Here is a 72089-nt window from a genome sequence, read left to right as displayed (position 1 = left end):
TGGAAGCACGTTGCGCAGACTTGCCAGAAGCAGATGACATTTCTGACTCCTCATCCTCGACCTCTTCAAAAACCTCCTCACTTAGTGCTTGTAAGGTTTTTTGAAGCAGACAGATAAGGGGGACAGTCATGCTGACTAGTGCATCATCTGCACTGGCCATCCGCGTGGAGTCATCGAAGGCACGCAAAACTTGGCAGATGTCCCTCATAGTGGCCCACTCAGTGGTGGTGAAGTGTGTCTGGCGCACAGTGCGACTTGTTTGCGCCTGATGCAGCTGGTACTCCATTACTGCTGCCTGCTGCTCACACAACCGCTCCAACATATGTAACGTTGAATTCCACCTGGTGGGGAGGTCACATATGATGCGATGTTCTGGCAGGCGGAATCGGCGTTGCAGAGATGCAATGCGCGATCTTGCCATGCTGGAACGCCGCAAGTGAGCACACTCTAGGCGAACCTTGTGCAGCAGTGCATCAAGATCCGGATAGTCCCTCAGAAAGCTCTGCACGACCAAATTGAGCATGTGTGCCAGACATGGTATGTGAGTGAGGTTGCCTAGGCCCAGAGCTGCCACTAGATTTCGGCCATTGTCACTCACTACCAAACCTGGCTGGAGATTCGCTGGCAGAAACCACACATCGCTCTCCTGCTTGATGGCATTCCAGAGCTCCTGTGCTGTGTGGCTCCGATTCCCCAAAGAAATTAATTTAAGGATGGCCTGTTGACATTTGGCCACACCTGTGCTCATATCTGGCCTAACAGGCTCATGCAGTACTGATTCGGAGGAACTAGAGTAGGAGGAGGACTCAATATGTACAGACTGCATTCCTGCAATCCTTGGAGTTGGCAGAATACGTACAGAGCCACTCTCCAGATCTGTACCCAGCTCCACAACATTGACCCAATAGGCAGTGAGGGAAAGGTATCGTCCCTGTCTATGGCTACTGGTCCACGCATCGGTGGTCAGGTGGACCTTGCTACTGACGGCGTTTAGTAGCGCATTTTTAATTTTTCCCACCACATGCTTTTGCAGGGCAGGGACGGCTTGCCTGCTGAAATAAAAGTGGCTGGGCACATTGTATTGTGGAACTGCCAATGACATCAAGTTCTGGAAGGTGTCAGTCTCCACCAGCCTGAATGACAGCATCTCAAGGGCCAGTAGTTTGGCAATGCCGGCATTCAGAGCCAGTGCTCGGGGATGGTTTGCCGAGTATGGCCGCTTTTTCTCCCATGCCTGTGCTACCGATTGCTGGTGAGTGGCCTGGGAGTATGCTGATGACTGAGAACGTGGTTCAGTGGGTTGAATTTCTCTGGGTCTCTGGACAACAGTGGCAGTGGTTCTTCCATGGCGTTCCAGTGAGGAAGCCGAACCAGCTGTGTGTGAGCTGGAGGAAGACGCCCCAACACGAGCTGAAGAGGTGGTAGGTGCTGCTGAAGGTTGGCCTACATCTTCAGTGTGTCGGTGTAACTCCACCTCGTGCTTGGTACGCACATGTTTCCACATATTTGTGGTATTGAGGTTGCTCACATTTTTCCCTCGTTTAACTTTCTGATGACACAGCTTGCATTTGACAAAGCAAATGTCATCTGCAACTGTGTCAAAAAAAGACCACGCACTGCAAGTCCTGGGAGCGCCCGTTTTGTGTTTTGGAAGAAGATTGCTCCTCACGGGTGCCAAAGTGGAGGCTACAGGCAACCAAGGCTGCCCCCGCCCTCTCCCTCCTCTTTTGGCCATTCGGGGAATCTCTTCCTCAGAGCTGCTCCCACCACCTTCCTGTGGCTGACGCCATGATGGGTCAAGGACCTCATCATCTCCACTCCCCTCTTCAAGCACCGGCTGGTCCTGGGTTGTCTCGCCAGCACTGTACGCACCAGAAATTGGCAACTGAGTCTCATCATCATCAGATGAGCACTGAGGTGTGCTGACAATAGGCACTGGCCCACCCGCCTCTTCAGATTCAGAGGGACAAAGCAGTTGCGCATCACTGCATACTCCCTCTTCTTCACGCTCTAGAATGCTGCTTGGCTGGCCACCTCTTACCATGCCAACAGATTCTGAGAACAGAAGTAAAGATTGAGATGGCTCCTGTCCAGGGCTCTCAGACTGCCTGGGCAATTTGGCAGGTGGTGAAGAGACAGATGGTTGCTCTTCAGTGCTCTGGCCCTGGGAGGATGCGGAAGTCATTGAAGTGGATGCGTTAGCTGCCATCCATCCGACAACGGCTTCAATTTGTTCGTCACGCAGCAGTGGGGTACGGCGAGGTCCTACAAAGCTGCGCATGAAGGACTGTTGCCTGGTAAAAGTGGGGGATGCCGGGTCACTGGTAGCCACAGCAGACACCGAATCCTCACGTCCTCTCAGTGCTGAATCCCCCCGTCCTCTCCCTGCTGAAACTCCACGGCCACGACCACGTGCCTTACTCCCTGCCTTCTTCATCTTGGTAGACTGATAAAGATAGGCAGAAAAGTAAAAAAGAGGTGGCTTAGTGTTCTTATTCCTGAACACCTGCTAACCAGTATAAGAAACACTAATTTGGCTAAGAGTGTGTGTACTACACTTTAATATGATCTAATGCGGCCTACACAACTCTAAAGTGGAGTGTTTGGTGAACTTTATTTCCTTTTTTTGGGGGGGAAAAAGAAAAGGATGTGACCAAAGTTTGAAAGCTATAGTATCACAAACTTTTTGGAGCGATTACAATGCAGAAGGCTAACCTACAATGCAATTAATGAGGCTCCAAAAAATAGGGTGATACTAGTCTGGCTGGCCCTAAAGGGCACAAGCCAGCAAAAAGGCTCCTCTATCTAATCCTATATAGTGTTTGTAACCAACCAATGACAATGGATGCGGATGGAAGCACACTAATATAGGAGCAAAAATCTAGACAAATTAGCTGCAAAAAAAGGACTATGTATGAGGCAGTGACGCACGCTGAGCGGACTACAACTATCGGTGGCTGTAGAACACACTGCAACGTGAGCTGCACTCACACACAGAGAGACCTATCAGACAGCCAAAAACAGTGCAGAGAAATGGGCTATAGCACTGAAAGGCTGCTGAAAGGCTCCGCTGTCCACTCCTTTAGTGTTTGCAACCAACGTATATGGATACGTATGGAAGCACACTATACAGGAGAAAAAAAAAGCAGCAATAAAAGAAAAATGTGTATGAGGCAGTGACACACGCTGGGTGGCCTACAAGCAGACGTGCCTGCAGGACACACTACACAGCGTGGGTCTGCACTCACACAGCCCTTGCAGACAGCTATTAAAACAGCGCTGCTGGGCTACAAAAATGTTACAGTGGTGGATTATGTAGCCTGGGTAGAGCAATAGATATGTTTGATGATCGCTATTTCTAACTGTCCCTCACAGTCTTCAACAGCAGCCTGTCCCTAACTGAATTCCCAGCAGAGTGAACCCGAAATGGCAGCTGCTGCGGTTTTTATAGTGCATCATGACATCATTTCAGGAGCCAATCACAGCCATGCCAGTAGTTAACATGCCTACATGCCTAACAGGATGTGCCCACACTTCTGAGGATCCCCATTGGCTGAATCAAATCGAGCAGGCTCCTAGCATTATGGGAACTTCCGATTTTGGTATTCGATATGAAAAAAGTATCGGAACTAAGTATCGGAATTCCGATACAGCGAATATCGGCCGATACCCGATACTTGCGGTATCGGAATGCTCAACACTACTCTTAACCCTTATAATTTCCTAACAAAAAAAAAAATTGTTCCCAAATTGTGCTGATGTGAAGTAAACATGTGGGAAATGTTACTTATTAAGTTTTTTGAGTGCCGCATCTCTGTGATTTAAGAGCATAAAAATTCAAAGTTGGAAAATTGCGAAATTTTCAAAATTTTCCCCAAATTTCTATTTTTTTCACAAATAAATGCAAGTTATATGAATGAAATTTTACCACTAACATGAAGTTCAATATGTCATGAGAAAACAATGTCTGAATCACCGGGATCCATGGAAGCGTTCCAGAGTTATTACCTCATAAAGGGACAGTGGTCAGAATTGTAAAAATTGGCCCGGGCATTAACATGCAAACCACCCCTGGGAATAAAGTGTCTCCATATCAGTGTTGGATTTAGATTTGCTTTTGTTTATTCACTTGGTGTTACTGGATCTTCAAAAGATCAAAAGGAAGGTCATGAATATCATGGACATCCCAACTACGACAATTGCCTGCACATGGGATAAGTGGCATAGCCAATCAGAAGAACTATACTACATTTCCAAATGGAGCCATTTGGTAAAATTATTATAACTGTTGCATAATGGGGTAGGCTCTTGGTTATGGGAATGCCTCTTTAAGACTCATCTACCATAAATGGTGCTACAACAGTGTAGCCAGCCCCAAGAGCAAGGCAAGTATTGCACACCCTAAACCAATTTTAATACCCATAAATGCCCTCTTTAACCCCTTTCTGTCATGTGACGCACTATCCCGTCCATGTGCCCTGGGACTTAATTCCCAGGGACGGGATAGTACGTCACAGCGATCAGCGGCGCCCACGTGGTGAGCGCCGCTGATCGCGGCTTGGCGTCAGCTGATTATCACAGCTGACACCCGGCACAATGTGTCAGGGGCATTCACGGACTGCCCCCGACACAACCCCTTGCACACTGCGATCAAACACGATCGCGGTGTACCGGGGGTTAAAAGGGAAGCATAGGCAGGGAGGGGGCTCCCTCCGTGCTTCCCTGAGCCCCCCACGGCAGCGCAATGTGCTGCGCTGCTGTGGGGGGCTCCATCCCTGCAGGTCCCTGAATCTAATATGGTGACGGGGACCTTCGGGGGCCTGCAGGGAGCCGGCTTCCTCAGGGCCTACAAAGCGCAGGCAAGGAGGAAGTCTGCAGCACTGCCTGTGACAGATTGCTGATCTGTCACAGTGATCTGTGATGTGACAGATCAGCGATCTGTCACAGGACAGTGATGTCCCCCCTGGGACAATGTAATAAAGTTTTAAAAAAAGTGTAAAAATAATTTTTAAAAAATCGCTAAATAAATTAAAAAAAAAATAAATATTCCCTAATAAATTCATTTTTTGGAAATAAAAAAGCCCAAAACAATAAATGTACACATATTTGGTATCACCGCGTCCATAATGACCCGCCCTATAAAACTGTCCCATTAGTTAGCCACTTTAGAGAACCCCTTAAAAAATAAAAATAAAAAACAAAGCAAAAAATAATGATTTATTATCATACTGACGAACAAAAAGTGCAATAACGTGCGATCAAAAAGATGCATATAAATATCCATGGTACCGCTGAAAATGTCATCTTGTCCCGCAAAAAACAAGCCACCACCCAGCATCATCAGAGAAAAAATAAAATAGTTATAGCTCGCAGAATAAAGCAATGCAAAAATAATTATTTTTTATATAAAATTGTTTTCATTGCATAAAAGCGCCAAAACATAAAAAAATGACCTAAATGAGGTATCGCTGTAACCACACTGACCCGAAGAATAAATGCGCTTTATCGATTTTACCACAGGCGGAACGGTGTAAGCGCACCCCCCCAAAAAAATTCATGAAACGCTGGTGTTTGTTCATTCTGCGTCCCAAAAATCGGAATAAAAAGCAATCAAAAGATGTCCCATGCCCGAAAATGATACCAATAAAAACGTCAACTCGTCCTGCAAAAAAATAAGACCTCACAAGACTCTGTGAGTCAAAATATGGAAAAATTATAGCTCTCAATATGTGGTGATGCAAAAACTAATTTTACAATAAAAAGCGTCTTTTAGCGTGTGACAGCTGCCAAAAATAAAAACCCTCTATAAATAGTAAATCAAACCCCCCATTATCAACCCCTTAGTTAGGGAAAAATAATAAAATTAAAAGAAAATGTATTTATTTCCATTTTCGCATTAGGGTTAGGATTAGGGCTAGGGTCAGGGCTAGGGCTAGGATTAGGGTTAGGGCTAGGGCTAGGGCTAGGATTAGGGTTAGGGGTGTGTTGGGATTAGGGTTGGAGATATAATTGGGGGGTTTCCACTGTTTGGGCACATCAGGTGCTCTCCAAATGCAACATGGCATCTGATCTCAATTCCAGCCAATTCTGAGTTGAAAAAGTCAAATGGTGCTCCTTCCCTTCCAAGCTCTGCCATGCGCCCAAACAGTTTTTTACCCCCACATAGAGGGTATCAGCATACTCAGGACAAATTGCAAAACAACTTTTGGGGTCCAATTTCTCCTGTTACCCTTAGGAAAATAAAAAATTGGGGGCAAAAATATCCTTTTTGTGGAAAAAAATGATTTTTTTATTTTCACGCCCGGGCGTTATAAACTTCTGTGAAGCACTTGGGGGTTCAAAGCGCTCACCACACATCTAGGTAAGTTCCATGGGGGTCTAATTTCCAAAATGGGGTCACTTGTGGGGAGTTTTAATAGTTTAGGTATATCAGGGGCTCTCCAAATGCACATGACACCCGCAGACCATTCCATCAAAGTCTGCATTCCAAAACATCACTACTTCCCTTCCAAGCCCCGATGTGTGCCCATACAGTAGTTTTCTCCCACATATAAGGTATCAGCGTACTCAGGACAAATTGCACAATAACTATTGGGGTCCAATTTCTCCTGTTACCCTTGGGAAAATAAAAAAAATTGGGGACTAAATGATCATGTTTGTGGAAAAAATACGATTTTTTTATTTTCATGCCTGGGCATTATAAACTTCTGTGAAGCACTTGGGGGTGCAAAGTGCTCACCACATATCTAGATAAGTTCCTTAGGGGTCTAGTTTCCAAAGTGGTGTCATTTGTGGGGGGTTTCCACTGTTTAGGTACATTAGGGGCTCTACAAAGGCAACATAACACCCGCAGAGCATTCCATCAAAGTCTGCATTCCAAAATGTCACTACTTCCCTTCCGAGCCCTGCCGTGTGCCCATACAGTAGTTTTCTCCCACATATGGGGTATCAGCGTACTCAGGACAAATTGGACAACAAATTTTGTGGTCCAATTTCTCCTGGCACCATTGGGAAATTAAAAAAATTGGTGACTAAATGATCACGTTTGTGGAAAAAAATACGATTTTTTTATTTTCCGGGAGTTATAAACTTATGTGAAGCACTGGGGGGGTTCAAAGTGCTCACCACACATCTAGATAAGTTCCTTGGGAGGGTCTAGTTTCCAAAACGATGTCATTTGTGGGGGGTTTTCACTGTTTTGGTACATCAGGGGCTTTCCAAACGCGACATGGTGTCCGATTTCAATTCCAGCCAAAAACGTCAAATGGTGCTGCTTCCCTTCCGAGCTCCGCCATGCTCCCAAATAGTGGTTTACCCCCACATGTGGGTTATCAGCGTACTCAGGACAAATTGCATAATAAGTTTTAGGGTCCTATTCCCTTGGAAAAATAAGAATTGAGGGTGAAAAGATCATTTTTGTGGAAAAAATATGATTTTTTAATTGTACGGCTGTACGTTATAAACTTCTTTGTAGACCTGGGGGGTTCAAAGCTCTCGCTACACATCTAGGTAAGTTCCTTGGGGGGGTCTAGTTTCCAAAATGGGGTCATTTGTGGGGGTTTCCACTGTTTTGGTACAACAGGGGTTTTCCAATCGCGACATGGTGTCCGATCTCATTGGGGTCACTTGTGGGTGGTTTCCACTGTTTTGGTACATCAGGGGTTTTCCAATCGCGACATGGTGTCCGATCTCAATTCCAGCCAAAAACGTCAAATCGCGCTGCTTCCCTTCTGAGCTCTGCCATGCGCCCAAATAGTCATTTACACCCACATATGGGGTATCAGCATACTCAGGACAAATTGCACAATAACTTTTAGGGTCCTGTTACACTTGGGAAAATAAAAATTGGGGGTGAAAAGATCATTTTTGTGGAAAAAATATGATTTTTTAATTGTACCGCTGTACGTTATAAACTTCTGTGAAGCCCTTGTGGGTTCAAAGTTCTCACCACATCTTACGATAAGTTCCTTGGGGGGGTCTAGTTTCCAAAATGGGGTCACTTGTGGGAGGTTTCCACTGTTTAGGTACATCAGGGGCTCTCCAAACGTGACATGGCGTCCTGCCAATTTTGCATTGAAAAAGTCAAACAGCTCTCCTTCCCTTCTGAGCTCTGCCATGCGCCGAAACAGTGGTTCCCCCCCACATATCAGGTATCAGCATACTCAGGACAAAATGCACAATAACTTGCTGTCCAATTTCTCCTGTTACCCTTGGTAAAATAAAAAAAATTGAACCTGAAGTATTTTTTTTGTGAAAAAAGTTAAATGTTCATTTTTTTTAAAACATTCAAAAAATTCCTGTGAAGCATCTGAAGGGTTAATAAACTTATTGAATGTGGCTTTGATCATCTTCAGGGGTGCAGTTTTTAGAATGGTGTCACTTTTGGGTATTTTCTATCATATAGACCCCTCAAAGTGGCTTCAAATGTGATGTGGTCCATAAAAATAAAATGGTATTGCCAAAATGAGAAATCGCTGGTCAACTTTTAACCCTTATAACTTCCTAAAAAAAAAATTTGATTCCAAAATTGTGCTGATGTAAAGTAAACATGTGGGAAATGTTACTTATTAATTTTTTTGTGTGCCGTATCTCTGTGATTTAAGGGCATAAAAATTAAAATTTGGAAAATGGCAAAATTTTCAAAATGTTCGCCAAATTTCTGTTTTTTTCACAAATAAACGCAAGTTATATCAATAAAATGTTACCACAGCCATAAAGTACAATATGTCACAAGAAAACCCTGTCAGAATCAGTGAGATCCATGGAAGCATTTCAGAGTTATTACCTCATAAAGGGACAGTGGTCAAAATTGTAAAAATTGACCCGGTCATGAACGTGCAAACCACCCTTGGGGGTTAAGGGATTAAAAGTTAATTCCACATCTGTGACACCATGAAAAAAATGTAATGTACCCATAATTTGAGCAGCGTAACGTCGGGACGTCATTGATCCACCTGAACGGAACGCTTATATCTTGTAAGCAGCTCAAGTTTAGGAAGGAAAGTAGTGAAACCCTTTTTCAAGAGGAAAGTAGAATCTACCCCAGGAATGTATGCCTTGTGCTTCTCCACAGAGAAGATCTCCTTAGTATCAGGACTGAATACAAACGAGCCTTCATGCTCATTACTCCAAGAGCGCAGGATGTTGTGGCCGCTTACACAACATTTCGGATGTGTTGACGTCAGGTTCTTTTCTGCTGATTTATCAAATCAACTCTGCGTGCGTATGCCATTATGGAAAGTAACAGTGGAGTGACCGTACAGGCCTCTGGCACTTTCCAGGGGTCTATGACTGGTGGAGACCACACCTCTTAAGACAATCCATTCTAGTGAGGGGGTTAGCACAGTATGCAGAAAACAACCCCAATTCAGTTTTATCAATGGAAAAATTGATATCAAAAACTGGGGACAAATAAAAACACTGTAGGAAAAAAAATACCCTCAACACTATCCAAGTCTGTTATTGCCATAATTTCACTAATCTGGACAGTGGACAATCTTGTTACTCTGCCATTTTTATTGCTGAGTGATGGCATCAAGCAAAATCACCAAATTAGTTGGTATTTCCATTGCCTCACTTTGATTCTTTTCCCCCTCATTCTCACAACATTACATGGTCAGGAAAATGGGGTAATTCAAGTCTACGGGTCATTTCACAAAAATTAAAGCTGGTGTACAACCAAGTCAATGGACAATTTATTCTCATTCCGCTTGGAAGAAAGGGAAGAAGGCATGAACTTGTAAAAATAGAAAATTGAATAAGAAAGGGTGTACTAGCTATTTTTCTCGTGCCACACCAACTGTTCTTGCCAATACTCCAGCCACGTTATACATCAAGCTGAAATATAAAAGCAGCTACCGCCCCGAGAGCAGTTAAGATCACCCATAATATGAGACAGGAGAGCCTGGAGATCCATCATGTGGTTCAGAAGATTCTGCATGTCTCCAGCATTAGGCCCCCTTCACACATCCGTGATTAACACCTTCAACCCGAAGCCTGTTTTCACCTTCCTGACAAGGACAATTTTTAAATTCTGACCACTGTTACTCTATGAGGTCATTACTCTGGAACACTTCAATGAATCCTGATGATTGTTTCCACGTGACATATTGTACTTTATGAGAGAGGTAAGTTTTTTTATCTAACTAGTGTTTATTTGTGAGAAAAAAAACAATTTTGGCAAATTTAGAAAATTTAGCAGTTTTGAAAATTTAAATTTTTATTCCCTTAAAATCAGAAAGTCATATTACACAAAATAGTTAATAAATAACATTTCCCACATGTCTACTTTACATCAGCACTATTTTGGAAACAGATTTTTTTTGTTAGGAAGTTTTAAAGGTTAAAAGTTCACCAGCAATTTCTTATTTTTACAACAAAATTTGCAAAACCTGAGGGACCTATATGACAGAAAATACCCAAAAATGACACCAATATGAAAGTTGCACCCCTCACGGCACTCAAAACCACATTCAAGAAATGTATTAACTCTTCAGGTGCTTCGCAGGAATTTTTTGAATCTGGAATGAAAAAACACAAGAATTTACTTTTCTGTCACAAAATTTTTTCCTTTTAGACATTTTTTTTTACTTTTGCAAGGGTAACAGGAGAAATTGGATGATACATTGTGTTGTGTAATTTCTCCTAAGCATGCCAATATCCCATATGTGGGGGAAATTTACTGTTTGGTCACATGGCAGGGCTCAGAAGGGAAGCAGCGCCATTTCACTTTTTGAATGTAAAATTTGCTGGCATAATTAGCGGCCGCCATGTCATGTTTGGAGAGCCCCCGATGTGCCTAAACAGAGGAAACTCCCCCGACAAATGACCCCATTTTGGAAACTAGACTCGTCAGTGAACTTATTTAGATTTGTATTGAGCACCTTGAACACACAGGTACTTCACAGAAGTTTATAAATTTAAGCCGTGAAAACAAAGAAAAAAACATTTTTCCCACAAAATTATTTTTTAGCTACAAATTTTGCATTTTAATAAGGGCAAAAGAAGAAAATGGTCCCCAAAGTTTGTTGCACAATTTCTGCTGAGTTCACCGATACCACATATGTAGTCCAAAACTGCTTTTGAGGCACAGTGCACAGTTCAGAAGGGAAGTAGCCCCATATTATAGTGTAAATTTTGCTGCACTTGTTTGACGGTGCCATGTTACATTAGCAGAGCTCCTGTGGTGCCAGAACAGCAGAACCCACCATAAGTGACCCCATTTTACCCATTAAACTTCTCAATGAATTCATCTATGAGTGTAGTGATTATATTGACACCACAGGTATGTCATAAACTTTTATACAATTGGGCAGTGAAGATAAAATAATTTACATTTTTACCACCAAGATTGTATGTTAGCCCCAAGTTTTGCATTTTCACTCTGGGAAATGGGTAAAAAATGGCACCAAAATTTGCCCCACAATTTCTGCTGAATGTAGAAATACTCCGTATGTGGCTGTACAGTAATATTTTGCCATACGGAGAGACTCTGGAGGGATGGAGCGCTACTTGCCTCCTGGAGTGCAGATTTTCTTAGAATAGTTTGTGGACTCAATATAAAGAGTCTCCAAGTACTAGAAAAGCAGAATCCTCCCTCAAGGGACCACATTTTGGAAATTATAACCCTATGGGAATTTATCTACAGATGTATTGACGATTCTTTGGGTTCTGTCTGAATCACATTTCAGAGATTTACACAGAAACCCTGCTGTAAGCACTCAGCGCAGGATAAATGTGCACCTTAGGCTACTTTCACACTTGCTTTTTTTTGCAGCGCGTTTTTCCCGCAAAAAAAACGTATGGAAAAACGCATACAAATGCATACAAATGCTGCGTTTTTTTCAAGCATTTGTATACGCATGCATGGAAAAAATGCAGCGTTTTTATGCGTTTGTATGCGTTTTTACCGCGTTTGCGTTTTTTTCCAACATTAGTTGGCCTCATCAAAAAATCAAGATAGGGTTAGGATTAACACTAACCCAAACCATGACTTTACTAACCCTAACTCCTAACCCTAACCCTAAACCCTAACTAACCCTAACCCCTAGCTCTTAACCAAACCCTACTAACCCTAACCCTTAACCAAACCCTACTAACCCTAACCCTACTAACCCTAACTAACCCCTAACCCTAACCCTGACCCTAACCCTAACCAAACCTTAACTAACCCTAACCCTTAACCAAACCCTACTAACCCTAACCCTACTAACCCTAACTAACCCCTAACCCAAACCCTAACCCTAACCCTAGCCCTAACCCTAAACCCCCTAACTGTAACCCTAACCCCTAATTTCCATTGTCTAACCAATGGTCAACAAAAAAATGCATGCGCAAAAAAATGCATACATGCTCATGCCAATGCGCATGTATGCGCACCCATAGACTTACAATGGGTGTCTTGCTGTAAAAAAACGCATTGCGCGCGCATGCGTTTTTTGAGGCAAGTCGGATGCCCCAAAAATGCAACAGGATGCATTTTTTGCGCCCGAGCGCATGCAACAAAAAAACGAATGCGCACAAAAACGCATACAAACGCATGTGTATGCGCACATAAGCGCACCCCATGCAAAATATAGGGAAAAAACACATGCGTTTTTTAGCGCTAAAATACAGCGCAAAAAAACGCAAGTGTGAAACCAGCCTTACTGCGATCTGTGGGAGGCAGAATGAAAAAAAATCAACAGCAGGTGAAGAATTGGTTGTATTTTTTATGCCATTCCTCGAGCGGTATAAGTGATTAGGCTACTATTCTTTCGGTCGGTGCGATTACAGCGATGCCAGTTTTTCCATCACCACATTTTTAGAGCTTTAATATTTTTATATTTCGGCCGACATTCACGTGACGGCTTGCTTTTGTGGGACGAGCTGACGTTTATTGGTACGATTTTCGGGCACATTACATTTTTTGATCGCTTTCTAGTCTGACTATTGGGAGACAGAATGAGCAAAATCCAGCAATTCAGAATTTTTTTTTTATACTGTTCCACATGTGGTCAAATTGGTAAGAGCGTTTTATTCTTCGAGTCAGTACGATTACAGCGATACTTCCTTTATATCCTATGTTTTGGCTCATTTACACATAAAAACTATTTTAGAGAAAAAAATTTGGCATCACTATTCTGAGAGCTCTAACTTTCACTTTTCTGCTGATGAAGGTGCATGGCAGCATGTTTTTTGCGGGACAATGTAGAATCATAGAATCATAGAATCGTAGAGTTGGAAGGGACCTCCTGGGCCATCTGGTCCAACCCCCTGCTCAAAGCAGGATTCGCTAAATCATCCCAGTTAGATGTCTGTCCAGCCTCTGTTTGAAGACTTCCATTGAAGGAGAACTCACCACTTCTCGTGGCAGCCTGTTCCACTCATTGATCACTCTAACTGTCAAAAAGTTTTTTCTAAAATCTAATCTGTGTCTCCTCCCATTCAGCTTCATCCCATTGCTTCTAGTCTTTCCTTGTGCAAATGAGAATAAAGTTGATCCTTCTACAATGTGACAGCCCTTTAGATATTTGTAGACAGCTATTAAGTCTCCTCTCAGTCTTCTCTTTTGCAAACTAAACATTCCCAAATCCTGCAACCTTTCCTCATAAGACAGGGGAAGAAACCAGGGGAAGAGTCTTGAGGAGATCATTTGCATATTCCCAGTGCCTTCTGGGATAAGTGAAGAGTCTCCGCGAGCTCAACGATCACTGGGTTTTGGCCATTGCAGCTGAAAAGAGGAAATCGGAGAAACCAGGGGAAGAGTCTTGAGGAGATCATTTGCATATTCCCAGTGCCTTCTGGGATAAGTGAAGAGTCTCCGTGAGCTCAACGATCACTGGGTTTTGGCCGTTGCAGCTGAAAAGAGGAAATCGGAAAAACCAGGGGAAGAGTCTTGAGGAGATCATTTGCATATTCCCAGTGCCTTCTGGGATAAGTGAAGAGTCTCCGCGAGCTCAACGATCACTGGGTTTTGGCCGTTGCAGCTGAAAAGAGGAAATCGGAAAAACCAGGGGAAGAGTCTTGAGGAGATCATTTGCATATTCCCAGTGCCTTCTGGGATAAGTGAAGAGTCTCCGCGAGCTCAACGATCACTGGGTTTTGGCCGTTGCAGCTGAAAAGAGGAAATCGGAAAAACCAGGGGAAGAGTCTTGAGGAGATCATTTGCATATTCCCAGTGCCTTCTGGGATAAGTGAAGAGTCTCCGCGAGCTCAACGATCACTGGGTTTTGGCCGTTGCAGCTGAAAAGAGGAAATCGGAAAAACCAGGGGAAGAGTCTTGAGGAGATCATTTGCATATTCCCAGTGCCTTCTGGGATAAGTGAAGAGTCTCCGCGAGCTCAACGATCACTGGGTTTTGGCCGTTGCAGCTGAAAAGAGGAAATCGGAAAAACCCGTTTGGGCTCATCTTTCAACCTTTTTAAGAAATCTCAAGATGGAAGAGGCCAGGAGCCATTTGGTGAGCTGCATGTCTTGCTACATGTTCACAGATTTACCAGTGGAAAAGCCAAACTTCACATGCCACAAATGCAAGCTTGTGACCCTGTTGGAGGAAAAGTTGCAAAATCTCGAAGAGAGGTTAGCTACGTTGAAGATCATTAAGGAAGGTGAAGAGTTCTTGGACAGAGCAGAATTATCTCTTCATGTTACAGAAAGAGAAGAAATTCGAAGTGCACCTGAAGAAACAGAGGAATGGAGACATGTGACCCAGAGAAGCAGGAGGATCAGGAGGCAGTCAGCACCCATACTGCTCAGAAACCAGTACCAGGCTCTCACGCAGGAAAACGATGAAGAAATACATCAGGATAAGACTTTGCCAACAAACAGCAACCTTGTACGCCTTCAGAGTCCTCCTGGATGGAGAAAGAAAAATGTTGTGAAGAAGAAACGGAGAGTGGTGGTCATGGGGGATTCCCTGTTGAGAGGAACAGAGGCCGCTATCTGCAGACCGGATATAACTTCAAGAGAAATGTGCTGTCTTCCAGGTGCAAAAATTAAAGATGTGTCTGACAGGATATCAGGACTCTTCAGACCTACAGATGACTACCCATTCCTGCTACTACATGTGGGGACAAATGACACCGCAAGAAACGACCTGGAAACCATCTGCAGAGACTTTGAAGACTTAGGCAAGAAAGTGAAAGAACTGGGAGCCCAGGTGGTCTTCTCTTCCATCCTCCCAGTGGATGGCCATGGAACAAGGAGGTGGAATAAGATTCTGCAGGTGAACAACTGGCTACGTCGATGGTGCCGTCAGCAACAATTTGGATTTCTGGATCACGGAGTGAACTACTTATACGATGGACTGCTTGCTAGAGATGGGGTGCACCTTACGAAGACTGGAAAGCAGGTATTTGGAAGTCGCCTTGCTACACTTGTAAGGAGAGCTTTAAACTAGAACAACATGGGAAGGGAAGCAAAAGACCAGAAAAAGCCATACACCTGACAAATGCTACTGAGAACTCTGCTATTAGAAGTGGAAAGGAAGAACAAAGACGAAAGAATCTAATTAAAAAAAATATTGGAGAAGGAGAAACCAATCACAAACTAAAATGTTTCTATACTAATGCACAAAGCATGGGCAACAAACAAGGAGAATTGGAACTACTAACACAGGAAAAGAAATATGATGTCATTGGAATCACTGAAACTTGGTGGGACAATACACATGATTGGAATACAAGACTAGAAGGATACAACTTATTTGCAAGAAACAGACTTGATAAACGAGGAGGGGGTGTCGCATTGTATGTTAGAAATGCGTATATCTGCACAGAGATTGAAGCTTCAGAGACTGGGAGTTCTGTGGAAACTGTTTGGGTAAGAATACAAGGACAGAACAATGGAAAGGACACCATTGTAGGCATTTACTACAGGCCGCCTGTGCAAGCTGAAGATATGGATGAACTCTTTATGCATCAAATGGCCAAGTTCTCCAAAAAATATGACATAGTTGTCATGGGAGATTTCAACTATCCAGACATTTGTTGGGAATCTCTCTCAGGCAAAACTAACAGGTCAAGGAAATTCTTATCCTCTCTTGCTGACAACTTTATCTTCCAAAAGGTAAAGGAGAAAACAAGGGGAACTGCTACCTTGGATCTAATCCTTATAAACAGGGAGGAAATGGTTGAGGAGGTAAAAGTGGCTGGGACCCTAGGAGGTAGCGACCATGCTATTTTAGAATTTTGGATAACTAGAGGCGGAAGACCTGTGAAGACTCAGACGTCAAGGTTAGATTTCAGAAAGGCAGATTTTAAGGGATTCAGAAAGAGAATTGGAGGGATCCAATGGCTGGATATCCTTAAAGACAAAAATGTCCAGGAAGGATGGGAAATCTTGAAAAATGAAATTCTCAAAGCACAGTTGTTAACAATTCCGAAAAGAGGGAAGAATAGGAAGCATTTAAGGAAACCAGGATGGATGAACACAGAACTTAAGCACATGCTAAAAAGGAAGCAAAAAATGTTTATAAAATGGAAAGAAGGAGGCATATCTAAAGAAGAATATAATGCTGTCTGCAGAACCTGCAAGGCACAAATCAGATTATCTAAAGCTGAAAATGAATTGAGGCTTGCAAGAGATGTCAAAAGCAATAATAAAGGATTTTGGGGATATGTCAAAAGTAAAAGAAAAGTCAAAGATGCTATAGGATTTTTACAGGATGAAAATGATGAAATGGTAAGACAGGATGTTGAGAAGGCTGAACTTTTAAATTCCTATTTTGCATCTGTTTTCTCTCAGAAAGGAAATGTAACATCAACTGTTATTCACTGTCCTATTAAGGGAATAGAAGAATCCAGGATATCTATAAACAGAAAGATAGTGAGGAAACACTTAGCTAACCTAAATGTATTCAAGTCTCCAGGTCCAGATGAATTACACCCCAGAGTACTGAAGGAGATAGCAGAAGAAATTTTTGAACCCCTCTCCATAATCTTTGAAAATTCTTGGAGAACAGGAGAAGTGCCAGAAGACTGGAGAAGAGCAAATGTTGTTCCTATCTTCAAAAAGGGGAAGAAGGTGGACCCAGGCAACTATAGGCCGGTGAGTCTGACTTCTATACCAGGAAAGATCTTTGAACAAATTATTAAACAACATGTATGTCAATACCTGGATAAGAATGAAGTGATTAAACAGAGTCAGCATGGGTTTGTAACTAATAAGTCATGTCAGACTAATTTAATTTCCTTCTATGATGGTATTACTGATTGGGTGGATCAAGGAAATGCTGTAGATATAGTATATCTTGACTTCAGCAAAGCATTTGACAAAGTCTCTCATACAATCCTTATTGAAAAAATGACTAAGTATGGAATGGACAAGGCAACTGTTAGGTGGATTCATAACTGGCTTAGTGATCGGACCCAAAGAGTGGTCGTAAATAGCTGCACATCCAGTTGGAAGAATGTCTCAAGTGGGGTACCACAGGGCTCTGTCCTGGGCCCTGTATTGTTCAACATCTTTATCAACGATTTAGATGAAGGAATTGAGGGTAAACTGATTAAATTTGCTGATGACACAAAGCTAGGAGGGATAGCTAATACTAGAGAAGAGAGAGAGAGGATTCAAAAAGATTTAAATAAACTGGAGAAGTGGGCAGCAACTAACAGAATGGTTTTTAACAGGGAGAAATGCAAAGTACTACATCTGGGCAATAAAAATGAAAAAAGCATATATAGAATGGGAGCAATAGGGCTAAGTGACAGCACATGTGAAAAAGACTTGGGTATACTAATAGATCACAGACTGAATATGAGTCAACAGTGTGATGCAGCAGCAAAAAAGGCAAATGCAATTCTAGGATGTATTAACAGAAGCATACAGTCTAGATCACGTGAAGTAATTATTTCCCTCTACTCCTCTTTGGTCAGACCTCATCTGGAATATTGTGTCCAATTTTGGGCACCACATTTTAAAAAAGACATCAACAAACTGGAGCAAGTTCAGAAAAGAGCGACCAGAATGGTGACCGGTCTGCAAACCCTGTCTTATGAGGAAAGGTTGCAGGATTTGGGAATGTTTAGTTTGCAAAAGAGAAGACTGAGAGGAGACTTAATAGCTGTCTACAAATATCTAAAGGGCTGTCACATTGTAGAAATGTAACATTTTCAGCAGTACCATTTTTATTTACATTTGTCTGATCGCATTTTACTGCTCTTTTCCATTGGCTTTTTGATAGATTGTAAGCTTGCGAGCAGGGCCCTCATTCCTCTTGGTATCTGTTATGATCTATGTGATTATTGAAATTCCCACACAGCAATGGCATAAAGTGAGACTAGGGACTTTTTTTTTTTAAGTGGCGGAGGAATACAGTGCGGAAGGATACCTACCTTCCGTCATTGGATTCCTGCAGCCCGTAGAGAACGGCAGCATCATCTGATGCTGCAGTTCTCTACCCAAGATCGTCGTGGGACACACTCGTGGACTGCTTCGGATCGTGGGTGAGTATTTTTGTGGTTTGTTATGTTAATATTTATTCCGGAAAAGACAATGGCTTCGGGAAACAATGTGACAAGTATTGGTAAGTATGTTACTCTATGTTATATGTACTGTATGTCTATGTATGTATTGTATGAATGTATTGTATGTATGTAGTATATATGTGGTATGTATGTAGCATGTAGTATGTATGTAGTATGTATGTAGCATGCATGTAGCATGCAGTATGTATGTAGCATGCATGTAGTATATATGTAGTATGTATGTAGCATGCATGTAGTATATATGTAGTATGTATGTAGCATGCATGTAGTATATATAGTATGTATGTAGCATGTATGTAGCATGTATGTAGTATGTATGTGGTATGTATGTAGCATGTAGTATGTATGTAGTATGTATGTAGCATGTATGTAGCATGCATGTAGTATGTATGTAGCATGTATGTAGCATGCATGTAGTATGTATGTAGCATGCATGTAGTATGTATGTAGCATGCATGTAGTATGTATGTAGCATGCATGTAGTATGTATGTAGCATGCATGTAGTATGTATGTAGCATGCATGTAGTATGTATGTAGCATGCATGTAGTATGTATGTAGCATGCATGTAGTATGTATGTAGCATGCATGTAGTATGTATGTAGCATGCATGTAGTATGTATGTAGCATGCATGTAGTATGTATGTAGCATGCATGTGGTATGTATGTGGTATGTATGTAGCATGCATGTAGTATGCATGTAGCATGTAGTATGTAGCATGTAGTATGTATGTAGCATGCATGTAGTATGTATGTAGTATGCATGTAGTATGTATGTAGTATATATGTAGTATGTAGTATGTATGTAGCATGCATGTAGTATGTATGTAGCATGCATGTAGTATATATGTAGTATGTATGTAGCATGCATGTAGTATATATAGTATGTATGTAGCATGTATGTAGCATGTATGTAGTATGTATGTGGTATGTATGTAGCATGTAGTATGTATGTAGCATGCATGTAGCATGCATGTAGTATGTATGTAGCATGTATGTAGCATGCATGTAGTATGTATGTAGCATGTATGTAGCATGCATGTAGTATGTATGTAGCATGCATGTAGTATGTATGTAGCATGCATGTAGTATGTATGCAGCATGCATGTAGTATGTATGTAGCATGCATGTAGTATGTATGTAGCATGCATGTAGTATGTATGTAGCATGCATGTAGTATGTATGTAGCATGCATGTAGTATGTATGTAGCATGCATGTAGTATGTATGTAGCATGCATGTAGTATGTATGTAGCATGCATGTAGTATGTATGTAGCATGCATGTAGTATGTATGTAGCATGCATGTAGTATGTATGTAGCATGTATGTAGTATGTATGTAGCATGTATGTGGTATGTATGTGGTATGTATGTAGCATGCATGTAGTATGTATGTAGCATGTAGTATGTAGCATGTAGTATGTATGTAGCATGCATGTAGTATGTATGTAGTATGCATGTAGTATGTATGTAGTATATATGTAGTATGTAGTATGTATGTAGCATGCATGTAGTATGTATGTAGCATGCATGTAGTATATATGTAGTATGTATGTAGTATGTATGTAGTATTTTTTTTTTTTTTTTTTAACATTTAACACATTAGCCGGATGATGGGACTACTACTGTCCCATCATTGGCTAATGTGTCAATCACTGTCATGGTAGCAGGCATCGCCAGATGGGACTTGTAGTCCCATCGGACGATGCTTGCACAGACCCCCGGACATCAGCACAGCCCCCCGGCAGGCCGGCACAGCCCCCCGGCAGGCCGGTACAGACCCCCACAGGGTGCACAGACCACCGGCAGGCCGGCACAGCCCCCCGGCAGGCCGGTACAGACCCCCACAGGGTGCACAGACCACCGGCAGGCCGGCACAGCCCCCCGGCAGGCCGGTACAGACCCCCACAGGGTGCACAGACCACCGGCAGGCCGGCACAGCCCCCCTGCAGGCCGGTACCGACCCCGGGCAGTCCACACAGCCCCCCGGCAGGCCGGCAGAGACCCCCGGAAGGCCCGAAATGACGGCGCATCATGATGCGCACACACCGCGCATCATGATGACGTCAGGCCGTCAATCAACTTTGAACTTCCGATTCCGATGCCGAATTCCGATATTGAAAAAATATCGGAAGTCGGTATCGGAATTCCGATACAGCAAGTATCGGCCGATACCCGATACTTGTGGTATCGGAATGCTCAACACTAGTCCTGACTCCTGCCATGGTAACTGCATCTTCACAATACTTTTGTTGCAGTGCTACTTATGCTGCAGGGAGACGCGTTCCTGACCCGCACACATGCCCCCTTAGGAGGCATCTGAATATATAGGACTGAGTAGAGGGTCAGGTAAGAGGGATTGTGGGAACTGATTTGGGATAAATTACCAATTGGCTAGCACACCAGGGGATGTTAGACAATCAAAGGCACAGGGCCTGGCTACATCCATATGCTAGTAACACCTTGCACCTGATAACATCTCTACTGGGCCCAACATGGATATACAGCAGTAAGTATTGAGTTACATGCAACAAATGAATCTAGCAAACATTCAGCAGGCACTGTTATATACCATAAAAGGAAATGTTGCAGTAGACAGCAAGCAGGGATTGTAGCAGAGATTGTACCATATGATTGCCACATAGAGAGGGCTACTGATGAACGGACCAATGACATCAGCTGTTGGCTACAATGTCCCATAGAGAAGGAGGGCAAAGAAGGCTAACCGGGTGGGCACTGGGAGGAGCTCCCTGAAAACTGGGGTCGTAGAGCTCACGATAGCGGGACCGCATTCGTTGTGGATGGATGCCTGGTGCCTACCGGATCCCTCCCAGACCCTGCGATGGCAGAGACTAAGGGCTCCTCTTTTTTGGCGTCCAGACTCGGTGCCCACCGGTTCCTGCTGGTGCCTTGGCCCTGTATCCATGACAGACGCAATGGACCAGTTAAAAAAACAGAGGGTGAAGAATACATGGGGGTTGAGGGGTGCAGTGGGTATTCTGGATTACTTGGGTTCAGACGTGCTACTTTGGGTGAAGTGGGGGCCAGTGGTAATCTTTTTCTTGTCTACGAGATACAGATGTTGGCAGAATTGTTAGTAGGGTTTGTCTGGTGTGTGGTGTCTGCTACTTCAGCGTGCGACATCCTCAGCGCCGGAACCGGAAGTCATACCTCCTGAGTATTCATAAGCCTGTAGTATGAATTATGAATCCCCAACTCTCACATCGAATGGCTCGTCAACCAATATAACTATAGACTTGTGAGAGGTGCTGGGCTGGAATTCTTGACAAACTGAGGGACCGCAGTGTGGAGAGTGAGGTCGTACCCATGTTTGTGCTGGTAGCTGTCAAGTGCTCAGGAGTGGGGTCCAAGACTGCTGGACTGGAATGCCTGGTATGTGGAAGGACCATGGTGTGTAGAGCGAGGTTGTGCCCCTGTTTATGCTAACAGCTGACAAGCACTCGGAGTGAGGTCCGGGAGTGCGTGCAAGGCAGAAGGTAGCAGCGCGCTCCGGCCTGAAGCATCGCTGCTGTGAAGCAATGAAGGATAAATGACTTAATCCTGCCCAGGTACACTACCTTAGAAGCAAAATTTAAGCATGAATAAGGCTGGAGTCACACATAGCAACTCACCAGCGATCCTGACAACGATATCAATGTGTCAGGATCGCTGGTGAATCGCTATGTCATTGCTGGTAAGCTGTCAGACAGCTTAACCAGCGATCAGCACAGCGACGCCCGGCATCGCTGTGCATGTTAGAAACCAGCGCGCTGATGCAGGAAGCTGGTAACTAACGTACACATCGGGTATCTAAGGGACGCACGTCCCTTAGATACCCGATGTGTACATTAGTTACTAGCAGGTCGCTGGTATCCCGCCTGTCACACCCAGCGATGCGTGGTGGCCAGCGGGAGACCAGCGACCAAAAAAAAAGTCCTGGCCTTTCCTTCAGCGATACCGGCAGGGGGGCCAGTCGCTGATCGCTGTCACACACAGCGAACTCGCTGCTGAGATCGCTGTTGTCACAAAAATTGACAGCGAGATCGCTGTGTGATGGGGCCGTAACTGTCTAATTGTCCATTGTCTATGCCATCAAATGCAAAATCTGTGTACTGTAATTGATAATATAGCAATTGTGTAAGACTAACAGGAAGTCCCAGAACAATTAAAGGATCCAGGGCTTCTTCTCTTTCCAACACTAGAATCAGGGATGTTCCTACACAAACGTTCTGTTCACATCCTAACCACTTATTTACCCACAAATCTGTATGATTTAACGCAAAATTATTTTCTGTAGGCAAATTTCTCATTAATCCTAAAGGTGTAACTCCACTTTGCACAAGCCTTACAATCAATTTCAGATTGGTGGAATATTCAATTTGAAATTCAAGACTGTTTTAGCTACTTGAGATTCCTGTTCACTGTCTATCAGGATCCTGTCAGCGCTGGCATACTGCTGCGGCTGAGCAGGGTAACTCACCCAGACTATGGGAGGGCCCGGGATCTGAAACTGCAGAGAAAGTTCCCAGAATAGGACCTGTGACGCTAAAGGTAGAAAGGAGTACAAGGTCCTACGATCATGTGACCACAGTGGGTGGGGCTTGGCATCCGACTGCTGGAGATGACTGTAGGATTCTACTACCGGGATTCTGTAGTAATGGTGAGGGAAGCACAGGTCAGACAAATGAGGGGTCATACACGGAGAGGGCGGCGCGGTACCATAGGGTCAAGCAGAGAGTAGTCAGAGCGTAAGCCAAGAGTCATACACAGAGATAGCAACATAGTACAAGAGGGACAGGCAAAACTCGTAACAGGGAAAAAACCAGATCAGAACCAAACAAGCATAAAGTATCTGTTGTGAGTTCTCCCTCCTCGTGAAGGAAGGTAGTGAGACTGATTACCAACCACCTGGGCAGGTAGATGATAACTGGGTGGCTGGAACTGAGGACTGGATATAAGGCTGCCAACGCCCTTCTTCCTGGCTGGTGATTTTCCTGCTAGATTCTTGAAGACCAGTCTGATTCCTTCGTCTCAAAGCTAAGTTTTTCTGCTCTGCTTTGTACTCTTCAGTTTTGTTTTTGTTTTGCCTTGTTTTTTGGGAGTTCTGCCATCCCGGGCTGGGGGTGAGCTGAATTCCATTTTTGTCTCTGATCTGTTGATCTTTTGCTCTGTCTTCAGAATATACCTGAGTGCTGATATAGTCTTTTGAAGCCTAGCGACTTCAGGGCCTGTTTTTCCTATCAGTCGGTTGCCATCCGCAAAGTCCTTATCAAAATGAGCCAGACAGCAGCTTTCCTATCCTGTCCTATGTAGTTAACATGGGCCCCATCATTTGCTCAACCTATCTTTCTATCTGTTAGTGTTTTCATCTTGCTTCACCGTCATTATATGTTGGGGGCTGCCTATTGCTTTGGGGTCTGCTCTGGGGCAGTTTAGTTTTTCCCCCTTTCTGTCTTTAGGCTATGTAGCTCTCCGGCTGTGATCGAGGGGTCTAGGGTACCGTAGGAACCCCCCACGGCTACTGCTAGTTGTGGATAGGTTCAGGGGTCTGCAATCCAATAGCTTCCAACCTCTCTAGTTTTTCTGGACTTAGCTGGTATTTTGTTTTTTCCACCTTCGGTGACTCATCATAACAGTATCAGTCACAAAGTACACCAGGGTCACACACTCGGCCAAGGGTCTGAATATAAGTGAAGAGGAATGAGCCAATAATGAGGCTATAAAAAGCCTCCCAGAATCTGAGTGAGGCCGTCCACATTAACCTCTGAACTACCTAACCCCACAGGTTGAGCAAACCATGACAGTACCCTCCTCTCAACGGGGGGCCTCCGGACCCCCAGGATGCCGGACATGAAACGCATGAACCAGACGGTCAGCGTGTACTGTGAAAAATGAGGATGAATGACCTCATGGAGATCAACATCCAACACTGCGGAGACACCATCACATGTTTCTCAACACAGTGACTAGAGCTATGCCCCCATCCCTTATAGGAAATATGCAAAAACATGCAAAACACAACCTGCTGAGACATATGTGGATGGATACCATGTTTTGGCATAGGTGGTTTCCATCATTGGAGACTGCCCTTCCCGTGGTTGTTCCTTCCCGGGGAAAGACCTGGCTAGTCATTGCTTGCATTGAGAAACATGTGATGGTGTCTCCATGGCTTGTGTTCTGCATGGTCAGCGTGTACTGACCTGGCTGGTACCCATGACCGCTCCTCCGGACCATACCCCTTCCAATGTACCAAATACTGCAAAGAGCCCTGAACCTGCCTGGAGTCCACAATATGTTGTACCTCAAATTCCATATGTCCCTCCACCAAAACTGGAGAAGGAACAGTGTCAGTACCTTCCCTCAGCAACCCCAAGGGTTTAAGTAAAGACCTGTGAAAAATATTATGGAGTTTTAAGGAGGGAGGAAGACTGAGGCGGTATGTTACCGGGTTCACCACTTTGATGACCTCATGGGGCCAATAAATTTAGGCCCCGGTTTGGCGGAGGGCAATCGAAGATTTATATTTCGTGTGGACAGCCACACCTTATCCCCACAAGACAGGAAAAGGGATGCTGCTCAGACACTATCTGCAAAATGTCTATTTCTCCTGAGCCTTAGAAATATTTACACAAACCTATGTCCAAAGGTCCTTGAGATGACTAACCCTGTCCTCTGCCCCCGGACAACCAGAATCTATCTGAGAAAATTTGCCAAAATGAGGGTTGATCCCATAGTTAGTAAAGAATGGTGACCTACCTGTAGATTGGTTTACCTGGTTGTTGAAGGCGAATTCAGCTAATGGTAAGGTATCAGACCAGTCGCTCTGCAGGGTAGAAGTCAGGCACCGAAGAATTTGTTTAAGCGATGGGTTGGTGTGTTCAGTTTGTCTGTTGGTTTCTGGGTGATATGCTGAGGAAAAAGAGATCCCCAATTTTTTGCAGAAGGCCCGCCTGAACTTGGACACAAACGGAGTCCCCCTGTCAGACACAATATTAGTGGGAACCCTGTGCAAGTGTACCACCTGGGACAGGAAATGTCTAGAGAGAATTTCTGCTGACGGTAAACTTGTCATGTGTATAAAATGTGCCAATTTAGAAAACCTGTCCATCACAACCCAAATAACTATACCCACAGGATGATGGAAGGATGGTGATGAAGTCCATGGACAAGTGAATCCATGGTCTTCCTGGGACTGGCAAAGGCACCAATTCCCCGGCTGGCAACTCGAGCTCTTAGAATGGGCACATATCCCACATGATGCAACATGTTTCTTGACAGCTGAGGCAATTAAAGGCCACCAAAAGACCCTTGCCTCTGCTTCCTATGTGGCGGCTATACCAGGGTGTGCACTCAACTTTGAATCATGGAACTCCCATAAGTTTGTTGCGCAAGTGCTGCAGGACAAACAATTTGTCTACAGGTTTGGAGCTTGGAGCCCCCACAATCTCTCTCTCTCTCCAATTCCGACGACACCTTGGCAACCACAAGACAGGGTTGAAGAATGTGGGATGGCGGATCGGGGGCAGATAGCGGCTCAAAACTCAAAGGACGGTTTAGCTTATGAGGACCAGTTTCTGACATCTGCCCCCTTACAAGTGAGGCCTGTGAGAGGCTTAGTTACATGAGAACCCTTTAATAAACTAGCGATAATTCGCAAATTCCAAGAAGCGCTGGAGTCCACTAAGGTCCCGTGGCTGGACCCACTCCACAATAGCTTGCACCTTCTTGGGATCCATGCAAAACCCCTGAGGTGAAATTTAGACCTAGAAATGACAATTCCTGAACAAAAAATGAACATTTCTCGAGTTTGACAAACAATTGGTTTTCTCTGAGCCTCTGAAGCACTGTTTTAACATGCAGCAAACGGGAAACTTCATAAACAGAATATATCAGGATATCATCTAGGTATACCACTACAAAACGGCCGATAAGATCTGAAAATACCACATTGATAAAATTCTGAAACACTGCGGGTGCATTGGTGAGACCAAAAGGCATTACTAGACTTTCAAACAACCCCTCAGATGTAAGTAAAGCAGTTTTCCATTCGTCCCCTTCTTGTATTGTTGTAAGCCCCTCTCAGATCCAGTTTAGAAAACCGTTTGGAACCGGAGAGCTGGTTACATAGATCAGGAATCAACGGTAGGAGATATGTGTTCCTGACAGTAATTTTTTTTAGTTCACAAAAGTTGAGACAGGGACGTAGGCTGCCATCTTTTTTCTTAACAAAGAAAAATCCCGCTGCAACCAGGGAAACCGAGGGTCTTATGTGCCCTTTATGGAGACTTTCAGAAATGTACTGATTCATAGCTAGGCGCTCGGGGCCTGACAGATTGAGCAGGCGAGCTTTGGGCAATTTGGCTCCAGGAATCAGATTGATGGCACAATGAAATGGCCTATGAGGGGGTAACGCCTTGGCCTCGCTCAGAAAACGCATCCTCAGTCTTTCAGGCACTCTGGAAAACCCGCCAGACTAGTAGAGGACACAGACAGGTTTTGCCATTTTCACACAACAAATTGTTACCATAAATCAATCAGCACACTTGGACCCCCACTTAACAATCTCCCCAGATTCTCAGTCAATCACTGGGTTATGGAACTGAAGCCATGGCATGCCCAGCACCAGTCCTGCTGGTAATCTTTCAATGACACTATTAAAGCTAAAGTAGCATCTTGTAGATGTGATACAGAAGATCCCAATACAGCAGCAGTCTTCATCTTTTCAAGGACTTGATTCAAACTTTTATGTATCTCTTCCCCTTTTACCTCCAATGTAGCCAATATTTTCCTGGTCTGATTGAAGTGTATGAAAGTATATAGCGTTAATTAAATTCCCAGTGTTTCTAATCCCCCTCCCCCTCTTCTAAACTGTAGTGCTTTTCCCAAACCATTGTTCTATACCTATTTCTATGTTAATGAGATGTGTTTGACACTGGGGATGTCTAGAAGAGGCTTTCCAGTTGGTAATAACAGTCCATATCAGACATATTATAAATTTTTATAGTGCCATTTATTCCATGGTGTTTTACATGTGAAAAGGGGCAAATATAGACAAGTGCAATAAACATGAGCAATACAGGAAGAGGACCCTGCCCGCAAGGCCTTAGTTTACAGGGGATGGGTGAGGATACACTGAGGGAAGAGCTGGTCACGCGGCAGTGCAGTAGACTGAGGATCACTGCAGGTAGTAGGCTTGTCAGAGGTGGGTCTTCAGATTCTTTTTGAAGGTTTCCATGGTAGGCGAGAGTCTGTGTTGGGGTAGAGAATTCCAGAGTATGGGGATGGGAGGATCAAAGGTTGCATGTGGGTAAGTACCAGGAGACCATGTCACAGATGTATGGAGGAGACAGGTTGTGGATGGCTTTGTATGTCATAGTTGGGGTTTTGAACTGGAGCCTCTGGACGATAGGAAGCCAAGAAAGTGCTTGGCATAGGGGAGAGGCTGGAGAAAAATGGGGAGACAGGTGGATTAGTCAGGCAGCAGAATGTAGGATGGATTGGAGTGGTGTTAGAGGGGAGGCCAGAAAGTAGGAAGTTGCAGTAGTCAGGGTGGGAGATAAGGGCGTGTCCTTGTGCTTTTGTGGTCAAGGAATCCACCGATCAGGAAAATATTTTTGACTTTGAGACGGCAGGAGGAGGCTAGGATTTGGATATGTGGCTTGAGAGGGTAGAGTCGAGGATCACACCAAGCATGCAGAACTGGGCAAAGTGAGCAGCCATTGACATTGATGGATAGATCTGATAGAGGGGTAGACTGAGATGGGGGAAAGATTATGAATTCTGTTTTGTATATGTTCAGTTTTAGAAAACAAAAAGCTGAAATGGTGGACAATGTGTGGGATTTTGGTCAGTAAGGAGAGGTCAGGTCCAGATATGTAGATCTGCATGTCCTCAGCATAGAGATGATACTGCAAACCATGGGGTTCTAAGACCAGTCCCTGTCCAAAGGTGTAGATGGAGAAGAGTAGGGTTCCTAGAACTGAGCCTTGAACACCGACAGACAGCGAGGTGAGGAGGTAGTGTGGGCGAGGTAGACACTGAATGTTTGGAATGTTGGATATGATGAGATCCAGAATAGGAACAAGCCTGTGATGCCCAGAGATGAATCTGGAGCAGGAGGGAATGGTCCAGTGTCGAAAGCATAAGACAGGTCTGGGAGGAGGAGAACAGAGTAGTGTCGATTGCTCTTGGCGGTTAGTAGGTCATTGGTGACTTTAGTTAGGGCAGTTTCAGTTGAGTGATGCAGTCGGAAGCCTGATTGTAAGTGGTCAGAGGGAACAGGAGGAGAGGTGGGAGGATGGTTCAAGATGGACATGCTGTTCCAGTAGTTTTGAGGCATAAAGGAGAAGAGAGCAGGCGATGGCTAGACAGAGGAATGGTCAAGGGATGTCTTTTTTTGAGGATGGGTGTGATCGAGGCATGTTTGAAGGATGATGGGAAGACACTATTTGTAAATGAGAGGTTGAGTAGGTGTGTTAGAGTAGGGATGAAGACTGTGGCAAGGTTAAGGATGAAGTGGGACAGGAGTGAGTCAAGCGTGCAAGTGGTGAGGTGTGATCTTGAAAGGAGGGTGGAGACCTGATCTTCCGTCATTGTGGAGAAGTTGATTTTTGAGGAACAGGGCTGAGCAGCTAAGAGGGGCATTGGGGGCTGCGGGCCAAAACTTTCTCTGCCTTCTTTAATCAGGAGATTGGTACGATCAAAGTCTTCATCAGTAATGAGAGCGGTGCTGGGGGATGAAGTAGAGAATTGATAGTGTTGAAGAGCTATTTAGGGTTGTGAGACAGGGAGGATATGAGGGATGAGAAGTAAGTTTGCTTTGCGGCAGTGAGCGTGGACTTGAAGCTGGTGAGGGACTGCTTGTATGTGGTTGTGCTTGGCAGAGTGGGATTTCTTCCATCTCCGCCCAGCAACCCTGAAATCCAATCTCTGTTCTTTGGTCAGGCTGGTCAGCCAGGGCTGCCTGTTTGTATGAGTTTTGCTATGTTTGAGGGGGGTGGCTGAATCAAGTGCTTCTGTTATTGTGGTGTTATAAAAGGTGGCAGCAACATCTGTCATGAAGTGAAGCTATGCCTGTAAGAGGGCCGAGGGTCTCGGAGGCATTGTAAATTGAGGTGTGTGTGTGTGAGGGTGAGTGAGCTTGTGGAGTGGGGGTTGTGCACTAGTAGAGGAGAGGAAAAAGAATGTCAGCAAGTTGTGGTCAGACAGGAGGAGGGTTGAGTTAGTGAGATTAGTATGGGAGCAGAGGTGGGCGAAGATAAGGTTGAAGCGTATGGCCGTGGAGGACCATTGAGTGAGGGCAAAGGAGGCAGTGAGCGATAAAACTTTGGAGGCAGCTGGGGTGGAATCATCAATGGGGATGTTGAAGTCACCCATGATGGAGGGGATGTCAGCAGAAAGGAAATAAAGCAGTCAGGTGGTGAAGTGATCGAGAGAGGTGGAGATAGCTTGTTCTGGGAGCAGTAGATGACAGCCAGTTGGAAGGGGGTAGATGCAGATGGAGTGGACCTCCAACGAGGGAAGAGTAGCAGAGGGTGGTAGAGGAATTGGGCTAAAGGAGCAGGTATCGGGAAGGAGCAGGACAACTCCTACACCACATTTGTTGCTGGGGCGTGGGGTGTGAAAAAGATGTAATCTGCCGTAAGAGTGCAGCTGGAGAGGCTGTGTCAGAGGGGGTGAGCCAGGTTTCAGTGATACTAAGGAAAGAGTTTGTTGGTGATGAAGAGGTCATGGATAAACGACAGTATATTGCAGAAAGATTGTGCATTCAATAGTGCTCCAGGTAAGGGGACCGGTGAAGTGGGGGCTGGATGAATGGGTATGAGGTGATATAATTGCAAAAATGTGTAGAGAATCATGACAGGGTGTTAAAAATGTGTGGGAATGTGGTGAGGAGGGCCAGGGTTTGGGGATACATCGCCAACAATGAGGAGTAGCAGACAGTTTTAGAAGGTGAGAGCAGGATAGGACATGATGTAGCCATGTGTGTCTGGAGAAAGATGATTGTATATGGAGGAACAGTTGCGAGGAGAATGTGAGGTGGCTGAGGAGGATGGAGGGGGGAAATGACTAGTTCCTTACTAGGTGGGGGGGATTACAGGAGAGGGCAACATGGACAAGTATGAGTGTGAAACCGAAATATTGTAATGGTTATCTATTCCGTTACCTTACAATCAAATTCCAGTCCAATTATAGTCTAATTCAGAGTAGTTCAATTTGAAATCTGGAATTTGAAATACATCTGGGCAGATGTATAGTCCTAAATATATCTGCGAATATATCTGCATAAACACTCCATCTCGTAATGGAGGTTTATATTGGAATTGATTTGAAAAGGAGTAGTTGGTTGAAATCTTGTGTGCACACATTATCTACTGCTGACCCTACATCTACATCTTTACATTGTAGTTATTTTTCATTAAAAATGCAACATTGGTAAAGTCCAACATCCTTAGGAGATGGATTATCTACAGAAAAAATAAAATTCTGATTCAACCATTTCACATAACCGGATTGACCTCTGTGCATAACATTTGTTGGACCATTTGAAAAACTTCCCAAAATCTATCTTTGGTCCATATTAACAGATTCCGAAGGTAAATCTAACATTGTGTTGCATTTTAATAGTCAAGAAAATGTCTCATTTCTGTATTGCTTGTGGTGTAATCCTTACTTCTGGAGCCATAGTATTTTACTGTAAAAACTACAGCTTCTGGTTATCTGGAAGTTCCATGATTTTACCAAATCTTCATCTCCTTCTGTAATAGAAAGTAATGAAGAATCCAAAATTTTCCCAAAATTGTTCTTAACCAAATCTGTTTTGGGTGTTCCAACATTCCCATTTGTGATCACATCATTTGTAATATCACCTGACCCCACAGCTTTCTCTTCACCTCTTATGTCTATATTGCAGTAAAACACATCTGTAGGACTGCATTCCCATGTGCCTGTCTTATTGTGTATGTAATGTCTTGTAACTGTGTGAACTTAGTCTTGGGTCCTGTGGTATTATGTAATATTTTGTCAGTGTCGTGTATGAAGTGTAGCTCAATACACCATTTTACACCATAACCATGCAAATGTTTCCGGTAATATCTACTGAATCATCTGGGATGTTTTCATCTATTGGGTATTGTAGACTAGATCCTCTTGGATTCTGTGAATGTTGCATTTTTGGCAAGGTTCATTCACTTCACTAGTATTTATTCCATGATGTAAAAGATCTTCTGCATTGATCAGTTGAAACAGTATAGAGTAACAGAAATGTGATTCCCATCAAATAGCTTTTCCTGGGAAATGTCTTCTCCTGTAGGATTGGTGTTGAATCCCATACATCAAGAACAGGATGTGTCATACTCCAGCTCTTATTGGAATCCATTTTTTTCCTAAAATGCAGTATCATTCTGCAATATACAACTTGCATTGTTTAAAAATACCCACAGACAAAGTGTGGGTACATGTTGATCATATTAGATGCTTGTTGCACAAGAATCATAACTTGTCCCATGGTTTCAATGATCTCAAAGGGACCTTCCCAGTTACTTTCCCAAAGTCCATTCTTCCTGACAGATTTAATCCTCAGAGCCCCTTTCTTGAATGTAGATTCATATGGTGTCTCCATTCTCTGCCGTCTTGATGCAGCATGTGGAAGTATGGCTTTCAAGTTTTCCTGCAACAATTGCAACCATTTGGGCCTTGCAACAGCATCTGTTTGAGGTATGGACAAAAATGGTTCATGTTGAAAAATTGTATTTTTCTTCCTGTCATTAGTTCGAAAGGAGGGAATTGAGTTGTGGAAGAAGTCGTTCCTCACACTCAACAGTACAAAAGATCCGGCATCAACCCAAGTATCTCCTTTGTCAATATCATGCTGGCAATTCTAGATTTTGTTATATTCATCCTTTCCACAATACCAGCGGACTATGGATGGTAAGGTACATGGATCTGTTCTACCCCTAGAATAGTACAAACTGCTTGCATGACTTTTCCTGTAAAATGACTTCCTCAATAAGAGGTGATCATTCTTGGGATCCACCAAGTACAAAAGACATGATTAAATAATGTTCTATCTGTGGACAAAGCATCATCTTTCCTGACAGGTAAAATATAACCCATTTAGAAATAACATCTACTACAACCAATTCATACCTGTGACCATTTTTACCTGATGGTAACAGACCAATGTAGTCAATTTGGAACATAGACCATGGACCATCTGCAGGTGCAACTTGCAGTAGTGGAGGTTTGTCCCTTTTGTCTTGTATTCATTTAAGCACAAATGAGACATGATTGAACAATACTTTATATAGTCTCTTCCATCTTTTTCCAGTAAAAATTCTGAGAATGCTTAACCTTTTTCTGTTGGCCTAAATGACCCAAACTTTCATGATTATATCTTGTGAACTCAACCTGTAGATGTTTTGGTACCACAGGACAGAACTCCCCATTAAAGTCATGACACAAAACCCCGTTTAAACAAAAGGGAGGTTATGGATCCACTTGGGAAGCAACAAGAGATGTCTTTTTCTTCTGCAAAAGGGATATGCGGGTCTGTTCTTGAACTGCTGAAACCTCGAGAGGTTCAGTTGCATTTCCAACAGATAATTCATCGTATTTTTTATGGGCAGCAACTTTGACAATAGTATCAAAAAAATAATGGTTTTGCTATCTCAAATTGTCTACAGCGTGTCACTGTCTGCAAGAGTCTTATTAAAAGAATCTACAAAAGACTTTTTCCCAAACTGGGAAATCTGTCAGTGGGTGATGGTGAGATAGTGTCGACATATTCCGCAGCACTTTACATTTTCAGGGACTTGTACAGATAATGGACATTACAGCATAACAATAGACACATAGATCAAAACAGATACCAAGAGGAATGAAGGCCCTGCATTATTCTGATGACCATGAACTATGTTTTGGGTGCTTCACATTATCTGACCTTGTATCTAGTACAGATTTGCTCACAATTAGGAGCCATCTATTATCAATGATCTTTGTGACACCCAGAACAGATCAGCTGCAGAGACCACCATAGATCTACAGCTTCTAGAATAACCTGATCAGAGAAACTTCACTTCCTGCCACTGACATCACATCAGCTCCTCAATGCTGCTCCTATGTGGTCACTGGTTATTGTGAGGCTCAATAGTATAATTGGCGTTTCCCATCACTTCAGGTGTCTCCTTCTCCATAAAAGCCCAAAATTTACTTCTGCATTAGGCTGTTCACCCCTATTGAGGCTGGACAAAACCTTATCCCAGGAGTATGCCAGTGTTGATTCAGTAAATTTGTGTCAATTGATTTTGTTTATACATTCTAATAAACATTTTTTTTTTAATTCGTTTCAGTTTAGTGATCTGATCAGTTTTCACGAGTGGAGATATCTGGCAGTAAGTGTTCCATTGTTCTGCAGTGCTCCCAGTGGAATGATTTAGTATTGCAGTATCCAGTGACATGTCATGGATGTCCATAATGGTTATCCTTCCAAAAAGTCTAGGAAAATTTCCATTTCTGATGCAAGATTGTGTGGTGGTGCTTTTATGCATGCATAAATCTGGATTGTAGACTTCTGTCCCAAGATTCAGGTTCTGTTATAATCATAAATTAAAGCTGTTGGCTGTCCTGCACCAATTCCTCATCAACTGCCAAGTTAGTCTGAGTTGACAAGTTGAAATATAATCAAGCAAAAAATGGCACTCTGCTTGGTATTATGGTGACAACATTTATTCCAGGAGTAGTAAATGTTTTGGTCATACAAGTGACCTTTGTCAGTGTACTAGATAAACATATGTGTAAATGTGAATGAGAACCGCAAAAATCCAATAATTGGTACCATCATGGCAAATGTCTCTTGCTTCCTATGTGGTTTGAAAGAGCGGGCAGAGTCGAGGATCACCCCAAGGCACCGAGCATGCAGGACTGGGGAAAGAGCAGCCATTGACATTGATGGATAGGTCTGGTGGGGGGGGGGGGGAAGATGAAGCGATTTCAGTTTGAGAAAGCGAGCAGAAAATAATGCTGAAATGGCAGACATTGTGGGATTTTGGTCTGTAAGGAGGTGAAGTCAGGTCCAGATCGGTAGATCTGCGTGTCATCGTCGTAGCGGTGGTACTATAAGCCGTGGGATTCTATAAGCTGTCCCAGGCCAAAGGTGTAGATGGAGAAGAGTAGGGGTCCGAGGACTGAGCCTTGAGGAACACTGACAGATGGGGCAAGGTGAGGAGGTGGTGGTCTGTGAGAGGGAGACACTAAATGTTCGGTCTGTTAGGTATGATGAGATCCAGGATAGGGCCAATTCTGTGATGCCAAGAGATGAGAGAATCTGAAGCAGGAGGTAATGGTCCACGGTGTCGAAGGCAGAAGACAGGTCCCGGAGAAGGACAGACTAGTGTCGCTTGCTCTTGGCGGTTAGTAGGTTGTTAGGGCAGTTTCAGTTGAGTGATGCGGTCGGAAGTCAAATTGTAACCGGTCAGAGGGAACAGGAGAGGTGGGAGGACAGTTCAAGATATACATGTAGTTTTGAGGCATAAAGGAGAAGAGATATTGGGCATTAGACACAGAGGATCTCGAAGCAGGGCTTTTTGAGGATGGGTGTGATTGAGGCTTGTTTGAAGGATGTGGGAAAGACAGCATTTGTAAGTGAGAGGTTGAAGAGGTGTGTTAGAGCTTGGGATAAAGACTGTGGCAAAGTTAGGGATGAGGTGGGACGGGAGCAGGTCAAGCGCACAAGTGGTGAGGGGTGATCTTGACAGGAGGGTGGAATGCTGATCTTCTGTCATGGTGGAGAAGCTGGTTTTGGAAGAACAGGGCTAAGAGGGGCATTGGGGGCTGTCGGCCAAAGTTTTCTTTGATTTGTATCGATCTTCTGCTTAAAGCAGGAGGCAAAGTCTAAAGCAGAAATGAGAGGAGATGGAGGAGGTGTTGTGGGATGGAGTAGAGAATTGAAAATGTTGAAAAGCTGTTTAGGGATGCAAGACAGTGAGGATATGAGGGACACAAAGTAAGTTTGTTTTGTGGCAGAGAGCATGTACTTGAAGCTGGCAAGGGACTGCTTGTATGCATTGAAGTGCTCAGTAGAACGGGTTCTCTTCCATCTCCGCTCAGCAGCCCTGGAAAACTGTCTCAGTTCTTTGGTCAGGCTGGTCAGCCAGGGCTTCCTGACCGAGTTTTTTGCTCTGCGTGAGGGGGCAGCTGAATCAAGTGCTGCTGTTATTGTGGTGTTATAAAAGGTGGCAGCAGCATCTGTGTCACGAAGGGAAGCTATGTCTGAGAGGGAGAAGGTACTCTGTGATTGTAGATCGATGTATTTGAGATTTCTTCAAGAGTGAGCAAGTTTGTGGAGTGGGGGTTATGCAGTCGGAGAGGAGAGGGGATCGAATGTCAGTAGGTTGTGGTCAGACAGGGGGATGGGTGAGATTAGTGAGGGAACAGAGATGGGTGAAGATAAGGTCCAGCGTGTGACCATCTTTGTGACTGGCCACAGAGGACCATTGAGTGAGGACAAAGGAGGCAGTGATATAAGTTTAGAGGCAGCTGAGGTGGATGTGTCAATGGGGATGTTGAATTCGCCCATGATGATGGTGGGGATGTCAGCAGAGAGGAAATGGAGTAGCCAGGGGGTGAAGTGGTCGAGAAAGGAGATGGCTAGTTCTGGGGGGCGGTAGATGACAGCCAGATGGAGATTGGAGGGGGAATAGATGCGGACGGAGTGCACCTTGAACGAGGGAAGAGTGGCGGAGGGTGGAAGTTGAATTGGGGTAAAGGAGCAGGTATCAGACAGGAGCAAGCCAACTCCTCCACCATGTTTGTTGCGGGGGTGAGGGGTGTGAGATGGAATATGCCATAGGAAATTGCAGCTGGAGAGGCTGTGTCAGAAGGAGTGAGCCGGGTTTCAGTGATAGCAAGGAAGGAGAGTTTGTTTGTGATAAAGAGGTCATGGATAAACGACAGCTTATTGCAGACAGAGCGTGTGTTCCATATGGTGCCAGGTAAGAGGACCGGGGGAGTGGAGGCTGGATGAATAGGTATGAGGTTATCATGGTTGCAAAAACGTGTAGAGGATCGAGGCAGGATGTTAGAAATGTGTGGGGATGTGTTGAGGGCGAGGATTTGGGGATACGTCGCCAGCAAAGAGTAGTAGCAGACAGAGCATTAGAAGGTGGGAGCAGGATAGGACATGATGTGGCTGTGTGCCTGGAGAAAAAGGATTGTATGTGGGGGAACAGTTCTGAGGAGAAGGTTAGGTGGCTGAGGAGGATGGAGGGGAAAATGACTAGTGCCTTACTAGGTGGGGGGATTACAGGAGATTGGACAAAATGGAGACGTTTTGGGGTGAGAGCGAGAAACCAAAACATTGTTGTGGTTATCTATTGTTACCTTTCAGTCAAATTCCAGTCCAATTCTAGTATAATTCACAGTAGTGTAATTAGAAAGCTGTAATTTGAAAGATGGATTTTGAAATTCTCATTATCTAATGAGATCAGGCTATCTGAAAGGTAGTGACGTCAGAAGAGCTTTCTAGAAGGACGCTGTAGCTTGTGGCTGTGGTTTTAATACAGATTTGCTATAATAAGGACACAGAATACTTAAGTATGAAAATCTTTTATTTCAATCCAAAACAAACAAAGAATACAGAAAATTTAATTTTAAGTGAGCAGCAAACCCCATGTAACGAGTCCATGTACTAGCCCACACACTATACATTTAATGCTACATAATTTGGAATACACAAACTTCACACAAATTCTCATGAAGCTTAAAGATGTAATTTGTTCAATCATGACACTTTCTAGCTACTTGCACAATGTATGCTAGATAACTAAAAAAAAATAAATGATGCTCCAAAATCAGATAAAGATGCCATTTCCATAAGATAGAGAAGGGAACTGTCACAATTCAAATTAAAAACTGGATGTAATCACACTTAAAAGGAATCTCCACTTTTTATCACAAGACGTTGTCTCGCTAAAAAATGGAGAACCTGTGACAACTGTTCCACTTTCCGAACAATCATTTATGTAGAAATGCTCACATTTTTTTTTTTTTTTTGTCAAGTTAAATAAAAAGATAGATAAAAGTGAATACTGTGTTCATGTATTGTGTATATTCAGCCAGCAGGGGAAAGTGATTTCTCATTCAAACCGTGATAGAGCCATTTCTTGCTTGTATATTGAGCCTCTTGCTTTAAAAAGTGCTGAAGAATTTCCCATACAGGCGATGTAAAGAAATGGCTTCCCACAGCTCCTGAAGGTGACAGAACCAGTAATCAGGATTTTATACCCCAAACTAATGGCATGTTGTAAAGGCTGAGTAAGTGATTACCTTTCTTGTGGAAATCAATTTTTTGTAGTTTTAGAGAAATCCAGTTTACATTGTATGCTAATGAGCTGCAAGTGCAGCGGTGCTGGAGAATGCACTTGCAGCTCTCTTGATCTCTCTTGTCTACTCCCTGCCTCCTGTGCTTGGCTTTCAGGTCAGTGACCTGTATGTCTGTGACGGGAGGCGGGCAGTGGGCAGGGAATAAGGAAAGAGGCAGGAGAGCTGTAATTGCATGGACTTAAAATAACAGAAAAAACAGATTTCTACCAGAAAGGGGAGGATTTTCTCAGAAACAAAGTGCCTTTACTTACATGTCATTTGGTGTATAAAATCCTGAAGTCTCTGAAAATGAAGACTACCTGTAAATCTACGCTCAGATTTCCATCAATAAAAGCCACTTTTCCATCTAATCATAGATACAGTGAAGAGTCCTGGTTATGTCCTAAGGGTCCTACACAGGGTAAAAAGTGTAAAGGCCTTTGGAAATCACGTAAGGCACTTATTTTCTGCTTCAATATAGAAACCTAGTCATACACACTACTTTTAGAAAGAGGCAAGATTGTAGTTTTCATAAGCGCAAGACGCACATATGAATAATTCACATAAAAGTATACTATTCACCATAGAAAAATTGCACAATTTTTTCAAAAATGTATGCTTAAAAAAAAAAAAAAAAAAACTTTACAAATTCAATCTAGCTTAAGATTTTTGGATTTCTCCAATGTTACATAATACATAAAGTATAATAAATGGGGGAAGGGTGAAAAGTAGAGCTGGACATTGCAGAGCACTGGGTCGCCCTCCCAGGGCTGTGGGGTACTCTGTACCGGGCCGGTATCGGCGAGATGTGTCACAGCAGCAGTGACCCGGTCCGTGGCCCTGGGCGCCCAAAATAAAAGGGGGGGAATTGCAATGGTGGAAATGTAGTTAATTGAATGAATAGTTCGTGACGCCCCCTGTGGTGTTCGGCAAGTGAGATCTTAAGCCGATGCTGCATGCAGATCATCCGGGACTGGTGTATTGCAGCCAAGATGGTGAAGCTCCCCACAGGTGGAGCTGTAGTCCCAGGGCAGTGTAGATGTAGGAGTAAAGGAGAGGTGTGGGCGGTGTGGAAGCTGGTACCCAGATGTAGTGGTACAGGGTGTGTTGGTGCAGGAATAAATGGAGGACACCAGGGCCTGCAGTTCCAAAGCTTTACTCAGTCTGTACTACACACAGGTGAATGCCTCTGTGCTGTGTCATTCGGGTCAGGGACTCTGTCAACCTCCAGGCCAGATGGAATGCTCTCTTCCAACACTCTGCCAACATGTGCCTTTCTGAACATCTCCTCTTATAGTGCCTTTTGTGTGAAGCACTCCCAGTACTGAGTTACACTGGGGTTCCTCCTGACATATGTTCCCGTGAAATTTCCTTGTATGGCAGACAGCTGTAGCCTGCTTTGGGGACTCCTTGCTCCTGAGTCCCGGCTCACTATCAATGATGCTGTTGTGCCCCCAAGTCTGAGATGGAAGTAGCGCATTTACAGCCTGCTACACCTCCGGTGTCTGCTGCAGGACCATTAGTGTCCATACAACCTCGAGGATCGGGCCCCGGCCTTGCGCTTATAACTTCTAGGCAGGATTCTCTCCTAACCCACGTCCTCTGTTCCCTTTTACTCCTACGCTCCGTACTAGTCTTTCCTTCTTATGGAAGATCATGTTTCGGTTCAATGTCTTTCTCCTTCTTTCCTTTCCCATGCCAGCAGACCCAGGTCACTGTGATCTGCTGCAGCACCTCCTTCCTCCATCCCTCTCTCAGGGATCCTCACTCTCACTCCCTCTGACTCTGAACTGAACTCCACTCCTAAACCTTCCTGCTCTTTTATGTATTCTAACTCCACCCGCCTCCCAGCACGTTTCGTGTTCCAAGCAGGGAGCCACCAAAGGTGCTCTGCTACACTCCAAGCAGGGAGCCGCAATGTGGCTTTGCTGAACTACCGTGTTGTGTGGGATGCAAGTGTTGGAGCGTGGTCAGGAGCCTCCAACTTACCTGGATGGTGGGGCACCACACCTCAGGAGGAGGTGCAGTACCTCTGTGGCAACTGAACCCTCAGGGGCGACACAGCGCCCTCATGGTAAAAAAAAACAAAACTTGAAAATTTGAGGTTTGTATTATTGTGCCATCCTGTGGTTATAGACCATGTTCACACGCTCAGTTTTTGGTCAGTATTTGTAAGCCAAAATCATGAGTGCATGGTAAATGCATAAATGGTGATGTGTTTCTATTAGACTTTTCCTTTTGGTTTTGGCTTACAGATGTAAAATACTGAATGTGGGCATGTGGCTAAGAATTTGCACACCGCATTGCTGGGTATTAAATTAAAAAAAAAATACACAGATTAAAAAAAATCACTTTTTAATCATATTAGAACTGAAGACTGGAATCTCTGAAGCAAATGGAAAAGAATTTTAATTTTTTTTTTTTTTTTTTTTTCTATTCTTCATGGGATAGTAGATTTGGCGACAAATGCCAATCACACTGGAATACAAAAATCAAGAAAAATGAAATCTTTTCACAGTATCAAATACCTTGGGGAAAAAAAAATAAAATTTTAAGTAAACAATGTTTAGAAGGAAGTCCATTAATGAGGATGAGTCCCCCCCTCCTACCAATCAAACACATAAAAGATAAACGGCAATGTATGATAAGGATGCTGAGCATGTCCAGAGAAGGTGCAAGTGACCCTCTCCCCGCGTCAGCCAGAGTTGTTACATTATGGATCATGGCTCATCCGGCAAAGTGCAGAGGGGGGGGGGTAGCAGCATATTTGCAGAACACTATGCTTTAAGGGTATGTGCATATGTTGCAGATTCCATTGCAGATTTTTCCACGTGAATTTTCCTAAATCCAAAGGTATAATGACCTGCGTTTTATCTGCGGATTTAGTGCAGATATCCTGCGGATTTTCTGGCGAATTTGTGCAGATTTCCCCTGCGTTTTTACACCTGCGGTTTCCTATAATGGAGCAGGTGTAAAATGCTGCGGAATCTGCACAAAGAATTGACATGCTGCAGAAATGAACCCGCAGCATATCTGCTCTGGATTTTTCCTTAGCATGTGCACAGCATTTTTTTATTTTACATAGGATAGAATGGTAATGTACAACACAGGAGAATCTGCTGCAGATCTGCAGCAGAATCCGCAACGTGTGCACAGGGCCTAAACGCTCCAATAGCATGCCCACCCCACCTGCAGTGTTCCAAGGTGCCAATGCTCAATTAGACGTCAATATGTAATGTAAACCTTAAGTACTTGAAATCCATAAAAAAACAGAAAACAATTAAGTTTAGATTATGACCTGCCATTTCATCTCTTTGCAAAGAGCCCCCACAAAAAGGATGAGGGTTTGTGCATTCTTTGCAGATAGTAAAGAGTCAGTTCTATTCTGGCTTGGCCTGTCATTGAAGTAATCAATATTCTTATAAAAAATGGCAAAGGAAAAAAAAATCAAGGAGTAGAGGCAAAGGAATTACACTTGGTGCTTCCATCATGATCATCCCTGGAAGGCGATTCCTGATGCTGGCCGCTCTCAGCATCAAGCTTGGCTTTTTCAGCTCTCAATAAAATCTAATACTCCGTGGAGGCTATTGTACCATTGCCAGGATATCCAATGGGCTTTTGTTTTCAATTTCCTCAAAGTCTGAAGGAGATAGTGTTACATTATCATCGGTTGAATCATCGACTGCTGAATTGTAACGTCTTTTCTTGGTGGGCTGTGTTGAAGGTGTGAGCAGTTCTGGAGATGAACACTCAGCTTTTATGCCTTGGGCCACATTGTTCAGAGACTTCATGACTCACTGCAGTGACAGCATAAAACAGATGTCCAGCACGGTAGATTAGAGGCACTGTTACCAGCCATAGTGGGGACAACCAGCATACGAGGTATGGCATGGTGCTCCGTCGGTGAGAAGACGATTGGTCTAGGCTGAATTGTAGGGGATCTTGAGTTCTTGTTTTCCTTCCAAAAGAGCGTGAACAGGTTAGGGTCAACACCATCCTTGCGTAGCGTGTCCGGCAAGATCCGTAACCGATCATTTATAAACCAATAAGAAATCTACAAGTGAAAAGAGAAATAGATCAGCTCAACCCTTACATGATCAAGCAATTATAGTATTACAGGGGGTGTATAATATATAGGAAGCACTGCTAAGACTTTGCTTGGTATTGCAGATCAGCCGCATATAAGGGAATAAGGCCATGCTGCAATCCAGATAGCAAAGTTAAGAGAGGGGGAAAATACTTTTCCTTGAAATTATTTTTTTGCAAGAAGTACAAAAGCATTGGCAGGTTCCAGAAAACCAATTTTCGATACCCCAACACCACCACCATTGTGTCATTATTATCCAATCACCCTAAAAACTGGCTTCAAAGGAGAAACCACTATCTTAGTGGCTATTCATATACAAATTGTTATGGGTCACACCTGGAGCAATGAGGGGTTGGTTTGGCTACATAAAATGGTTTTCTCCTCCTCTGTGGGATAAGGGTTGTGACACTGCTGATGCAACCATTCGTGTAGGATAGCCACAGACGCTTTCGGCAGATTTCCTCTGCGCTTCCTCTTAGCCCTGGGAACTTCCTGCACCACCTCCTCGCTGGCAGTCGGGGCACATTCCTTATTCTTGGCTATCATTGCTCCTGTGGTGAGAAACATTTGGTCAAACAATGGTTGAGATATACACAGCATGAACAATGAATGGTTTATATAGTGTAGAAATGGCAGTCATGGACAATCTACCAGGACTGAAAGACATAACTGCATTACAGGAGTCCGCTTTACTCCTGAAAATGGACTTCTCCTGAGATTGGTGAAAAGCTACATTTACACATAATGTTCATCCTACTTGGCATTGTCTATGTACTCTGGGAAGAAGCCACCTTGTTTCATTCAAACGTTCCTCTTCTCACCATTGGTAGACCCCCTACCCCATTCCAAATTGTGATGAGCTACTTGAAGAGGTTATTCTAGGTTGCTTAGTCTGGACATATGGAGTCAATACTCCAAATATTCTGCACAAAAGACTTAAGGGTACTTCACACATAGCGAGATTGTTAGCAAGATCACGGACATGTCACAGGTTTTATGATGCAACAGCGACCTCACCAGCATTCTCGCTATGTGACACAAAGCGGCGACCGGCCCCCCCGCTGCAATATCGCTGATCATGCTCGAGTGTCCTAGGCCAATTTTTGAAGATTTGGAGATGGCGGCTTCAATGGGTAAGATTCTATGTAGATGAGGGGGAGGAGCTCTGCCTGTAGCTCCTCCCTCCTGACATCTACATCAGAAGCCACCATCTCCTATCTCAATAAAGCGGAGGAAGACCAGTGCACAAATGTCCAAGTGTATGTATGTGTGTGTGTGTGTGTGTGTGTGTGTGTGTGTGTGTGTGTGTATATATATATATATATATAAAATCTTTATTCAAAACCTGAGTTAAAATTGGTAAAAAATACATGCAACAGTGACACCAAAAGAAAAATGGCAGCGTGTTAGGAGCACAGTACACCTATACAAGATGGTATACAACAATCAGGATGTGCAGAGTAATAGACTGTGTAAAGACCCAGAGGACCAGAGGTTAAATATATTGAATCGGTGAGTAGCCAGCAGAAAAAGTAAGGCCAGAGTCAAACTGGCGAGGAATACGGGCGAGTGAGAGGAGCAAAAAGCACGCATTAGATACGGACAAATGATTCTCTATGGGGTCAATCGCACCAGGCGTATATTTCTCATCCGTATCCTACGCTCCGTGCCAATCGCAGCATGCTGCGATTGTCAGTGTACTACGCCCGTAGTACGCCAATGCAAGTCAATGGGTGCGCAAAAAATATGTATTACACACGGAACACACGTGTGACCTGCGAGCAATACGCAGGTCTTTTGGCTGGTGACAGGAAATGGGCCAATCCATAATCAGGAAGCCTAGCCATGCAAAGAAATGAGCTCAAAAACCGCTCCAGACATCCAGGAAGTACGCCTCCACGGAGTACAGCAGCAGCATGGCGTCCACATACATTAATGTTGAGATGCTAATTGTGCTGGTGCAGGAGCGTCCTGAAATATGGGATCCACGCGATGCAAATTATGCGAACCGGACAAGAAAGGAGGCGTCATGGAGGTGCATCTGTCGCCAGATGTACCATGACTTTGGTGACCGACCACGTGATGAGCAGCATAAAATTCGTAAGTGCAACCATATAAACATCATTAACCTTAGCGCGCACTAAAAAATGATTCTACAATCAGCACCCCCCTTCCTGAGCATGTAATTTTATTAGCCTCATGAGGCCGTTACATTTGGATGTGACACGTGGCTTCACACAGCCATAAATAGGGGTAAGGCCACAAGCTCCTCATCCTCCTAGCCAATAAAATTAGTTTAAGTGTAACTAATGAGACCCTGTGTATCGGCCCAATTACATATGCCACCATGGGTAAAAAGCACACCCCAGAAGGCCCCATGCCTAGACTGTTAGAAAATGTGACCTCTCAAATATGTGATTTTGACAATCTTTCCTGTCACATTGCAGTGGAAGATGTGATGAAATGCTGGTGAAGCATCCGGGACCAGTACCGCCGGGAATGCCAGCAGTGGTCCAGGAGTGGGGATGCTGGACATGTGAAAAGAAAATATATACTATGACCGGCTGAACTTCCTCGCCCCAATTCTGGATCTGAGACCGTAAGTACATAACTCACACCACATTACACAAATACATTACAGGGACAAAAATATTGATGTATTTTTGCCTCTGTTATATTTCATAACAGAGCTCAATCCAACCTTACGGATCGAGGAACGGCCTCAGAGGCAGAGCCCATTATAGATCCTGTATAATGCTATTGCTATTGAGAACTCTGCTATTAGAAGTGGAAAGGAAGAACAAAAACGAAAGAATCTAATTACTAAAAATATTGGAGAAAGAGAAACCAATCACAAACTAAAATGTTTCTATACTAATGCACAAAGCATGGGCAACAAACAAGGAGAATTGGAACTACTAACACAGGAACAGAAATATGATGTAATTGGAATCACTGAAACTTGGTGGGACAATACACATGATTGGAATACAAGACTAGAAGGATACAACTTATTTGCAAGAAACAGACTTGATAAACGAGGAGGGGGTGTCGCATTGTATGTTCGAAACGCGTATATCTGCACAGAGATTGAAGCTTCAGAGACTGGGAGTTCTGTGGAAACTGTTTGGGTAAGAATACAAGGACAGAACAATGGAAAGGACACCATTGTAGGCATTTACTACAGGCCGCCTGTGCAAGCCGAAGATATAGATGAACTCTTTATGCATCAGATGGCCAAGTTCTCCAAAAAATATGACATAGTTGTCATGGGAGATTTCAACTATCCAGACATTTGTTGGGAATCTCTCTCAGGCAAAACTAACAGGTCAAGGAAATTCTTATCCTCTCTTGCTGACAACTTTATCTTCCAAAAGGTAAGGGAGAAAACAAGGGGAACTGCTACCTTGGATCTAATCCTTATAAACAGGGAGGAAATGGTTGAGGAGGTAAAAGTGGCTGGGACCCTAGGAGGTAGCGACCATGCTATTTTAGAATTTTGGATTACTAGAGGTGGAAGACCTGTGAAGACTCAGACGTCAAGGTTAGATTTCAGAAAGGCAGATTTTAAGGGATTCAGAAAGAGAATTGGAGGGATCCAATGGCTGGATATCCTTAAAGACAAAAATGTCCAGGAAGGATGGGAAATCTTGAAAAATGAAATTCTCAAAGCACAGTTGTTAACAATTCCGAAAAGAGGGAAGAATAGGAAGCATTTAAGGAAACCAGGATGGATGAACACAGAACTTAAGCACATGCTAAAAAGGAAGAAAAAAATGTTTATAAAATGGAAAGAGGGAGGCATATCTAAAGAAGAATATAATGCTGTCTGCAGAACCTGCAGGGCACAAATCAGATTAACTAAAGCTGAAAATGAACTGAGGCTTGCAAGAAATGTCAAAAGCAATAATAAAGGATTTTGGGGATATGTCAAAAGTAAAAGAAAAGTCAAAGATGCTATAAGATTTTTACAGGATGAAAATGATGAAATGGTAAGACAGGATGTTGAGAAGGCTGAACTTTTAAATTCCTATTTTGCATCTGTTTTCTCTCAGAAAGGAAATGTAACATCAACTGTTATTCACTGTCCTATTAAGGGAATAGAAGAATCCAGGATATCTATAAACAGAAAGATAGTGAGGAAACACTTAGCTAACCTAAATGAATTCAAGTCTCCAGGTCCAGATGAATTACACCCCAGAGTACTGAAGGAGATAGCAGAAGAAATTTTTGAACCCCTCTCCATAATCTTTGATAATTCTTGGAGAACAGGAGAAGTGCCAGAAGACTGGAGAAGAGCAAATGTTGTTCCTATCTTCAAAAAGGGGAAGAAGGTGGACCCAGGCAACTATAGGCCGGTGAGTCTGACTTCTATACCAGGAAAGATCTTTGAACAAATTATTAAACAACATGTATGTCAATACCTGGATAAGAATGAAGTGATTAAACAGAGTCAGCATGGGTTTCTAACTAATAAGTCATGTCAGACTAACTTAATTTCCTTCTATGACGGTATCACTGATTGGGTGGATCAAGGAAATGCTGTAGATATAGTATATCTTGACTTCAGCAAAGCATTTGACAAAGTCTCTCATACAATCCTTATTGAAAAAATGACTAAGTATGGAATGGACAAGGCAACTGTTAGGTGGATTCATAACTGGCTTAGTGATCGGACCCAAAGAGTGGTCGTAAATGGCTGCACATCCAGTTGGAAGAATGTCTCAAGTGGGGTACCACAGGGCTCTGTCCTGGGCCCTGTATTTTTCAACATCTTTATCAACGATTAAGATGAAGGAATTGAGGGTAAACTGATTAAATTTGCTGATGACACAAAGCTAGGAGGGATAGCTAATACTAGAGAAGAGAGAGAGAGGATTCAAAAAGATTTAAATAAACTGGAGAAGTGGGCAGCAACTAACAGAATGGTTTTTAACAGGGAGAAATGCAAAGTACTACATCTGGGCAATAAAAATGAAAAAAGCATATATAGAATGGGAGGAATAGGGCTAAGTGACAGCACATGTGAAAAAGACTTGGGTATACTAATAGATCACAGACTGAATATGAGTCAACAGTGTGATGCAGCAGCAAACAAGGCAAATGCAATTCTAGGATGTATTAACAGAAGCATACAGTCTAGATCACGTGAAGTCATTATTTCCCTCTACTCCTCTTTGGTCAGACCTCATCTGGAATATTGTGTCCAGTTTTGGGCACCACATTTTAAAAAAGACATCAACAAACTGGAGCAAGTTCAGAAAAGAGCGACCAGAATGGTGACCGGTCTGCAAACCCTGTCTTATGAGGAAAGGTTGCAGGATTTGGGAATGTTTAGTTTGCAAAAGAGAAGACTGAGAGGAGACTTAATAGCTGTCTACAAATATCTAAAGGGCTGTCACATTGTAGAAGGATCAACTTTATTCTCATTTGCACAAGGAAAGACTAGAAGCAATGGGATGAAACTGAATGGGAAGAGACACAGATTAGATATTAGAAAAAACTTTTTGACAGTTAGAGTGATCAATGAGTGGAACAGGCTGCCACGAGAAGTGGTGAGTTCTCCTTCAATGGAAGTCTTCAAACAGAGGCTGGACAGACATCTGACTGGGATGATTTAGCGAATCCTGCTTTGAGCAGGGGGTTGGACCAGATGGCCCAGGAGGTCACTTCCAACTCTACGATTCTATGATTCTATGATTCTGTAGGGGATGAGGTGGCTGGCCCATCTTCTCCTCCTACAAGAAGGATGGCTGAAGATGAGGCATCACAAGACCACACAATGGCTGGTCTACACACCACACCACCAGGACGGTCTGCTGCTGCCACCTCACCCATCCTGGAAGAGCCGGGCAACTTGAGCAGCAGCCCAACTGTCCAGATCAGGTCCTCCCCATAGGCTGCTCTAGCATCACGGCGAACAAGAAGGCGCCAGGTCACTCTTCAAGAGAGCAGGACCAATGTGGACACAGGGGTGCTCCATTATTTGTCCAGAGTAACTACAGATGATGGGGAGGCCTATGCACGTAGCCTCACCCTTTATCTCCGTGCCCTTACCCGTGAGGTCAGGCTCCGTATTAGGGGATGTATTCAGATCCTGCTTGATGCAAGCACTCCCCCCCCCCCAAATACCCCATATGAGGTTTTTGAATCTCTGGAGAGGTGGCAGCTCTCACCACGAAATCTGATGCGCATGAGACCATCCACACAGATGCTTGCTCAAGCAGGGTCTGAACAGCCCCTAATACGTGGGCCAACACCTCAACCCCTTCCTCCCCCTACCCAACCTTCTATTCCACAACCCCAAATGTCTTCCTCAAGCCAACCCCACCAATATGGCCACTTGTACCCACCCAGTGTTGGAGGCTGGTCCCAACCTGGTTGGGGACGATCTGGCTATCTTGGTGGATATTAGCCATGGGCCTACCAGAGCCAACAAGAAGCCCCTCACCATCATCATTACTCTGGCCAGTATCCCCAACATTCCCAGGAGGCTGGACAATTCCAGCATCATGGGCAACAGTATGGCCCCACACAGGGTGATGTTGGCCACAATGTCCAGCAGCACCCACAGGCTGTTCTTCCACGTTCCCCTTCCCCAACATATGAGGATTTATGATTCTGATGGGTGGAGATGTCCAGTGAGATGTAACTGGTGCTCCTAATATAAATGAAAAAACAGGTGTTCTCCTTCACCAACATTTAGAACATAATTTAACATTCACATTTTTAAACAATGTTTTCCAAACATATGAAACAATCCATCTTGACAGGCAACGCTACTTCATGCCTTTCAGACAGATATTACATGTGTGTAGAAAAGAGAATATTTAAATGCGCTATACTGTAAAATGAAAGGATGAAAATACACTACTACCTAGGAAAGGCGTGCTCGCCTTAGTTAAGTAGTCACCTTTTTTGTTAGCAATCTCTAGTACAAAAATTCTAGGCGACCAGCATTCAGAATATCATGCTCTCTCTATGTCTTAACAAGTGAGTTTGGTATTTTCATCCTTTCCAGTATAGCATGCTTAAATATTGTCTGTTCTACGGACAGGTAATATCTGTGTGAAAGCTGTGAGGTAGCCTTGCCTGTCATGGTGGAATCTTTCTATGATTGGATAACATTATGAGGAAATGTGAGTGTTATCTTGTTGACTTTATTTAGGTGATGGAGCTCACCTTTTGTTGGCAAATCTAGGCATGCAGCAATGTTATTGCCTAATGTTTGTTGCTGTTTTGTTAGGTAATGTTAATTTTACAAGAAGTTAAAGAAGGCACAAAGGGTCATTTTGGCCATTGCCAAATTTGTCTTATGGCAATATTATGTTTGCCTTTAAGCAAAAAAAAAGGCAAAACTAAAAATTTGTCTACTCTAGTTAATGTCTCTGTGTGATTTTTCACAATCCCTCACAACATACTAACAGACACAAACCAATGCAATGAAACACTCATAGAATCATAAAGGCTTGAGTAATATATATTTAGTCACACTTAAAGCAACAAATTATAACATAGACACAGCATGCTCTTGCCAAGAAGTTGCCCTCTCAGGTGAGATAGTAATTAGTGAAAATATCACGCACTTTTAGGCCAGAGAGCGGTCTACGTTGAGTTGATAGGTGGTCTCACCCTGCGCACATTGTCCGGCCTACGCACAACACCATCAGAGGAGGAACAATCATGTATCCTGGTGAAGTTATGCAGAACAACACAGGCTTTCACAACTTCATTCACATTTTGCTCACTCAACTGAATGGCAGACTGGAGTACCCACCATTTGGCACAAAGAATCCCAAAGGAACACTCCACCAGTCGCCTAGCACGTGATAGGCGCAAGTTAAAAATTCTGCGCCTGTGGTCAAGGTTGCACCGGGGATATGGCCTCATGACATTGCGCAATAACTGAAAGGCCTCATCTGCCACAAGGACATAATGGACTGATTGTTCGGGGAGCCTGGTAGCTGGCGTGGTGGTGGTAGATCCAAGTGGTTGGTGCGTAGCCGCCGAGCCATTATGGAAGTATTGAAGACTCTAGAGTGTCCCGTCCTTCCATAGGCCCCAATGTCAACAATTATAAACTTGTAGTGAGGGTCTACCAGAGCCAACAATACAACAGAAAAGTATTGTTTATAATTGAAGAATTGGGAGCCAGAGTTCGGCGGCTTACGCACCCTGATATGTTTGCCATCCAGGGCCCCAATACAATTTGGAAACTGGCAGTCCTCCTCAAAGTTCCTTGATATCCTTAACCAGTCTTCCATCCTGGGCTTGGGCATGACCACTTGATGGAGTCTTGTCCAGATTTCTGCACATGTAGACCTCACTATGCCTGAAATGGTTGACTTTCCAATGAGAAACTCATGGTGGAGGGCGGCATAAGACAGGCCAGTGGACAGGAAGCTGTAGAACAACAGAAATTAAGTTTAGAATGCCTAAAGTAAAAAAAAATCAGTTACATGCCGACCAAACTTTGTAGGAAATGAGAGAGAAGAACACACACATTTGGTGGCACAATGACTAAGTGATATGCAGGACATATTAGATGTAACATTCTGCTGTCAGGTGAAACATATTTGGAGTAAGATGAGGGCATTAAACTTTGTCGAAGAAGGCCAAAAAGCATAATTTAGCACACACATTAGGAACATAGAGAATGTGGTTGTGTAGTACATACCATATTGTGAGTAGAAGTCGCTCCTCTGCAGATATGGCTTTGCGCATCCTTGTGTCCTGAAAGGTTATCCCAGGGCGCACAGTCTCCAAGAGTCGATCAAATGTGGAAATGCTCATGCGACAGTACTGGTAAAATTTCTCTGGATGCTCCCGCAGAGAAGAATAGAGGCGGTGAAAATGACCTCTTGTGAGTCGTTGCCTCAAAAGTGGATGGACCCACATGCGTCTCCTCCTCCTCCGGATCCACTATCACAGGATATGGTTGCCCAAAGCGCCGTGACAAAAGCCAGGTAAAGAGAACCTGCTCAGTTGTATTGAATCGCAGACCCTCTGCCATGCTGCACAAAGAACACCAACACACCTCGTGAAAGCAAGGTGACAAATGTACAGAATGTAGGCAGCCACCTGTTTCTGAGTGTCGAAATAGGGTGCAGGCTAATGATTGATTTAAATTGTTTGCAGGCCTAAAAAACCGATAAATGTCCATTTTGCAAGGTTGCGAGAAAATCTCGCCATACGGATGCCACACGGATTACATATGGATGCACACATGTGCAAAATACGTGACCTCACCTTGCTTACGGATGACCTACGGAGCACTATTTAGTGGTCATTCATCCGGCCTAAGGGAAAAATCCCAGCTGGCTCACACACAGACTATATCTGAGTAAATATACCAAAGTCCATAGAACCTCATAGGTCATGGTAACCCAAGCACATACCAGAACAGGTTAACACTGGGCTGTCACACGCTGCCAGACCCCAACGCGCATTTCAAATATAGTTCCTTCATCAGGGGGCATGTCATGGAACTAATGTGAACGCCATAAATAGGTGGCTAGAAAATAGTAAGGCCAATAGCATGAGCGAACACAGACAGCCCCCACCACTCCCCCAGATCATAACCGCCGACAGCTGCACGGGGCCCCGTGGTGTCAGACGCCAGGCAGAGACCACGGGAAGGCGGAACAGGAAGTCGCGCTGGTCTGTGCATGCGCAGAATGTGATAGATACCGTGGCCATCTTGGGATAGGGCAACCATATGGGAAGATGAAAAGAGTAAATATATCCAATCTGTCAGTCAAACATCTAAAAAATGACAAATGGGTATCCATAAGCAGAGTAACAGCGCCCAGAGCACAATAAGCAGAAAAATTAATTAACAAAATATTTTAAATATACAGCGCATATGCAGTGAAAAGGACAATTGTTGAAAACATGTCAATAGGGACAAACAGCAAATGTAGAATAATTATAATACTCCAGAGCAGAGAGAGAAAAACAGATTACAATGGCCTGTATGCGAGAATTCAATATGCACATATAAAAATATAGATTACATTATGTATATACGCGATGGTACAATTACATATACACTCACTGGCCACTTTATTAGGTACACCATGCTAGTAAGGGGTTGGACCCCCTTTTGCCTTCAGAACTGCCTCAATTCTTCGTGGTAGAGATTCAACAAGGTGCTGGAAGCATTCCTCAGAGATTTTGGACCATATTGACATGATGGCATCACACAGTTGGCGCAGATTTGTCGGCTGCACATCCCTGATGCGAATCTCCCGTTCCACCACATCCCAAAGATGCTCTATTGGATTGAGATCTGGTGACTGAGGAGGCCATTTGAGTACAGTAGACTCATTGTCATGTTCAAGAAACCAATCTGAGATGATTCGAGCTTTATGACATGGCGCATTATCCTGCTGAAAGTAGCCATCAGATGTTGGGTACATTGTGGTCATAAAGGGATGGACATGGTCAGCAACAATACTCAGGTAGGCTGTGGCGTTGCAACAATGCTCAATTGGTACCAAGGGGCCCAAAGAGTGCCCAGAAAAAATTCCCCACACCATGACACCACCAGCCTGAACCGTTGATACAAGGCAGGATGGATCCATGCTTTCATGTTGTTTACGCCAAATTCTGACCCTACCATCCGAATGTCGCAGCAGAAATCGAGACTCATCAGACCAGGCAACGTTTTTCCAATCTTCTACTGTCCAATTTCGATGAGCTTGTGCAAATTGTAGCCTCAGTTTCCTGTTCTTAGCTGAGAGGAGTGGTACCCAGTGTGGTCTTCTGCTGCTGTAGCCCATCTGCCTCAAAGTTCGACGCACTGTGCGTTCAGAGATGCTCTTCTGCCTACCTTGGTTGTAACGGGTGGCAATTTGAGTCACTGTTGCCTTTCTATCAGCTCGAACCAGTCTGCCCATTCTCCTCTGACCTCTGGCATCAACATGGCATTTCCGGCCACAGAACTGCCGCTCACTGGATTTTTTTTCTTTTTCGGACCATTCTCTGTAAACCCTAGAGATGGTTGTGCGTGAAAATCCCAGTAGATCAGCAGTTTCTGAAATTCTCAGACCAGCCCTTCTGGCACCAACAATCATGCCACGTTCAAAGGCACTCAAATCACCTTTCTTCCCCATACTGATGCTCGGTTTGAACTGCAGGAGATTGTCTTGACCATGTCTACATGCCTAAATGCACTGAGTTGCCGCCATGTGATTGGCTGATTAGAAATTAAGTCTTAACACACAGTTGGACAGGTGTACCTAATAAAGTGGCCAGTGAGTGTATATATAGTCATAACAGACATATGTACATAAATATATTACGCAAATTTAATAATCACCATATTACAAGCATATTGAAGAAAAATCATAATGGGCTGAAATACCCCAAAATTGCCCCACAACCCATACATGACACGTAACAGATAAAAAAAGTAGTCCGTCACCAATGGTGATATCATCCTGAATCCGTACTCCCATTCTCAAAACCAATCCAGGGACGTGATGAAGGCCTTGATATTCATTCTTTGAAATAGATGAAACGAATAATATGTATCCCATGAAGTAGAAGATAGCGTCGCAGCAAAACCATGGCATCAAATGGGTAAATCGCTACAATAAAACCAAAGGTTAAAAACAATACAGAACTATCAATGTCACTATTATGACTACAGCTCACAGAAGATTACAGAAATGGAGCGCTAGAGAAACACTCATTAAGGCCATGTGGGTGGACTGTTTTGAGTCTCCATATCCACCTTGACTCGAATTGCCCCAATCTCTGATAGACCACCACTCCTAATGTCAATATTCAACGCCTCAATACCTCTCACTTGAAGTAGAGAGGAGTCACATTCGTGATGATGCTTAAAATGTCTTGGAATAGTCCTAAGGGTGGACGAATCCATATGGCCCTGTGCCGCCTGTATCCCCAATACATGTTCTCGAACACGTACCTTAAGTTGGCGAGTGGTCAGGCCAACATAAATTAAATCGCAAGGACATGTCGCATAGTAAATCACATATCGAGGAGTACATGTAATCCATTGTCTGATGGAAAAGGATTTACTCCCATCAGAAGTACAAAAGGAGTTACTACGGATAATGTTAGGACATGCAACACAATGGCCACATGGAGTACAGCCCACCCTAGGAGTAAAACCATCCAAGAAAGTAGATGGTTGACTACCAACATGATGGCCTGAGACTAAATGATCTCTCAAATTTCTTGCACGGCGGAAGGATAGAGATGGTTTTTCCGTAATAAATTTACCAATGATTGGGTCAATACGTAGAATCTGCCATGCCCTCTGTAGAGCCTCACGGACTAAACCAGATCTTGTATTATAAGTAGTCACAAATCTGACTTCTTGGTCCTTAGTAGATGTTAATGATGCTTCAGATCTATATAAAAGATCCTGTCTCGAAGCGTGTTTAGCCCTATTAAATGCCTTTTTAACTGATCTGCGACTATAACCACGTGACAAACCGTTGCTGAAGTTCTTCGGCCCTACGATAGAGATCATCATCAGTAGAGCAGATGCGATGAAGTCGCAAAAATTGGCCAACAGGGACAGCTTCAATCACATGCTCTGGATGACCAGATGTTGCATGAAGCAATGAGTTAGTTGCAGTTGTCTTCCTAAAAATGTCCGTCTGCCGCAACCTAGAGGAGTCCCTCCTGACAGTCACATCCAAAAAATCCAAAGTATCAGCACTATACACAAGTCAGGTGAATATTACGGTCGTTGCTGTTGAGATGGGTGATAAGCTGCTCAAGGTCGACGGGCGTGCCCTGCCAGATGAAGAATGTCATCAATGTACCGCGTCCGAAATGGGACGCGACACATTGACTCATCATCGTCTGACAGAAAGAGGTCCCTCTCCCACAGCCCCAGGAATAGACCCGCATAGGCGTGCGCATAAGCAGCCCCCGTCGCGGTCCCATGGAGCTGCAGGTAGAAGGACCCCTTAAACACAAAGTTGTGTGTGAGGGTGAACTCCAATAGTTCCAGCAGAAGGTCCCTCAAGCCAACGGAAAGACCAGAGGTACGGAGAAAAAAATCTCACTGCTTTAAGGCCATCAGTGTGCCTAATGTTGGTGTAGACGGGCTCAACATCTGCTGAAACTAGTGTCACCCCCGAGACACAGCCCATCAACCCTGCGCAGCAAATCGCCCATGTCACGGAGAAAGGAGGGGAGGCTAGTTTCAAGAGGCTGTAAATGATGATCGATCCACCTGTTGATGTTTTCTAAAAAATTACTACGCCCAGATACGATAGGTCTCCCATGTGGCACAGAGGAGTTTTTATGTACTTTTGGGAGGAGGTATAGTGTAGGGATCGCTGGTTCAGGAACCACCAGTGCGGATAATAGTTCTTTGGTGATGATGCCGTCCTGTAGAGATCTTTTCAAGATGACATCCAATTGAGAAGAGTACGCAGAGAGGGTTGTATGTCAGTTTCCTATATCACACATTATTATTCAACTGATGAAACGCCTCCCTCTCTTAAATGTCAACTGGCCACAGGATGACATTACCACCCTTGTCCACTGGTTTGATAATCACATCTGGTAGTTCCTGTAATAACCTCAATCTACACCTCTCCTCCCAAGAAAGATTATCATTGGTAATAAACCTAGGGATTTGATTAAAACTCCTCTGTGACCACCTGGACAAGCATATCTATGTTAGTACATGTGGAAAGCAATGGAAATTTAGTGGATTGAGGGCGGATGGCCGGAGGGATCTTACCTCCAATATATTCAAAGCCTCTTGTTCCTCCTCTGTAAGAAATAGGGATTGAAGATCATTGTTAAAAAAAAGTCTCCTAAACAGCAAAGACCGCGCAAACAAGTGTAAATCCTTGATGGTATCAAAAATCAAAATTGGATGCAGGACAGAAAGAGACCCCTCCCAAGAAGCCACAGATCGACATCAGAGACAATTACTCAAATTAATCACCTTATCACGCTTCATGATTGAAGAGACATTGTCCCTCTTATATGGATGAAAGGAATGGTCACTTAGTCTTGACACGTCACTAGTCACAGTATTGGCAGAGGACAAATCGGAGCGGCCGCTCAATGATGAAATGGAAAGTGAAGATGCCTTGCGCATGTTAGGGCGATTGGCAATATTCTTCCTTCAAAAATAGATTTTTTTTGACTGATAGTCTTTGATATCGCTATTAAATTAGGTATTTGAGTCTCTTGATTTTTTTTTCACGAGTATCCATAGACTTATCTATGTCTAATTCAAATTTCTGTAGTCTCTCAGCCGGGCAACCTGCTCTTAATTCACTCAATGTGGAATCAATCAATATATCCAGACCACTAATGGTGGAGGTGTTATGGTTAATCAGGAGTTGTAGTAGGAAAAAAGAACAGTTATTACAGGATTCCTCCCATTTGGAGATAAAAATTTCATCCTCCATGGGAAAGGAAGGAATGACCCTGAGACACCGGGTTTGGATGTTTCGCCCCCCGGATGTTTCACTTACAGCATTTTGTCCCTGGATGTGTCTCCATCTGATGTTTTTCCCCTAGCATTTTGACCCCAGATGTTTCACCCTCAGCTTTTGGGGTCAACATGCAGGGAACTAAACATCTAGGGCTGAACATACCTGGGGAAAAAATATACAGGACCCCAACAGCTGCCCATGATGATGGTGGGGATGTCAGCAGAGAGGAAATGGAGTAGCCAGGTGGTGAAGTGGTCGAGAAAGGTGGAGATGGCTAGTTCTGGGTGGCGGTAGATGACAGCCAGTTGGAGATTGGAGGGGGAATAAATGTGGACGGAGTGCACATGGAAAGAGGGTAGAGTGGCGGAGGGTGGAAGTTGAATTGGGGTAGAGGAGCAAGTATCAGACAAGAGCAAGCCAACTCCTCCACCACGTTTGTTGCTGGGGCGATGGGTGTGAGAATCCGCCATAGGAAATCGCAGCTGGAGAGGCTGAGTCAGAAGGAGTGAGCCAGGTTTCAGTGATGGCAAGGAAGGAGAGTTTGTTGGTGTAAAGAGGTCATGGATAAACGACAGCTTATTACAGACAGAGCATGTGTTCCATAAGGTGCCAGGTAAGAGGACTGGGGGAGTGGAGGCTGGATGAATAGGTATGAGGTTATCATGGTTGCTAAAACGTGTAGAGGATCGAGGCAGGATGTGTTGAGGGCGAGGATTTGGGGATACGTCGCCAGCAATGTGTAGTAGCAGACAGAGCATTAGAAGGTGGGAGCAGGATAGGACATGATGTGGCTGTGTGTCTGGAGAAAAAGGATTGTGGAGGAACAGTTCTGAGGAGAAGGTTAGGTGGCTGAGGAGGATGGAGGGGGAAAATGACTAGTTCCTTACTAGGTGGGGGGATTACAGGAGATTGGACAAAATGGAGACGTTTTGGGGTGAGAGTGAGAAGAAACCAAAACATTGTTGTGGTTATCTATTGTTACCTTTCAGTCAAATTCCAGTCCAATTCTAGTCTAATTCACAGTAGTGTAATTAGAAAGCTGTAATTTGAAAGATGGATTTTGAAATTCTCATTATCTAATGAGATCAGGCTATCTGAAAGGTAGTGACCACAGAAGAGCTTTCTAGAAGGACGCTGTAGCTTGTGGCTGTGGTTTTAATAAAGATTTGCTATAATAAGGACACAGAATACTTAAGTATGAAAATCTTTTATTTCAATCCAAAACAAAGAATACAGAAAATTTAATTTTAAGTGAGCAGCAAACCCCATGTAACGAGTCCATGTACTAGCCCACACACTATACATTTAATGCTACATAATTTGGAATACACAAACTTCACACAAATTCTCATGAAGCTTAAAGATGTAATTTGTTCAATCATGACACTTTCTAGCATACTCGTACAATGTATGCTAGATAACTGAAAAAAAAATAAATGATGCTCCAAAATCAGATAAAGATGCAATTTCCATAAGATCGAGAAGGGAACTGTCACAATTCAAATTAAAAACTGGATGTAATCACACTTAAAAGGAATCTCCACTTTTTATCACAAGACATTGTCTCGCTAAAAAATGGAGAACCTGTGACAACTGTTCCACTTTCCGAACAATCATTTATATAGAAATGCTCACTTTTTTTTTTTTTTTTTTGTCAAGTTAAATAAAAAGATAAATAAAAAAAATAGTGAATACTGTATTCAAGTGTTGTGTATATTCAGCCAGCAGGGGAAAGTGATTTCTCATTCAAACCGTGATAGAGCCATTTCTTGCTTGTATATTGAGCCTCTTGCTTTAAAAAGTGCTGAAGAATTTCCCATACAGGCGATGTAAAGAAATGGCTTCCCACAGCTCCTGAAGGTGACAGAACCAGTAATCAGGATTTTATACCCCAAACTAATGGGATGTTGTAAAGGCTGAGTAAGTGATTACCTTTCTTGTGGAAATCAATTTTTTGCAGTTTTAGAGAAATCCAGTTTACATTGTATGCTAATGAGCTGCAAGTGCAGCGGTGCTGGAGAATGCACTTGCAGCTCTCTTGATCTCTCGTCTACTCCCTGCCTCCTGTCCTTGGCTTTCAGGTCAGTGACCTGTATGTCAGTGATGGGAGGCAGGCAGTGGGCAGGGAATAAGGAAAGAGGCAGGAGAGCTGTAATTGGAGGGACTTAAAATAACAGAAAAACAGATTTCTACTAGAAAGGTGAGGATTTTCTCAAACAAAGTGCCTTTACGTACATGTCATTTGGTGTATAAAATCCTGAAGTCTCTGAAAATGAAGACTCCCTGTAAATCTACGCTCAGATTTCCATCAATAAAAGCCACTTTTCCATCTAATCGTAGATACAGTGAAGAGTCCTGGTTATGTCCTAAGGGTCCTACACAGGGAAAAAAGTGGAAAGGCCTTTGGAAATCACGTAAGACACTTATTTTCTGCTTCAATATAGAAACCTAATCATACACACTTATTTTAGAAAGAGGTAAGATTGTAGTTTGTTTTCATAAGCGCAAGACGCAAACACGCACACCAGAAGACTTCATACACTTCAAATTTATATTAAGGACATATAACTCTGCCCTTCACCTCACCAAACAGACCTACTTCACCACCCTGATCTCCTCACTATCCAACAACCCCAAGAAACTTTTTGACACCTTTCACTCCCTCCTCAGGCTAAAATCACAAGCCCCTATCACAGACATTTGCGCTGATGACCTTGCCTCCCACTTTATAGAGAAAATAGACAATATCCATCAGGAAATCCGCTCCCAATCACCAAATTCAGTGACTCCCATCCCTCCCTGCATTTCCCCTGGCTCACTCTCCACATTCAATCCCATCACAGAAGAAGTCGTCTCCAGGCTCCTCTCCTCTTCTCGTCCAACTACATGCACAACCGACCCCATTCCCTCACATCTCCTCCAGTCTCTCTCTCCAGTCGTCACAACTCACCTAACTACAATCTTTAATCTCTCCCTCTCCTCTGGCATCTTCCTCTCCTCCTTCAAACACTCTATCATTACTCCATTACTAAAGAAACCCACCCTCGACCCATCCTGCACAAACAACTACAGACCAGTCTCCAATCTCCCCTTCATCTCTAAACTCTTGGAGCGCCTGATATACTCCCGCCTTACCCGTTACCTCTCCACTCACTCCCTCCTAGACCCTTCACAGTCCAGTTTCCGTCCCCTACATTCAACAGAAACTGCACTCATCAAAGTGACCAATGACCTTCTGACAGCAAAACATAATGGTGACCACTCTCTGCTCATTCTTCTCGACCTTTCTGCAGCTTTCGACACTGTTGACCATCCTCTCCTACTCTCTAGGCTCCAGTCACTAGGCATTAAGGACACTGCTCTTTCCTGGTTCTCCTATCTTTCCGACCGCTCCTTCAGTGTTCTGTTTTCTGGCTCCACTTCATCTCCTCTTCCTCTTGCTGTTGGGGTACCTCAGGGCTCAGTCCTTGGCCCCCTTCTCTTCTCTCTATACATGGCCCCAATTGGACAGACCATCAGCAGATTTGGCTTTCAGTACCATCTTTATGCTGATGACACACAACTGTACACATCATCCCCTGACCTTACCTCCGCTGTACTACAGAACGCCACTGACTGTCTGTCTGCAGTCTCTAACATCATGTCTGCTCTCTATCTGAAACTCAACCTCTCCAAAACTGAACTTCTTCTGCTCCCACCATCTACCAACCTCCCTAAATCTGACATTTCCCTCTCTGTGGGTGGCACCATAATAACACCCCGACAGCAGGCGCGCTGTCTGGGTGTTATGTTCGACTCCGATCTCTCCTTCACCTCCCATATACAATCTCTTGCCCGCTTCTGCCGCTTACACCTAAAGAACATCTCTAGAATCTGCCCTTTCCTCACCATGGAAACAACAAAAACTCACTGTCGCCCTGATCCACTCCCGCCTGGACTACTGTAATGCTCTATTAATTGGCCTCCCTCTCACTCGACTCTCCCCTCTCCAGTCTATCCTTAATGCAGCAGCCAGGGTTGTCCATCTGGCTAATCGTTACTCAGACGCGTCCGCTCTTCGCCAGTCGTTACACTGGCTGCCAATTCATTACAGGGTACAATTCAAAGTACTTGTTCTCACTCACAAAGCTCTCCACAGTGCGGCACCCCCTTACATCTCCTCCCTCATTTCTGTCTATCGGCCTAACCGACCGCTGCGCTCTGCAAATGACTTTCGACTAACCTCTGCCCTAATCCATACCTCCCACTCCCGACTCCAAGATTTCTCCCGTGCTGCGCCAATTCTCTGGAATGCTCTACCCCAAGATATTAGGACCATCCACAATTTGCATAGTTTTAAGCGCTCACTCAAAACACAGTGTAACTCCGTACCGGGAGTACTTCACACCAAAGGCGCTGTAAGAGGAGACGTTCAGAAAGGCACATGTTGGCAGAGTGTTGGAAGGGAGCATTCCATCTGGCCTGGAGGTTAACCAAGTCCCTGACCCAGAGGACACAGCACAGAGGCATTCACCGGTGAGTACTACAGACTGAGTAAAGCTTTGGAACTGCAAGCCCTGGTGTCCTCCATTTATTCCTGCACCAACACACCCTGTACCACTACATCTGGGTACCAGCTTCCACAATGCCCACGCCTCTCCTTTACTCCGTTGCAGATAGAAAAGAGTCACTTCTATCCTGGCTTGGCCTGTCATTGAGGTAATCAATATTCTTATAAAAAATGGCAAAGGAAAAAAAATATCGAGGAGTAGAGGTAAAGGAATTACACTTGGTGCTTCCATCATGATCATCCCTGGAAGGCGATTCCTGATGCTGGCCGCAAGAACGTCTCTCAGCATCAAGCTTGGCTTTGTCAGCTCTCAATAAAATCTTATACTCCGTGGAGGCTATTGTACCATTGCCAGGATATCCAATGGGCTTTTGTTTTCAATTTCCTCAAAGTCTGAAGGAGAGTGCTACGTTATCATCGGTTGAATCATCGACTGCTGAATTGTAACGTCTTTTCTTGGTGGGCCGTGTTGAAGGTGTGAGCAGTTCTGGAGATGAACACTCAGCTTTTATGCCTTGGGCCACATTGTTCAGAGACTTCATGACTCACTGCAGTGACAGCATAAAACAGATGTCCAGCACGGTAGATTAGAGGAACTGTTACCAGCCATAGTGGGGACAACCAGCATACGAGGTATGGCATGGTGCTCCGTCGGTGAGAAGACGATTGGTCTAGGCTGAATTGTAGGGGATCTTGAGTTCTTGTTTTCCTTCCGAAAGAGCGTGTACAGGTTAGGGTCAACACCATCCTTATGTAGCGTGTCCGGCAAGATCCGTCTCCGAGCACTTATAAACCATTACGAAATCTACAAGTGAAAAGAGAAATAGATCAGCTCAACCCTTACATGATCAAGCAATTATAGTATTACAGGGGGTGTATAATATATAGGAAGCACTGCTAAGACTTTGCTTGGTATTGCAGAGCAGCCCCATGTAAGGGAATAAGGCCACGCTGCAATCCAGATAGCAAAGTTGAGAGGGGGAAAATACTTTTTCTTGAAATTTTTTTTTGCAAGAAGTACAAAAGCATTGGCAGGTTCCAGAAAACCAATTTTTGATACCCCAACACCACCACCATTGTGTCATTATTATCCAATCACCCTAAAAACTGGCTTCAAAGGAGAAACCACTATCTTAGTGGCTATTCATATACAAATTGTTATGGGTCATACCTGGAGCAATGAGAGGTTGGTCTGTCTACATAAAATGGTTTTCTCCTCCTCTGTGGGATAAGGGTTGTGACTGTGCTGATGCAACCATTCGTGTAGGATAGCCACATACTCTTTGGGCAGATTTCCTCTGTGCTTCCTCTTAGCCCAGGGAACTTCCCACACCACCTCCTCGCTGTCAGTCGGGGCACATTCCTTATTCTTGGCTATCATTGCTCCTGTGGGGAGAAACATTTGGTTAAACAATGGTTGAGATATACACAGCATGAACAATGAATGTCCATGACTGCCATTTCTACACTATATAAACCAATCTACCAGGACTGAAAGACATAACTGCATTACAGGAGTCCGCTTCATTCCTGAAAATTGACTTTTCCAGAGATTGGTCAAGGGCTACATTTACACATAATGGTCATCCTACTTAGCATTGTCTATGTACTCTGGGAAGAAGCCACCTTGTTTCATTCAAACATTCCTCTTCTCACCATTGGTAGACCCTTTCCCCCGTTCCAAATCGTGATGAGCTACTTGAAGGTTATTCTAGGTTGCTTAGTCTGGACATATGGAGTCAATGCTCCAAATATTCTGCACAAAAGACTTAAGGGTACTTCACACATAGCGAGATCATTAGCAAGATCACGGAAATGTCACAGGTTTTATGACGGCACAGCGACCTCACCAGCATTCTCACTACGTGAGACACATAGCGGCGACCGGCCCCCCCGCTGCGATATCGCTGATCGTGCTCGAGTGTCCTAGGCCATTTTTTTGGAGATGGCGGCTTCTATGGGTAAGATTCTATGTAGATGAGAAGGAGGAGCTATGTCTGTAGCTCCTCCCTCCTGACATCTACATCAGAAGCCGCCATCTCCTATCTCAAAGCGGAGGAAGACCAGTGCACAAATGTCCAAGTGTGTGTGTGTGTATATGTATATACTGTATGTGTGTATGTGTATATATATATATATATATATATATATATATAATATATAAATCTTTATTCAAAACCAGAGGTAAAATTGGCAATAAATACATGCAACAGTGACACCAAAAGAAAAATGGCAGCGTGTTAGGAGCACAGTACACCTATACAAGATGGTATACAACAATTAGAATGTGCAGAGTAATAAATAGACGGTGTGCAAAAAGACCCAGAGGACCAGAGGTTAAATATATTGAATCAGTGAGTAGCCAGCAGAAAAAGTAAGGGAAAAATCCCTGCTGGCTCTCACACAGACTATATCTGAGTAAATATACCAAAGTCCATAGAACCTCATAGGTCATGTTAACCCAAGCACATACCAGAACAGGTTAACACCGGGCTGTCACATGCTGCCAGACCCCAACGCGCATTTCGGATATAGTTCCTTCATCAGGGGGCGTGTCATGTGTAAGAAATGGTCCTACTGAGAGCTGGAAGAGTCGGGAAGAAGGCCATAGACGATCTCTTATCAAGCCGAGGTCGAAGTTTATTCGGAGATATACGGCAAAACAGATACAGAATAACAGAGGAGTTGGAATATGCGGGCAAAAACAGGAATGCAGACCGGCAGAGATTCGCTAGGAAGTCTGGCGATGATGAGGCCCCGTGTGAGACTAAGGGTGCCTTTTTATACCTGATACAAACAAAGACTTCTGCATTTTGCCGCAGAAGGGCGTCCATAGTATAATTTTAAGGCGTACATATGGTAATTCACAGAAATAGATATTTTAGAATATAATGATATATAATGACATTTTTAATTAACTTTTCGTTACACCACATTAAAAACCCATAGAAGTCATTATTATGTAAGGCTATTGGCTTCAATCTCATCATTGTCTCCAATCTATTTCCATAAATTCTTACATCCTGACATTCTAATTACTGTACTTTTCGCTACCACACTATCATGTATAAGCATATTGACCATATATTTGGTGACCTATGGCCCTATTGATTGATCCAATCTTCCTCTATGCACGTCTGCTGAGGTTGCTAGGAGACATGATCTCATTTTGCCATCCTCCATTTATTAGTTCTTTTGTAAAAGTAGATTCTTTTGTAACTTTTGTAATTCTGACAAAATGGCTGCCTCGCTCAATCATGGCCGTTCAGTATATCATGGCTAACCATTCTCTTACAAGTCCCCCTCTTGTACTCTGTCCAGAGTACAACCTTTTAAGTGCGAATAACATGAAAAGGTCTACCACAAGAAAGGGTGTTGTGGTAGATGGGGTTCATTGTTTCATATCCCCGGGATGCTGGGGTAGAGGAGAGATCAGTATCTGGCCCCGTAGGAGGTGGAGAGGGTCTTTGGGGACCAACAGCTGTGGAGGGAAGAGGTCTCCTGTAACATCTCACTGAAGTGTAATTGTGGGCCCGGGAGTGCAGCTGGCACAGCTCCTCAACATGGTCGATATTTTGGCGCAAAAGCCTTTGCTTATGACAGACACAAAAGAAACAACCAGAAATAGACCCACCCAGAATGAATGCCCAAAGTATGGGATGTGTGAAGAAGTGTACTGCTGCACTCCAGAGTGGGGGATATTTCCCTGTGAAAAATCTAACAATCTCGTCCCACCAAGAGACATTCACCTCCTCATATTGCTTAGTAATTCTCTGAATTTGTACCTTATTGTGGGATATGGCGATTAAAATTCTTTGACCGGTTTGATTGTACAGTCTCTGGAAATGTTCCAGAACCTCCAAATACCGAATCTTTTGATACAGGCCTTTTTTCCATGGACAGATGGGGAGAAGGTACCCGGGGAGGATGGTACGCTACATTGAATTCTTTTTTCAACAAGATAACTGGCTGGTAAACCCACTTTTGTTCATCAACTCTAATATCGATAATTGGTGTGGCCATACAGTATAAGGCTGGCTGTGCCAGACCAGTGACTATGCAAGATGGAGTGCGGAAAGTGACATATTGTTTAGTAGGGACGTGGAGGCACATTTCTCCATTGTTGAACTGCCAGAACAGAGGACCTCTAAGTTCCTCGAGAATGAGAGGACAGGTAGTCTCCTCATTCTCCCAACAGGGGCGGCTTTGAACAGGGTTAGTGACTCCGTAAGGGCATACCACATCCGAACGTTCCTGTCCACATAGGGCAGTGGAAATTTTTTGAATACCACTTGGGGTCCTAACATAACTGACAGAAGTATCTGCTGGTGTCCGAACCCATAATTTTTTATGGACCAGTCCCATATCATCTTGACTCAGGAGGGGGTGGACAGTACCTCGGATGGGTATTAAAGCACCGAAGGTACAATCTTCCATATCAAGGTTTGTGCAACCCATCCACCCAATTTTCCACCAATCAACTTGTTTTTTTGCAAATTCAGTTATACCCGGCCAGGTGCGGCCCATCTCCCATGGCCAATGACCGTTGAGAAGAGTTTGGAGGAGAATTAGTATGCATTTTGCCTTGAAGGGCAATACAAGCAAGGGCATGCTGGGTTACATTGCTAATTTCCTTAGTAACCTTGAATAATGCTCTAATCTGGGCTTGAAGATAATCCATCACTCGGGCTTGGTACTTTTGGTTATTGATGACCATTTGGCCTTGAATAGCACTTTGGACTAGGGCCACATTCTCAGCATCAGCTCCTATGGCTGCAATGGAGGATAGTCTACTAAGGGTCTGGATGTCAAGGGTATTAAGGACACCAGCTGCTGTACCAGCACCTCCCAAAAGGGTATCATACCATGCTCTTTTTCCTTTGTAAGCTGGATTCGGGGCCTGAGCTAATTCCTGTTCTCTGGATAACACTATGTTTTGCAGTTCTGGGATCTCTAATCTTGTGAGTGGATACCGTCCTGGCTGTCGACCATTTTTGGAAATTCATACTGAACCCATCTAGGAAAGGGGTACACGCTGGGATATGCTCTGCTAAATCCCAGACTGACATATTCAGATGCCATGTAAACAAACCATACTGGGTATTTAAGGAAATGAAATGGCCAGTATTGATAATCCGGATTGGGTTTGTTACTTGAGTAAAATATCTTTTTTCCTATATGCTGGACTGGTTCCTATGGTTTTAGACCAATTATGGTACTGGAGTGTCAACTCCAGAGGGGATATTATACTGACCCATGCTGGGTATTGAGGAGCTCCGCAGGAGCATGTGTAATTGGTAGATAATACAAAGAAATCGAGAGTCTGTAGTACTTTTCACGGGATAAAGTTTTAGGGTGTAATGGGTACACGGTAAAATCACTATCACAACTCCAAGACGTCTTTTGTCTTTCCTGGTTCCCCCATTCGGGGTGTCTCTCCCCCCAAAGGTATCCCTCCATTCTTTTCCAATCATGACACGACAATAGCCCTGTACTGTCTCATTTGTAAACTGGTAAACTGAGTAAGCATTTGGATATGCCATGGGGTCACAATGTCTACACTAGTAGCGCACACTTGTCTCCCTAAGCATGGGGTCAGAGTGAAATTTTGTAGCAATGCTTCAATATTAGTACCTAAAGCTCTATTCACAATACAACATTCCTTAACACATACAGAAACTGTGGTTACACAATCTTTTGTACGTGAGAGTCCCACACATGTAGATGCTATTCCATCAACCCCAAAAGTGAAAGAACAAGGCTTCCCCTTTCTGGGGTATGACCCGTCCTCAAAAAAAAAAAAAAAAAATCTTTCTCCCTAACTGGTCTACTGTAATGAAAAACTTGTTCCTGGGCCCGTATCGGGAGAACAAACGTTCCCAGTACAAGACATAAAAATAGAATTAGTCAACAACGTATGAGTCCCAATGTAACAAGGATGTCCAAAAGAATCCCTCAGTGCTCTGGTCCATGTATACTCTTCTTCCTGTCTTCCACTCCCTGGATCCTCTGAGTCTTCTCCCTCTGTCACACTATCAGTGTCCACCTGTATAGTGTGAGGAATGGTGTCCAGGAATCCCAGGAATTCTGGCGGATCCATGGCTCCAGAGCCCCGTCAAGGATCTGAAAAAGAAAAAACCGAAGTATCAATTCTTACCAGTAGTCTTAGTAGAATTCTTGATAAGCTTACATTGATCAATGTGAACAATTTTGACACCCCTGTCTCTTTTGTTTGTTACTTCTCCGTACTCCCAAAACTGTAGGACCTATAATCTGAGTGACAACGAAGGGACCCTCCCAATTAGCTTCCCAGGGTCCTATCTTCCTGAAATTTTTCACCATGACCTGAGCACCTATAACGAATTTAGACTCCTAGGATTTGTCAGTAGGATCGGCACAATTCTTTGCCATTTGGAAAGCAGCGTACTGTTGAAGGTGTATAATGTGCTCCTGCACCTGCTGTAACCATTGATCCCTCTGTACTACAGCTTGTTGTGGGCTAGGAAGTACAATGTCACCTGGTAACTGAACAGGCATCTGTCTTCCTGTCATTAATTCAAATGGGGAAATACCCGTGGATTAGGATGCTACAGCACGGATGGATAACAGGATAGCCGGTAAGTGATTAACCCAATCATTACCGCTTTCTTGGATCATCTTGGACAACTTTGACTTCAAGGTCCTGTTCATGCGTTCTACCATCCCTGCAGATTGCGGATGATAGGGGACATGAAACCGCTGCTGGATCCCCAGCAGAGCACAATGGTGCTTCATCACCTGACCCACAAAGTGAGGGCCATTGTCATTTTCGATGACTTTAGGGAAACCCCAATGTGAAAACACATTTTTCCACAATAGTTTAGCTGTGGTAAGGGCAGTATTGTTAGTGGCTGGGAGCGCTTCTACCCATTTTGAGAAAACATCTACCAGAACCAGGGCATATCGGAAACCACCTCTAGCAGGGGGAAAGGGACCAGTAAAATAAACTTGGATAGACTGCCAGGGCCCCTCCGCTACCTGTATTCTGCGGAGATGGAGCTTGCCCTTACCTTTAGGATTATTCTGCAAACATATGAGACATTCATCATGTATCTGCTGACACAAAGCTCTTAATTGAGGATGCCACATTTTTTGTTGGACAAGCTCTAATAAAGCCTCTGGTCCTGGATGAGCAAAGACTTAATCATTGTAGTTGGGATATAAGGCACAAGTCTATCATTAACCCGTTTGTAGTACAAGCACTCCCCCTCAATAGGCAGGGACTGGAGGGAATTGAACAGGGATGAGTCACTCTCCTTCTCCTGTGCCTTTATAAGATCTTGCAGAGGAGAAAAGACAAGGGGGGTCTCGGGGTTCTTTTGTGACTGCAGCAATGACTTCTTGAGGATAATTGTCGTCGCCTGTGAGTGCAGCCTCCTTGGCTGCGTGATCTGCATATGCATTGCTAAGGATGTGGGGATCAGGAATCAGCCTCTGGTGTCCTTTAATTTTACAGAAGGACCATAATTTTGGGAATTCTTTGCCCCGCTGCTCAATTTGTTTAAGAATTCTGGCATGCTGCAAGGGCTTGTTCTGAGAATCAACCATCCCCCTCAGGGTCCATACATTAAGATACAGAGTGAGTGATGACACAACATATGCACTATCACTAAAGATATTCATTGGCTCTGCACACACAAGAATGACCTGTAAAGCTGCCTCCAATTCAGCTTTTTGAGCGGAGAAATTACCTGGGAGTTTATACTGCAGTGGCTTAGCTGGGAACCACACAGCGAAGCCTGTGACGTAATGCCCCTCATGCCAATATCTAGCTCCGTCGATATAGGCACAGGGGATTCCCTCTTGAAAGTCTGCTCGGAAGGGGGAGGGAGTGACACTAGCCTGTTCAATTTGACAATCGTGACTTTTTCCTGCATATTGCATCATCTGGGCTAAGTGATATTTCTCACCCACTTCAACTTGTAAGTCTCTAGTCTCAAAATCAATGATGCATTGGGCCATTCTCTGTGAATTGATACTGATGCTTTTCCTTTCGGCAACGTTTTTAAATTGACATGTGGGGTTTGTAAAATTAAAGAAGCAAATCCCACTATATGTCTCACTTGATTCATAGTCCAGTGCACGCCCAGTAGGTGCTTCATGCACTGAGTGAATCCTTTTTCCACGGGAGTAAGCAACCTAGAGTAATAACCTAAGGCATACAAGTGACTAGATACCTCTGGGCTTTCTTTGGGCCATTTTTGTAGAAGCACAGAAGAAATAGAGATATCACCAGTGTGAGTCTGAATGTAAAAAGGCTGGGAAGGGTCAGGGTTAACTAATGCAGCAGCTGCCGTAAGGGCGCGCTTCAATCCCTCAAAGGCCTGTAAGGCTGCTCCTTCTACAGTTACAGGGGTAAAATCATCAGCATTTTTCAATAAATCATACAGTGGTTTAGCCAAATTGGCAAAATCTTCAATAAATTCTCTGGAAAAATTAATAAGACCCAAAAATTTTCTGAGTTCAGTAATGTTAGTTGATATGGGGACAGCCTGAATAGCTTTAACCCTATCATGCATGGGCTTCTTTCCTTCTGCTGAGACAGACATACCCAGAAATTTAACCTTTGATTTCATCAATTGTACTTTATCTAGACTCATAGTCCTGCATTTTGTAAAGCCTGACAAACATTTTCAAGGGTCTCTTTGTGTTCACATTCATCTACAGTTTGAATCGATAGAACATCCACATACTGTAAGACTTTGTCTCCGTAGCCAAGGGGTTCTAACACTTGAGCCAATGCCTGATGGAAATACACAGGAGAACTGTGCAATCCCATGGGCAACCGCGTGAACAAGTATTGCACATTCTCAAAAGTGAATGCGAAGCGGAGGGAAGATTCAGGTGTTAGGGGTACTGAGAAAAAGCCGTTTGCAATGTCCAAACAAGAAAACACTTTACAATCACTCCTCAGCTGTGACATAACTTCAGGGACAGATGCAACAAGGTGAGCAGCTGAGGGAGTGTACTTATTTACAAGTCTCAGGTCTACTACCATTCGAAAATGGCCATCTTCCTTTTTTGCAGGTAGAATAAGACTGTTACATGGAGAATTACCTTTCACAACAACAAGTAAGGACAAGTCGCATAGTAAATCACATATCGAGTAGTACATGTAATCCGTTGTCTGATGGAAAAGGATTTACTCCCATCAGAAGTACAAAAGGAGTTACTACGGATAATGTTAGGACAGGCAACACAATGCCCACATGGAGTACAGCCCATCCTAGGAGTAAAACCATCCAAGAAAGTAGATGGTTGACTACCAACATGATGGCTTGAGACTAAATGATCTCTCAAATTTCTTGCACGGCGGAAGGATAGAGATGGTTTTTCTGTAATAAATTTACCAATGATTGGGTCAATACATAGAATCTGCCATGCCCTCTGTAGGGCCTCACGGACTAAACCAGATCTTGTATTATAAGAAGTCACAAATCTGACTACCTGGTGCTTAGTAGATGTTATTGATGCTTCAGATCTATATAAAAGATCCTGTCTCTAAGCATGTTTAGCTCTATTAAATGCCTTTTTAACTGAACTGCGAATATAACCACACGACAAAAACCGTTGCCTAAGTTCTAAGTTGCCTTAGAAATCCTCATCAGTAGAGCAGATGCGACGAAGTCACAAAAAATGGCCAACAGGGACAGCTTTAATCACATGTTCTGGATGACCAGATGTTGCATGAAGCAATGAGTTAGTTGCAGTTGTCGTCCTAAAAATTTCAGTCTGCAGCAACCCATAGGAGTCCATCCTGGCCGTCACATCCAAAGTATCAACACTATACACAAGTCAGGTGAATATTTTGGTCGTTGCTGTTGAGACAGGTGATAAGCTGCTCAAGGTCGATGGGCGTGCCCTGCCAGACGAAGAATGTCATCAATATACCGCGTTCGAAACGGGACACGGCACATTGACTCATCCTCATCTGACAGAAAAAGGTCCCTCTCCCACAGCCCCAGGAATAGACCCGCATAGGCGGGCACATAAGTAGCCCCCATCGCGGTCCCCTGGAGCTGCAGGTAGAAGGACCCCTTAAACACAAAAAAGTTGTGTGTGAGGGTGAACTCCAATAGTTCCAGCAGAAGGTCCCTCATGCCAACGGGAAGACCAGAGGTACTGAGAAAAAATCTCACTGCTTTAAGGCATCAGTGTGCCTAATGTTAGTGTAGAGGGACTCCACATCTGCTGAAACTAGAGTGTCAACCCTGCGCAGCAAATCACCCATGTCACGGAGAAAGGAGGGTAGGCTAGTTACAAGAGGCTGTAAAGAATGATCAATCCACCTGTTAATGTTTTCTAAAAAATTACCACACCCAGATACGATGGGTCTCCCAGGTGGCACAGAGGAGTTTTTTTGTACTTTTGGGAGGAGGTATAGTGTGGGGATCACTGGTTCAGGAACCACCAGCGCGGAAAACAGTTCTTTGGTGATGCCGTCCTGTAGAGATCTTTTCAAGATGACATCCAATTGAGAAGAGTACGCAGAGAGAGGGTTCTATGTCAGTTTCCTATAACACACATTATTATTCAACTGACGAAATGCCTCCCTCTCATACATGTCAACTGGCCACAGGACGACATTACCACCCTTGTCCGCTGGTTTGATAATCACATCTGGTAGTTCCTGTAATAACCTCAATCTACACCTCTCCTCACGAGAGATTATCATTGGTAATAAACCTAGGGATTTGATAAAACTCCTCTGTGACCACCCGGACAAACATATCTATGTTAGTACATGTGGAAAGCAATGGAAATTTAGTGGATTGAGGGCGGATAGATGGAGGGATCTTACCTCCAATATATTCAAAGCCTCTGGTTCCTCTTCTGTAGGAAATAGGGATTGAAGATCATTGTTAAAAAGTCTCCTAAACAGCAACGACCGCCCAAACAAGTGTAAATCCTTGATGGTATCAAAAAGATCAAAATTGGATGCAGGACAGAAAGAGACCCCTCCCAAGAAGCCACAGATCGACATCAGAAAGACAATTGCGCAAACTAATCACCTTATTATCATGCTTCATGATAGAAGAGACATTGTCCATCTTATATGGATGAAAGGAATGGTCACTTAATCTTGACACGTCACTAGTCGCAGTATTGGCAGAGGACAAATCAGAGCGGCCGCTCAATGATA

The sequence above is a fragment of the Dendrobates tinctorius genome, unplaced genomic scaffold, assembly GCF_039654945.1.
Source record: "Dendrobates tinctorius isolate UK_male_01 unplaced genomic scaffold, ASM3965494v1 ptg000131l, whole genome shotgun sequence".
Classification (NCBI taxonomy): domain Eukaryota; kingdom Metazoa; phylum Chordata; class Amphibia; order Anura; family Dendrobatidae; genus Dendrobates; species Dendrobates tinctorius.
This window is presented reverse-complemented; position numbering follows the sequence as displayed.